This window comes from Venturia canescens, chromosome 11 (genome assembly GCF_019457755.1).
Source record: "Venturia canescens isolate UGA chromosome 11, ASM1945775v1, whole genome shotgun sequence".
In the NCBI taxonomy this organism is placed as follows: Eukaryota; Metazoa; Arthropoda; class Insecta; order Hymenoptera; family Ichneumonidae; genus Venturia; species Venturia canescens.
Window position 1 is genome coordinate 764,152 of NC_057431.1, and position 72,089 is coordinate 836,240.

Here is a 72,089-nt window from a genome sequence, read left to right on the forward strand (position 1 = left end):
AATTTCTCATTGCCGCCGAGAGACGCCAAGGCCACTTGTTTTCACTTTCAATTTCGTGAAATAACGAGTTTTTATTATGATATTGAATGCTATAAGCAGAAATTCATATCTCCGCTAAAACTCGGGATTCTCGAAAGATTTTCAATTTCATATAGGAAAAAGGAACTCAAGAAACGGGATAAAAATCTTCACGACCCTGGAGAGAAACCAAGGCAACGTTTTTTCACTTCCAACTTCGTGAAAAAACGAGTTTTTATCATGAAATTGTATGTTATAAGGCGAAATTCATGTCTCCGCTGAAAACCGACCTTCCACCATGATCCTCAGTTCCAAATAGGCAAAAGAAACTGACAAAACAGGGAGAAATTTCTCACTGCCCTCGAGAGACGCCAAGGCAACGTGTTTTCACTTCCAATTTCGTGAAAAAACGAGTTTTTATCATGATATTGAATGTTATAAGCCGAAACTCATATTTCCGCTGAAAATCGAGATTCTCCCATGATTTTCAATTTCAAATAGGCAAAGGAACTCAAGAAACGGGGAAAAAATCCTCATGGCCCTGGAGAGAAGCCAAGACAACGTTTTTTCACTTCCAATTTAGTGAAAAAACCAGTATTTATCATGATATCGCATGTTATAAGCAGATATTCATAAAGTTGGAATTCTCCCATGATTTTCAATTTCAAATAGACAAAAGGAACTCAAGAAACGGGAAAAACTTTCTCATTGCCCTCGAGAGACGCGAAGGCAACGGGTTTTTACTTCCAACTTCGTGAAAAAACGAGTTTTTATCATGAAATTGTATGTTATAAGGCGAAATTCATGTCTTTGCTTAAAATCGACCTTCCACCATGGACTTCAGTTCCAAATAGGCAAAAGAAACTGAAGAAACAGGGAGAAATTTCTCACTGCCCTCGAGAGACGCCAAGGCAAAGAGTTTTCACTTCCAATTTCGTGAAATAACGAGTTTTCATCATGATATTGAATGTTATAAACGGAAACTCATATTTCCGCTGAAAAACGAGATTTTCCCATGATTTTCAATTTCAACTAGGCAAAAGGAACTCAAGAAACGGGAAAAAAATCCTCAGGACTCTGGAGAGAAGCCAAGACAAGGTTTTTTCACTTCCAATTTCGTGAAAAACGAGTATTTATCATGAAATTGTATGTTATAAGGCGCAATTCATGTCTCCGCTGAAAATCGACCTTCCACCATGATCTTCAGTTCCAAATAGGCAAAAGAAAGTGAAGAAACAGGATAAAATATCTCACTACCCCCGAGAGACGCCAAGGCAACGTGTTTTCTCTTCCAATTTCGTGAAAAAACGAGTTTTTATCAAAATATTGAATGTTATAAGCCGAAACTCATATTTCCGCTGAAAATCGAGATTCTCCCATGATTTTCAATTTCAAATAGGCAACCGGAACTCAAGAAACGGGTAAAAAATCCTCACGGCCCTGGAGAGAAGCCGAGGCGATTTTTTTTTACTTCCAATTTCGTAAAAAAACGAGTTTATATCATGATATTGAATGTTATAAGCGGAAACTGATATTTCCGCTGAAAAACGAGATTTTCCCATTATTTTAAATTTCATCTAGGCAAAAGGAACTGAAGAAACGGGAAAAAAATCCTCACGACTCTGGAGAGAAGCCAAGACGACGTTTTTTCACTTCCAATTTAGTGAAAAAACCAGTATTTATCATGATATCGCATGTTATAAGCAGAAATTCATAAAGTTGGGATTCTCCCATGATTTTCAATTTCAAATAGGCAAAAGGAACTCAAAAAACGGGGAAAAAATCCTCATGGCCCTGGAGAGAAGCCAAGTCAATTTTTTTTCACTTCCAATTTCGTGAAAAAACGAGTATTTATCATGAAATTGTATGTTATAAGGCGCAATTCATGTCTCCGCAGAAAATCGACCTTCCACCATGATCTACAGTTCCAAATAGGCGAAAGAAACTGAAGAAACAGGGAGAAATTTCTCACTGCCCTCGAGAGATGCCAAGGCAACGAGTTTTCACTTCCAATTTCTCGAAAAAACGAGTTTTTATCATGATATTGAATGTTATGAGCGGAAACTAATATTTCCGCTGAAAAACGAGATTTTCCCATGATTTTCAATTTCAACTAGGCAAAAGGAACTCAAGAAACGGGGAAAAAATCCTCAGGACTCTGGAGAGAAGCCAAGACAACGTTTTTTCACTTCCAATTTCGTGAAAAACGAGTATTTATCATGAAATAGTATGTTATAAGGCGCAATTCATGTCTCCGCTGAAAATCGACCTTCCACCATGGACTTCAGTTCCAAATAGGCAAAAGAAACTGAAGAAACAGGGAGAAATTTCTCACTGCCCTCGAGAGACGCCAAGGCAACGAGTTTTCACTTCCAATTTCGTGAAATAACGAGTTTTTATCATGATATTGAATGTTATAAGCAAAAACTCATATTTCCGGTGAAAATCCAGATTCTCCCATGATTTTCAATTTCAAATAGGCAAAAGGAACTCAAGAAACGGGGAAAAAATCCTCACGGCCCTGGAGAGAAGCCAAGGCAATGTTTTTTCACTTCCTATTTCGTGAAAAAACGAGTTTTTATCATGAAATTGTATGTTATAAGGCGAAATTCATGTCTCCGCTGAAAATCGACCTTCCACCATGATCCTCAGTTCCAAATAGGCAAAAGAAACTGACAAAACAGGGAGAAATTTCTCACTGCCCTCGAGAGACGCCAAGGCAACGGGTTTTTGCTTCCAACTTCGTGAAAAAACGAGTTTTTATCATGAAATTGTATGTTATAAGGCGAAATTCATGTCGTCGCTGAAAATCGACCTTCCACCATGGACTTCAGTTCCAAAAAGGCAAAAGAAACTGAAGAAACAGGATAAAATTTCTCACTGCCCTCGAGAGACGCCAAGGCAACGAGTTTTCACTTCCAATTTCGTGAAATAACGAGTTTTTATCATGATATTGAATGTTATAAGCAAAAACTCATATTTCCGGTGAAAATCCAGATTCTCCCATGATTTTCAATTTCAAATAGGCAAAAGGAACTCAAGAAACGGGGAAAAAATCCTCACGGACCTGGAGAGAAGCCAAGGCAATGTTTTTTCACTTCCTATTTCGTGAAAAAACGAGTTTTTATCATGAAATTGTATGTTATAAGGCGCAATTCATGTCTCCGCTGACAATCGACCTTCCACCATGATCTTCAGATCCAAATACGCGAAATAAACTGAAGAAACAGGGAGAAATTTCTCACTGCCCTCGAGAGACGCCAAGGCAACGAGTTTTCACTTCCAATTTCGTGAAATAACGAGTTTTTATCATGATATTGAATGTTATAAGCAAAAACTCATATTTCCGGTGAAAATCCAGATTCTCCCATGATTTTCAATTTCAAATAGGGAAAAGGAACTCAAGAAACGGGATAAAAATCTTCACGACCCTGGAGAGAAACCAAGGCAACGTTTTTTCACATCCAACTTCGTGAAAAAACGAGTTTTTATCATGAAATTGTATGTTATAAGGCGAAATTCATGTCTCTGCTGAAAATCGACCTTCCACCATGATCCTCAGTTCCAAATAGGCAAAAGAAAGTGAAGAAACAGGATAAAATATCTCACTACCCCCGAGAGACGCCAAGGCAACGTGTTTTCACTTCCAACTTCGTGAAAAAACGAGTTTTTATCATAATATTGAATGTTATAACCCGAAACTCATATTTCCGCTGAAAATCGAGATTCTCCCATGATTTTCAGTTTCAAATAGGCAACCGGAACTCAAGAAACGGGTAAAAAATCCTCACGGCCCTGGAGAGAAGCCGAGGCGATTTTTTTTCACTTCCAATTTCGTGAAAAAACGAGTTTTTGTCATGATATTGAATGTTATAAGCGGAAACTGATATTTCCGCTGAAAAACGAGATTTTCCCATGATTTTCAATTTTAACTAGGCAAAAGGAACTCAAGAAACGGGAAAAAAATCCTGACCACTCTGGAGAGAAGCCAAGACAACGTTTTTTCACTTCCAATTTAGTGAAAAAACGAGTTTTTATCATGATATTGAATGTTATAAGCGGAAACTGATATTTCCGCTGAAAAACGAGATTTTCCCATGATTTTCAATTTTAACTAGGCAAAAGGAACTCAAGAAACGGGAAAAAAATCCTGACGACTCTGGAGAGAAGCCAAGACAACGTTTTTTCACTTCCAATTTAGTGAAAAACGAGTATTTATCATGAAATTGTATGTTATAAGGCGAAATTCATGTCTCCGCTGAAAATCGACCTTCCACCATGATCTTCAGTTCCAAATAGGCAAGAGAAACTGAAGAAACAGGGAGAAATATCTCACTGCCCCCGAGAGACGCCAAGGCAACGTGTTTTCACTTCCAATTTCGCGAAAAAACGAGTTTTTATCATGAGATTGAATGTTATATACGGAAACTCATATTTCCGCAGAAAATCAAGATTCTCCCATGATTTTCAATTTCAAATAGGCAAAAGGAACTCAAGAAACGGGGAAAAAATCCTCTCGGCCCTGGAGAGAATCCAAGGCAATTTTTTTTCACTTCCAATTTCGTGAAAAAACGAGTTTTTATCGTGAAATTGTATGTTATAAGGCGCAATTCATGTCTCCGCTGACAATCGACCTTCCACCATGATCTTCAGATCCAAATTGGCAAAAGAAAGTGAAGAAACAGGATAAAATATCTCACTGCCCCCGAGAGACGCCAAGGCAACGTGTTTTCACTTCAAATTTGGTGAAAAAACAAGTTTTCATCATGATATTGAATGTTATAAGCGGAAACTGATATTTCCGCTGAAAAACGAGATTTTCCCATGATTTTCAATTTCAACTAGGCAAAAGGAACTCAAGAACCGGGAAAAAAATCATGACGACTCTGGAGAGAAGCCAAGACAACGTTTTTTCACTTCCAATTTAGTGAAAAATCCAGTATTTATCATGATATCGCATGTTATAAGCAGAAATTCATAAAGTTGGGATTCTCCCATGATTTTCAATTTCAAATAGGCAAAAGGAAATCAAGAAACGGGAAAAACTTTCTCATTGCCCTCGAGAGACGCGAAGGCAACGGGTTTTAACTTCCAATTCCGTGAAAAACGAGTTTTTATAATAAAATTGTATGTTATAAGGCGAAATTCATGTCTCCGCTGAAAATCGACCTTCCACCATGATCTTCAGTTCCAAATAGGCAAAAGAAACTGAAGAAACAGGGAGAAATATCTCACTGCCCCCGAGAGACGCCAAAGCAACGTGTTTTCACTTCCAATTTCGTGAAAAAACGAGTTTTTATCATGAGATTGAATGTTATATGCGGAAACTCATATTTCCGCTGAAAATCGAGATTCTCCCATGATTTTCAATTTCAAATAGGCAAAAGGAACTCAAGAAACGGGGAAAAAATCCTCATGGCTCTGGAGAGAAGCCAAGGCAATTTTTTTTCACTTCCAATTTCGTGAAAAAACGAGTTTTTATTATGAAATTGTATGTTATAAGGCGTAATTTATGTCTCCCCTGAAAATCGACCTTCCACCATGATCTACAGTTCCAAATAGGCGAAAGAAACTGAAGAAACAGGGAGAAATTTCTCACTGCCCTCGAGAGACGCCAAGGCAACGAGTTTTCACTACCAATTTCGTGAAATAACGAGTTTTTATCATGATATTGAATGTTATGAGCGGAAACTAATATTTCCGCTGAAAAACGAGATTTTCCCATGATTTTCAATTTTAACTAGGCAAAAGGAACTCAAGAAACGGGATAAAAATCCTCACGACTCTGGAGAGAAGCCAAGACAACGTTTTTTCACTTCCAATTTAGTGAAAAAACCAGCATTTATCATGATATCGCATGTTATAAGCAGAAATTCATAAAGTTTGGATTCTCCCATGATTTTCAATTTCAAATAGGCAAAAGGAACTCAAGAAACGGGAAAAACTTTCTAATTGCCCTCGAGAGACACAAAGGCAACGGGTTTTTACTTCCAACTTCGTGAAAAAACGAGTTTTTATCATGAAATTGTATGTTATAAGGCGAAATTCATGTCTTCGCTGAAAATCGACCTTCCACCATGGACTTCAGTTCCAAATAGGCAAAAGAAACTGAAGAAACAGGGAGAAATTTCTCACTGCCCTCGAGAGACGCCAAGGCAACGGGTTTTTACTTCCAACTTCGTGAAAAAACGAGTTTTTATCATGAAATTGTATGTTATAAGGCGAAATTCATGTCTCCGCTGAAAATCGACCTTCCACCATGATCCTCAGTTCCAAATAGGCAAAAGAAACTGACGAAACAGGGAGAAATTTCTCACTGCCCTCGAGAGACGCCAAGGCAACGAGTTTTCACTTCCAATTTCGTGAAAAAACGAGTTTTTGTCATGATATTGGATGCTATAAGCAGAAATTCATATCTCCGCTAAAACTCGGGATTCTCGAAAGATTTTCAATTTCATATAGGGAAAAGGAACTCAAGAAACGGGATAAAAATCTTCACGACCCTGGAGAGAAACCAAGGCAACGTTTTTTCACTTCCAACTTCGTGAAAAAACGAGTTTTTGTCATGAAATTGTATGTTATAAGGCGAAATTCATGTCTCCGCTGAAAATCGACCTTCCACCATGATCCTCAGTTCCAAATAGGCAAAAGAAACTGACGAAACAGGGAGAAATATCTCACTGCCCCCGAGAGACGCCAAGGCAACGTGTTTTCACTTCCAATTTCGTGAAAAAACGAGTTTTTATCATGAGATTGAATGTTATATGCGGAAACTCATATTTCCGCTGAAAATCGAGATTCTCCCATGATTTTCAATTTCAAATAGGCAAAGGAACTCAAGAAACGGGGAAAAAATTCTCATGGCCCTGGAGAGAAGCCAAGGCAATTTTTTTTCACTTCCAATTTCGTGAAAAAACGAGTTTTTATCATGAAATTGTATGTTATAAGTCGTAATTCATGTCTCCGCTGAAAATCGACCTTCCACCATGATCTTCAGTTCCAAATAGGCAAAAGAAACTGAAGAAACAGGGAGAAATTTCTCACTGCCCTCGAGAGACGCCAAGGCAACGAGTTTTCACTTCCAATTTCGTGAAAAAACGAGTTTTTGTCATGATATTGGATGCTATAAGCAGAAATTCATATCTCCGCTAAAACTCGGGATTCTCGAAAGATTTTCAATTTCATATAGGGAAAAGGAACTCAAGAAACGGGATAAAAATCTTCACGACCCTGGAGAGAAACCAAGGCAACGTTTTTTCTCTTCCAACTTCGTGAAAAAACGAGTTTTTGTCATGAAATTGTATGTTATAAGGCGAAATTCATGTCTCCGCTGAAAATCGACCTTCCACCATGATCCTCAGTTCCAAATAGGCAAAAGAAACTGACGAAACAGGGAGAAATATCTCACTGCCCCCGAGAGACGCCAAGGCAACGTGTTTTCACTTCCAATTTCGTGAAAAAACGAGTTTTTATCATGAGATTGAATGTTATATGCGGAAACTCATATTTCCGCTGAAAATCGAGATTCTCCCATGATTTTCAATTTCAAATAGGCAAAGGAACTCAAGAAACGGGGAAAAAATTCTCATGGCCCTGGAGAGAAGCCAAGGCAATTTTTTTTCACTTCCAATTTCGTGTAAAAACGAGTTTTTATCATGAAATTGTATGTTATAAGTCGTAATTCATGTCTCCGCTGAAAATCGACCTTCCACCATGATCTTCAGTTCCAAATAGGCAAAAGAAACTGAAGAAACAGGGAGAAATTTCTCACTGCCCTCGAGAGACGCCAAGGCAACGAGTTTTCACTTCCAATTTCGTGAAAAAACGAGTTTTTATCATGATATTGAATGTTATAAGCGGAAACTAATATTTCCGCTGAAAAACTAGATTTTCCCATGATTTTCAATTTTAACTAGGCAAAAGGAACTCAAGAAACGGGATAAAAATCCTCACGACTCTGGAGAGAAGCCAAGACAACGTTTTTTCACTTCCAATTTAGTGAAAAAACCAGTATTTATCATGATATCGCATGTTATAAGCAGAAATTCATAAAGTTGGGATTCTCCCATGATTTTCAATTTCAAATAGGCAAAAGGTACTCAAGAAACGGGAAAAACTTTCTCATTGCCCTCGAGAGACGCGAAGGCACCGGGTTTTTACTTCCAACTTCGTGAAAAAACGAGTTTTTATCATGAAATTGTATGTTATAAGGCGAAATTCATGTCTTCGCTGAAAATCGACCTTCCACCATGGACTTCAGTTCCAAATAGGCAAAAGAAACTGAAGAAACAGGGAGAAATTTCTCACTGCCCTCGAGAGACGCCAAGGCAACGAGTTTTCACTTCCAATTTCGTGAAAAAACGAGTTTTTATCATGAAATTGTATGTTACCCATAAAAAAATTCATCCCGTGAAAAAACTATTAAAAAAATTATAAAAATAATTATAACAAAAATTATTCCGCAAAAAACATTACACCCATAAAAAATTCATCCCGTGAAAAAACTATTAAAAAAATTATACAAAAAATTATTCCGCAAAAAACATTATCCCATAAAAAACTACCGTGAAAACAATATTAAAAAAATTATAAAAAAAATTATCCGCAAAAAACATTATCCCATAAAAAACTATAATAATAATAAAAATTATTCCACAAAAAAAATTATATTATAAACCTTTCGGAAAAATATTTCAACACAACAACTGAAATATAGAAAAATTGAAATGAAACGTGAGAAAAACTGAAATACGCCACTTAAAAACATGGTAAATGTAACGTAAAAAATTCTCACTTGAAACCATTTCAAACACTCATCCCACAGTCTTCTTATCTTATTCTAATGAAGGAACAACTAAATGTATTGAAAAAGTTCGTATCTAAATTACGTACAGCACTAAAATTTACGATATCTATTCGAGGACAAGTATTTCATAATGTTGAATACTAACTTCTATAGGACACATCAGGAACTTGAGAAAAATTTCCTGAATCAAAAAATTTACCATCTAAATTATGTGCAGTTGTAAAATTTATGATATCAAATAGTGGACAAGTATTTTATTAGTAATTCGTAATTTTAACATTATGAAATTGTTCTAATGTGCGTTAAGAATACTCGTCCAGCTCAGATTGTTTTATGGAAATTAGTAGAAAATCAGCTACTATAAAAAAATCTCCAAATCTTGCTTTCTAACAATTAGAACGATGCCAACCCAATTTTTTTAATAATCAGAAGATAAAAAATTGTGTTTGAATGAGAGTTGAGAATACTCTTCCGGCCTGAGCAACGGTGAAGTCAGGAGTAACTTTCCGACAGCAGAAACTTATAAGAAAACCGAACCCTTCCTGTCCCTGACTTTTTGGTAAATGGCTAATCCAAAAAAATCTCATCAAAGGTACAGTCATTTGTTACTCTTCGGCGGTAAAGACTTCTAAGAAGATTGATTCTTCTCTGACTTTCAGGACCCCCTGGTATTATTCACAATATTCGACGTCGATTGAATCGGTACAAATTATGTTTAAATACGTGTTAAAAGTACTTGTCCGGCCCATCACTTTTCATTCAAATTGCTCATTCAAATAAAAATCCACGAAGAACAAAAACGCTGGCGCTCGCTTTCGTTCAGATATCTAACGCTGCTCGGTGATAACTATCTCTTGGCAACGATTCACGACAACGGATATAAGCTGCACATTTCGATATATCGGAATATCTTTTTCAAGAAAGAATAGTATTCATTAGAAATTCACTTCTCTCCGAGTTCTAGTGAATTCTTGTGACGTACCTATCATTTGACATCGATTTTAACGAGTTACAATTGTGTTCATGATCATATGAAAATGAAATTGTACGACCGAATCTGCTCGAAAATTTATTGAAATGGGATTTATTATCGGCGCTATGTTCTCAACAATAGTAGAGGTTGGTTCTTATATCGATTAGAATTCGTTCGCTAATAGAAGTTAGAAGTAAAAATTGTTTTCATTACAATATAAACTTAGGGATTATCTTAAATGCTCGAAAACTTCTACTGTACAGAGTCTATTTTTTTTTACTGATGAACAATAAATAAATTCCCTTGTGTATTACAGGAAATGCGTTGGCATTCCTCCTTAAATTAATGCAATCAAATTAACATTACCTGGAAATAATTTTATTTCTCTCTGTATGCATACTTTGATCTAACATTTCTAGAAGAGCCCTGATTTTTATTTGAATGAGCAATTTGAATGAAAAGTGATGGGCCGGACAAGTACTTTTAACACGTATTTAAACATAATTTGTACCGATTCAATCGACGTCGAATATTGTGAATAATACCAGGGGGTCCTGAAAGTCAGAGAAGAATCAATCTTCTTAGAAGTCTTTACCGCCGAAGAGTAACAAATGACTGTACCTTTGATGAGATTTTTTTGGATTAGCCATTTACCAAAAAGTCAGGGACAGGAAGGGTTCGGTTTTCTTATAAGTTTCTGCTGTCGGAAAGTTACTCCTGACTTCACCGTTGCTCAGGCCGGAAGAGTATTCTCAACTCTCATTCAAACACAATTTTTTATCTTCTGATTATTAAAAAAATTGGGTTGGCATCGTTCTAATTGTTAGAAAGCAAGATTTGGAGATTTTTTTATAGTAGCTGATTTTCTACTAATTTCCATAAAACAATCTGAGCTGGACGAGTATTCTTAACGCACATTAGAACAATTTCATAATGTTAAAATTACGAATTACTAATAAAATACTTGTCCACTATTTGATATCATAAATTTTACAACTGCACATAATTTAGATGGTAAATTTTTTGATTCAGGAAATTTTTCTCAAGTTCCTGATGTGTCCTATAGAAGTTAGTATTCAACATTATGAAATACTTGTCCTCGAATAGATATCGTAAATTTTAGTGCTGTACGTAATTTAGATACGAACTTTTTCAATTCATTTAGTTGTTCCTTCATTAGAATAAGATAAGAAGACTGTGGGATGAGTGTTTGAAATGGTTTCAAGTGAGAATTTTTTACGTTACATTTACCATGTTTTTAAGTGGCGTATTTCAGTTTTTCTCACGTTTCATTTCAATTTTTCTATATTTCAGTTGTTGTGTTGAAATATTTTTCCGAAAGGTTTATAATATAATTTTTTTTGTGGAATAATTTTTATTATTATTATAGTTTTTTATGGGATAATGTTTTTTGCGGATAATTTTTTTTATAATTTTTTTAATATTGTTTTCACGGTAGTTTTTTATGGGATAATGTTTTTTGCGGAATAATTTTTTGTATAATTTTTTTAATAGTTTTTTCACGGGATGAATTTTTTTATGGGTGGAATTATCAGCAAACAAGGAACCATTAATGTACTTGTCCCAACCTTTTTTTCCCTAGGGGAAGTTTATGGTTTGATATCACGTCTTTTTTCTCATAAGTTCCTCATTTATGTTCTGATAGCTGTAGGATTTTGATTTCAATTTCTATGAATTATTTTGATAGTAAATTTTTATAGATCTCATGCTCATACAAATATAAGCAACGTAAAAATTTTATTCTGCGAACTTTTTTCCGCACCACCACAGGGGTAAAGTTCCAGGCGCGTTTTTTTTAACGTGGTTTCCCCGAGAGGCCTAATCCACATCTCGTCACTTGTAAACTCGTTGCTTATTCTACCGTAGTTGGACCATCTCTGCATACGAGTAACGACTAGTGTCACCAATAAGATTTGAGTTGACTTGCTACAAAAAACAATGAAAACTAAAGATGAATCTTGATGCTGGCTAGAGTATCAGCGGTTTTTAAAAATCGTATTTACCTAGCTACTACAGCTGGAGTTGTATTTCATCAAATGAGTGAGTTGGTGAACTTTAAGCACAATTTATCGTCCAATGAGAAACGTGGCTCTGCAATTCAAGGCTAAATTGGTCAGTGTCTTTCTTCCTTATCCCTGTACCAAACACGTCAACTGATAAGTGTTCTAGTGAACTGAAAATGTAAAAAGGAGAACCTGCGCAGTTGAATGTGGTTATGCGTTGTACAATGAAAGTATAGACCTTATATTTGTACATTAGTAAAAAGAAAATATATAAAACGTACTAGCAATTATTTTCCGAACGATATGTTTAATTTACTCTCTCATAAAAAAAAATATATAAGAATCTTTGGCATTAACAGGCCATGTTCTCTTTTTAATTGTTGCATCATCAACGTTTATCCAAGATGAACGGCCATGTCTGATCATGCAGGTATAGTGGCCTGTGGTGACATGTTCACCATGATGAAGTATCGCGCTCATAACTTTAAATGTATGTCCGCATAGTTTTAAACCAGGAAAAAAATTCTATAAAAATAATAAACGAAAAATTGAAAAGTTCAAAAAAATTCAACAAAAATAAAAAACAATCGAAAAAATTCTGTAAAGAAAAATAAAAAATTTTCAAAAAAAAATCATAAATATTGAACAAATTGAAAAATGTACTATCCAAGTTACATGCAGTATAAAAATGTATGATATCAATTGGAGGCCAAGTTTTTATTGATAATTTGGAATATTTATCGAAAAAATTGGAAACTGTAATGAAATTCATGATAATTATTTTCACGAAAAAACTTAATGAAAAAAAAGACATAACGGAAGTTACGTGCAGTACTAGAATGTATTATATCAATTCGAGGTCAAGTATTTATCAGTTATTCGAAATATAATCTCCGGCGACAAATGAGCGTTGAGAATCCTTGTCGGGCTCACAACGTTTTATCAAAATTACTAAAAAATTAATGGAAATAAAATCATTAAAAATTCACATGAAAGTCATTCGTTACTTCATCAAGGTATACACTTTAAAGAATCGATTCCCCTCCGACTTTCAGGATCCCCTGGTATTATTCACAACATTCAACTTCGATTGGATCGGTACAAATTATGTTCAAATACGTCTTAAACGTACTTGTCCGGCCCATCACTTTTTATTCAAATTGCTCATTCGAAAACAAATCAAAAACGAAGTTAATGCATGTGTTAATATTAAGGAACAGTAATTCCCGAGAAAATAATTTTCCTTCGAATCGCTCTTGTCAAAATGAAACGAAAATGAAAGATGAAGTTGATTAATCTATTTATATTATATGGAGTCATAATTCACAACAAAATCATTTTTCTACAAATTCCAGGAATCCACGTGTCGTACTCGACTAGTGATATTTATCAAAATGTGTACGTGACTATAGAAAAAAAAACATTGCATGGCTGAGTAGGTTCGAAAATTTCTAGTAATGCGCCTGATTATTTCTCATTTTCATTGGTTCTTACCGAATGGTATGTGTTCACTGAAGAAATTGAGAAGTGGATATTGCTATACGAACTTGCGAACAATCAAGTTCAAATTACTTGGAGATATTATTTTTATTTTTATCCATTTTATTATATTTGTCATTATAGAAGAGCCCTGATTTGTTGTCGAATGAGCAATTTGAATAAAAAGTGATGGGCCGGACAAGTACGTTTAAGACGTATTTGAACATAATTTGTACCGATCCAATCGAAGTTGAATGTTGTGAATAATACCAGGGGATCCTGAAAGTCGGAGGGGAATCGATTCTTTAAAGTGTATACCTTGATGAAGTAACGAATGACTTTCATGTGAATTTTTAATGATTTTATTTCCATTAATTTTTTAGTAATTTTGATAAAACGTTGTGAGCCCGACAAGGATTCTCAACGCTCATTTGTCGCCGGAGATTATATTTCGAATAACTGATAAATACTTGACCTCGAATTGATATAATACATTCTAGTACTGCACGTAACTTCCGTTATGTCTTTTTTTTCATTAAGTTTTTTCGTGAAAATAATTATCATGAATTTCATTACAGTTTCCAATTTTTTCGATAAATATTCCAAATTATCAATAAAAACTTGGCCTCCAATTGATATCATACATTTTTATACTGCATGTAACTTGGATAGTACATTTTTCAATTTGTTCAATATTTATGATTTTTTTTTGAAAATTTTTTATTTTTCTTTACAGAATTTTTTCGATTGTTTTTTATTTTTGTTGAATTTTTTTGAACTTTTCAATTTTTCGTTTATTATTTTTATAGAATTTTTTTCCTGGTTCTAAATCTTTTTTCTGTCATCCAGAAACAAGAGACCATCAATGTACTTGTCCCAACCTTTTTTTCCCTAGGGGAAGTTTATGGTTTGATATCACGCCTTTTTTCTCAAATGTTCCTCATTTATGTTATGACGGTTATAGGATTTTAGTATAAATTTCTACGAATTATTTGCTTAGTACATTTTTATAGATTCCATTCTCATACGAACATTTTTTATGGGATAATCTTTTGCATGAAATTATCAGCAAATAAGGGACCATCAATGTACTTTTCCCCATCTTATTTTCCCTAGGTATGATGTTCGGCTTATAAAGTTGGTTTCCACCATAAAAGACCAATTTTTCGTAAAAATTGTAGTGAAAATATTTGGTCACAAGTCTGCTCTTGAACTTTGGCGATTTTTTTCCTTATACTCTAATATGTTATGCCTATTAGGAACTAAACAGCATGGAGGAATCCGGGATGAGGCCCGCAAAATGAATTTCGGTTTATAATGTTTGTTTCCACGTAAAAGACCAATTTTTCTTCAAAATTGTACTGAAAATATTTCGGCACTGGTTTGGTCTTGGACTTTGGTGATTTTTCTCCTTGTCTTCTAATATGTTTTGTCTATTGGGAATCCAAGAGCATGGAGAAATGCGTGTTGTGGGCCATAATATGATTTTCGGCTTATAACGTTGGTTTCCACGAAATAAGATCTATTTTTCGTTAAAATTGTACTGGAAATATTTCGTCACAGGTCTGTCTTTGGACTTTGGCGATTTTTTTCCTTGTACTCTAATATGTTTCGTCTATTTGGAACCCAAGAGCATGGGGAAAAGTGTGTTGCGGGCCGAGATATGATTTTCGGCCTATAACGTTGGTTTCCACGAAAAACAACAAATTTCTCGTCAACATTGTACAGAAAACATTCCGTCACAGGTCTGTCCATGGAGTTGGGCTATTTTTTTTCTTCTACTCTAATTTGTTATGCTTATTGGGAACCCAAGAGAATGGTAGAAAGCGGGTTGGGGGCCGAGATATGATTTTCGGCTTATAACGTTGGTTTCCACGAAAAAGGACCTATTTTTCGTCAAAATTGTACTGGAAATATTTCGGCACTGGTTTCTTCTTCCACGTTGGTGATTTTCCCCCTTATCTTCTAATATGTTTTGTGTAATAGGAACCCAAGAGAGTGAAGAAATGCGTCTCGTGGGCTGTAATATGATTTTCGGCTTATAACGTTGGTTTCCGCGACAAAAGATCTATTTTTCGTCAAAATTGTACTGAAAATATTTCGTCACCTGTCTGTCCTTGGCCTTTGGCGATTTTTTCCAAGTCTTCATACCAAGAAAGAACTGATGTAAAGATTTCCTTAATAGAACAGATTTTATTTATCCCTTTTCTTCAAACTTCAAATGAAAGATAGATCAAATTCAAGACACGAAAAATCCAACAGATTTGCCCACTTTAAATGTCGCTTTTGCATTCTGAATCTAGAGATTTTATTTCATCCAAAACGTGCCCTCAATCAAATATATTTCCAAAGTTTGCAAGCGGCCGCTGAGGTTCAATTATCCACAGTTTGATAGTTGCTGAAAAAAAGTACCCGTAAACTTCTACCATTTATTATGCCAGAACTCAAAACAGCAAAAAAAACTAAGCGAACTTAATTCAACAAAGCAACAGAATTCAAAGACGTTTAAGGTGCCTGCATTGGTTTTGGAGAAAAACCATTTCAGGACAATTCAGAAATTAATTTAAAAATTCGAAAACTCACAATGGAGTAGAAAAAGGAAAATTGAAGTATCTAGAAATGCGGAAGACTTTTGTGATGAATTTTCTAGATTACATGATACGGTTGGAGGAAATGATTTGAATGATTGGCACACATGCTGCAACACAGAAATATCAAAGTTTGGAAGTATTTGCTGTATATCAGTCATACAAACTTCAATACTATTTGAAAAGGAACACTTAAAAACTTGCCGAACCAAGTTCCATTACATATTACCATAATCAAAGATAAGGGGTGATCCGTCGCATATATATTTATCCACAGAAATTTCAGAGTTCGCCGGTATCTGCTGCGGTTCAATGTATCTGCGCAATGAGCTTCGAAGACAGCAATTTCAAATCTATCCATAAATGAGCAACTGAAGACTTTTATAATCAATTTTTTTCTTCATATAGATGTTACAGTTAGAGTCAAAATGTAAAATGAATGGCACAGTATTTAAATTGTATAGTTTACAGATTTTTGCAGTATTTTAATGATCCGAATCTACAGCATTATAATGAAAAGTTGTCAAAAGTCATGATGTTACATTAAAATGACATAGCGCACATTGCATTCAGCAATTCTGTAAGTTTCTGGGGATGTTGGTAGGCATCATATTTGATCGCATCCAAAACTGAGCAACAGTAGACTTATCGGAATGAATTTTTTTTATAATAATCCCATATTTGTAGTTTGCAAAGTGGAAATACTCAACATACATGTCATTCTATAAGTTTTGTTATCAAAATTTGTGTTTGCATACCGCATTCCTAAGATACAACTTTTCATATCATTAGCAAAAAAAGCATCCAAAGGCTTTCTCGAAAAGTTTCCAAATTTATCACTCGACAGACCTAATAGGAAAAGAATAACTACACACTATACCAAGACCAGATTTTTTTTTGAAAATCTGATTTACAAAATGTGCAATTCAAGATCATGGTTAGAAACCTCTCGAATCATGTTACCACAATCATCATGAAGGAGTAGAAAATCATAGAACACATATTAGGGAACGAATTAATAATATGAATCGATCCGCTGCAAACTGAGCGGGTGAAAACAAGGATCGGAGAGGGCAGAGCCAATAAACTGAATATCAAGCAAAATATGGGGATGTTTAAAAATAATGACGACACAAGAAATAAATTAGAAAATATTTATTCAATTAAAGTTTCTAATATCATTCTAACAGTTGCGTGTATTTTTGTTCTATTTATTCGTATATATAACCTATGTACACATGATATATAACCACGCCACTGACAATTTATTCGCACTGGACAATATTTCTCGTACTCTGGTTTAATTGAAGCATTATTTCAGTTAACACTTATTTCCAATCGAACGAAATAATGAAATCTTGAAAAGTTTCGTTGACATACATGCATCGCGCATTTTTTATATTCTTTTTCACACACACATCACCGACTACATTTACGCGGCCGCTTTGATACCGGTTTAATATATCACAAATAACAAAATAAATAGTAATATGCACTTCTTTAGATGACGAAAATTATTTTTTTATTGATCCCGCACGCACTTCGCAATGTCGAAACTCTGTTCAAACGATCAAAAACTGACACATGGTTTGTACATATATATATGTATATCGGTCGAATTTATGACTGCTGTTACCAGCTGTGCTGCGCCGTGTGCTACGTTCTGAAGTTGACGTCAGATTTCCAATCATCAACAACTAATTTCAACAACCAATCACAACGTCTAAAAATGGATGTCGTCAGATCCAACGAATCAGAAACTCGAGAGCATCAAAGTGCCTTTGATGGTGTTTATAAATACAGACGCATAAATTCTTGAATGTGTTGGTAACTTTTGCATAATCTTGAGCCCGTGCAAAGTTTTTTCTCAGCAATTACAACACCGATCATGCTGATTTAGGGCGGAATCGAAAGAGAATTACTCAATTGCCTTAAACTTCAATTTTCAAGTTGCTAAATGGCTCCTGAGCTTCGTAATTCAATAAAATCACATGCCAATTTTACCCCCACCACGGCGAATCGTTTTATTCAGAGAAAGTATAGTCTCGGCGAGTCTCGGGCCAGCAGACGACAGGGCTGTCAATGTACTTGTCCCGAGACTCTACCGAGTCTCTTGATTAGAGCTAGGGACAGCCTTGATTCTGCACTGTTTTTTTGTTATTTTACCCGTGTTGCGTGAAGGATCTGGTGTTGGTGGGAAGAAAATAAATGACACAATGCGTAACGGGATAGAAAATGTAAAGAGGTTTTATTGCTCGCAGAGTAACGTGGACAGTATGCCCACGATTGAAAGTACACCCGAACCGATGCAGATTATCCGAGTGAGAAGAGCCGGTCAACGTCGAACGAGGCTCGTTCGACGAAGCTACGAGGAGCGCTCGAAGCGTGCTTTCGCGTGCCCGATAGTTATCGTGAGAAATACCCGCAATCGGTGAGAGAAAAGTCCGAATGAGTAGCCCAATTTTTTCCCGTGAATGTCCTGAAGATATTAAGCGAGGTATTTTTGGTGAAACACCGTAATTACCGGAGAGATTTAGCCGAAAGTGAAACTTGTACCGAGAAGCACGTCAGCACGCTGAACGACCGGATCTAGACTAGTCAATCAATATGGAGATCGATGAAGACGCGCCGTGGGCATGCGCCACACGTCGCGTCGACCACACCCGAATTGTTTGTCCAGTACGTGCTGACCCCCCGCGAGAGCGTGAGAACTAGAGCACGAAAAGCCCATTGTCTCACGTTTCCCGAATTCCCGAGCCCGCGAGCTAGCGACGCCCGCGGTGGGGCGAGCACTCGAGCCCGAGAGCGCTCGCCGGCACCGAAAACTCGTTAATTCCCGAACATTCCGCCCGCCATCGGCAGCAGTGCTGTCGATTAATCTCCCGGATGAATTGGCAGGACCGCTAGTTTGGCGATCGGCCTCTTGAGTGTCGTGGTCGCCGTCTTAATGGTGACGACCCGAATGAGCCCGTCCGGTCCCGGATGAACCTCGACCACCCGTGCCAGTGGCCATTTGAGCGGAGGTAGACTCTCGTCAGTCAGCAGCACCATTGTACCAACCCGGATTTGGTGAGAGGGGTGAGCCACTTGGAGATGGATTGCTGCTGCTGGAGATAACCCGATGACCAATGCTCCCAACAGTATTGGACCCGTTCCTGGATGAGTTGCCACCGTGCCAGCCGAGTGAGGTTCACATCCCGAAGTGATGGCTCAGGTATAGCCGTGAGTGCGTCCCCGATGAGGAAGTGCCCGGGGGTGAGCACGGAGAGATCGTCCGGGTCTTCCGAGAGTGGTTGCAGCGGTCGTGAGTTGAGCGCAGCCTCGATTTGCGTAAGAAGAGTTGTAAGTTCTTCGAACGTGAGGCTGGTCTCCCGAAGCGTCCGCCGAAGGTGAAACTTGACCGATTTCACCGCTGCTTCCCATTTCCCGCCCATATGAGGTGCGCCCGGGGGGTTGAAAACCCACTTTGTCCCGTCGTTGGTCAGTAACTGCGCCAGCTGTTGCGATTCCCGAGTCCCGCCGTTGAAAAGTCTCCGTAGCTCTGCATCCGCGCCTTGAAAATTCTTTCCGCAGTCACTGTACAGTGTATGCACGTGACCCCGTCTCCCGGTGAAACGGCGGAATGCAGCGATGAATGTGTCAGTGGTGGCGTCAGTTACGACCTCGAGATGCATCGCCGAAGTGGTGAAGCAGACGAAAATGCACAGCCAGCCTTTGTAAGTCTTGTGCCCGCGTCCCCGCCAGCTCCTGAGAGAGACTGGCCCGGCGTAATCAACGCCGGTGAATAAGAAAGCCCGTGCTGGAGTGACCCGTGTTGAAGGCAGCTGGCCCATGAGCTGCTGTGCCCGATGCGCCCGAAAGCGCGCGCAATGCACGCATCGCAGTATGAAGGAACGAACCGGGGCCCGACCTCCGATTATCCAGTACCGCTGGCGCAGAAACGCCAGAGTTGCCTGCGTCCCCCCGTGTAGCGTGCGCGTGTGAGCGTCCAAGATGAGTAGACGCGTGAGTGGTGAGTCCCGCGGGAGGATGGCTGAATGTTTGCTCTCAGGTTGTAAGGCTGAGAGCTTCAACCGTCCCCCCACCCGGATGGTCCCGTGAAAATCAATAAACGCCGTAAGTCGTGTGAATGGATGCGACTTCGGAAGCGTTTGACCCGCCGAGAGAATCTTGAGCTCCGTCGCGAAGTAGGCCCCTTGAATTGCCTTGACCCAGTATTGTTGTGAGTGTTCCAGGTCTCCCGGTGTGAGGAGTGAGCCCGATGAATCCTGACCCGCACCTTTCAGGTTTGTAAGCGCCTTGAAAAGTAATGAAGTAATTCTCAACAGCCTGGTGAGGGAGGAATACCGATGAATGAGGTCGAAGACCGGTGAGGGTTGCGTTGAGACAGTGAGCGTAAGACCTGGCCGCTCTTCGAGCGCCGCTGAATCTGCCGTCCCGGTGAAATGAGTTGGCCAATGTGAGGATGATTTGACTAACCAGTGTGGCCCGTTCCACCATAATTGAAATTGCTCGAGCTGAGAGACGGTTAGTCCCCGTGAAGCACAATCCGCCGGATTGTCCCGCCCGGGAATGAATCTCCATTGACCCTGAGGAATGAGCTCTTGAATTGAGGATACCCGATTCCGAACGAAATCCTTCCATCGTGAAGGATGAGAGGTGACCCATGTAAGCGTGACTGTGGAGTCCGTCCACAGATATACCCGCGAATCCCGGAGTTGCAACGTATCCCGAACGTATTTCGCGAGTTTGGCGACCAATAACGCGGCGGCGAGCTCTAACCGCGGAATGGTGAGCCGTTTGATCGGCGCGACTTTCGTTTTTGAGCAGACCAGCGCGGTTCTGGTGCTCTTTCCCGGACCCGTAACCCGAACGTACACGACCGCACCCATTGCCAACTGTGAGGCGTCAGAGAACCCGTGAATCTCGACGGTGGAATCCGAGGTCATGTTGAGCCACCGCGGAACCGCGATGTTCCCGAGGTGAGCCAGATCGTGACGAAATGTGACCCATGATTTTTCGACCTCCGTGGATACGGGGTCGTCCCAAGCGAGTTTTTCCAGCCACAACCGTTGTAGAAGGATTTTTGCCCGAATGACCACCGGTGAGAGGAACCCGAGAGGATCGTAGATCTGAGCAATTTCCGAGAGTATGACCCGTTTGGTAATGCTTTGCCCGCCCGTGTACGGAAGTGAGGTGAATTTGAAGACGTCCGGCCCCGGAAACCATGCGAGCCCGAGAACTTTTGTTTCGCACTCGTCGAATGAGCGTGAATCCTCCGGACTCGACCCGAACCCCAGATTTGTGAGTAAGGCCGGACTGTTGCTCTGCCATTTTGCCAGCGGGAAGCCGCCCGCCGTGCAAATCCCGATGAGATGTCGCGCCTGGGTGAGAAGTTCCGAAATTTGGTCAGCCCCCCCGTAAATATCGTCCACATATCGCCCCATTGTAAGAGGAGCGACTGCGGCCGGATATTTCTCCCCTTCATCTGCTACCAGTTGGAGTAGCACCCGTACCGCGAGAAACGGAGCTGACCGTGTCCCGTAGGTGACTGTAGTCAGGTGATAATGAGCCGTGTTCCCGTTTTCATCCACCCAAAGAATTCGTTGTAAATCCCAATCGTCCCGGTGAACCCGAATTTGCCGAAACATTTTGACTATGTCAGTCGCGAAAATGAATCGGTGGCGCCGTGCCCAGAGGAGAACATCCGAAATGTCCCGTTGTAATTTGGCGCCCGTGTGCATGAGATCGTTTAATGAGGTCCCGGAATCCGTGATACACGACCCGTTGAACACTACCCGAAGTTTTGTCGTCAAGACTCCGTGATGAGGGAGATAATAGACCCGATCCCGACCGACTTCGTCGTCCCGCACCCGCGACATGTGCCCGAGGGACTCATACTCCCCGAGAAATGTGTCGTAAAGTCCCTTGTAGTGAGAGTCCCGGTCGAGCTTTCGTACGAGCCGATTGAGGCAAGCGTGCGCCGTATGAAACGACTGGCCGAGCTGGATTGTGGACGACCGAAGAGGCAACCGAACGATATATCGACCCGAATTGTCCCGAGAATGTGTAGCGACGAAGTGAGCCTCACATTCTTGCTCTTCCGGTGTGAGATCCGATCCGAACTGCACTGGCACCTCCTCTTGCACCCAGAATTGCGCGAGGAGGTCCTGGAGAGCCTGAAACCCGTGATCGACAGCGGCATGCTGCACCCAACCCGACGAATTGTGAGCTTCGTTGCAGGGCCCGAATATTGCCCACCCGAATATCGTATTTTGTGCGATGGGTTCCTCAGGAGACCCGCGTCGAATTTGAGACCGTACCAATTTCCCGTATGCATCTGCGCCCAGTATGAGATCCACCGCATCCGGAACCGAGAAATCTGGATCCGCTAGAGGAATACCCTGTAAATGAGGCCAGTGGGGGTGCGAAATAGAGAATGAAGGCAGAGTTGGCATTAACTTGGGGATAATGAATGCTTTTATTAAGAGAGAATCTGTGGTGTGAATTGAGCGAAGTGTGCATGAGACCATCCCGCGAGTGTGACCCGATGAAATCCCGCCGATCCCGATGATTGAAATAGAGGAAGATTCCCGACGAAGTTTGAGCCGCTGAACGAGTTTGTCAGAGATGAGGGACAACTCGGACCCCGAGTCCAGCAGCATTCGTACCCGATGAGCAGCTCCGAAGTTGGTGATGAGAAGCGCCTGGCTCGTCGCCAAGAGCACCGCTGGTCGTGCACTTCCCGTAATCGCGCAAGTTAATGCCGCCGTATCTCATTGAGAAGTACCCGATGTTGACGCGCCTGCGTCCGCAGAGTTGGCCTGCTGGCCGCCCGATGTTGAGGGGACTCCCGTACCCTTGGCTGCATCCCCGTATTTGGACCACCCGGTATGAATCATCGTGTGGTGTTTGCGCCCACACTCCTTGCATCGCGTAGTGATGTTGCACGCGTTGACGTTGTGCCGGCCCAAGCAGTTGAAGCACAGTTTGAGTCTCTGTACTTCGCCCCGACGCGCCTCTGGAGACAACTGCCTGAACTTGGAGTACACGGCGACGTAGTGCTTCTCCTGGCAGAAGGCACAAGCTTGCGAGGTTGTCCCGCTACCCGACGTGGCTGCATGCACGCGAGAGGAAGTATTCCTCTGTGTGCTCTCCTTGCCCGGGCCCGATTTTGGGGTGGAGATGGTCCCGACGCCCGCTCCCTCCAATGCACGAGCTCGATTACCCAGGAATTCCCGTAGTGACGTGAATGACGGGGGAACTTTAGATTGCCCGGTCCTGAGCTCCCACGTCTCCCGAGTCCCAGGGTCGAGACGTCTGGCAATGAGATAAACCAGCACCCAGTCCCAGTGCTCTATAGGAGCGCCCAATACCCGAAGTGAGTTGTATGACTCGGTGACGCTGTGTACGAGCGCGTGGAGATCCCGTGCAGAGCGAGGAGCGATCACCGCCGTTTTGAAGAGCGTGTCGAGATGAGAAGTGACCAAAACCCGATCGTTCTGGTAGCGCTCTGTAAGAGTCTCCCAGGCCGTTGAGAAGGAGTCCGCTTCGATCGCCATGCTCGCGATCAGCTTCGCGGCTTCCCCCGTGGTCGACGCCCGTAAATAGTGCATCCGCTCGACATCTGAGAGCGCCCGATTATTGATGACGAGCGAAGTGAAGAGATCCCGAAACGGTATCCACTGAGTATACTCCCCGGAAAATGATGGTAGCTCGATTTTTGGCAGGTATGACCTGTCTCCCGTTGCCACGCTCGTATCGAGTGAGGGTGATCCCGCCCGTTCCCGATCGCGATGCTGAATCCCGTCCTTCAGCACTGCCACCTGCCCGGTGATGTCGCCAAAGAGCGTGAAGGCCCGAGAGTACGCGTCCTCCGTAAAGTATTCATCCTGGAGGAAGTCGTCCGTGCTGTTCTCCAGTATGGAGTCGTGCATGAGGCTGAATTTACCCCAAAGGTCCTTGGCGTTTGAGAGGAACCCGTCGAGCTGGGCCACGGAAGTATTCTCGACGTCCACGGCGCAAACCCGTTCGAATATGGCTCCCAACAGCCGTATCCGCGCCGCTTGAGTCGCTGCCCGAAGAGCGGCCGAGCCCGACGGCCGTTTGTCCGAATTTCCCGGTGAAGTGTCGCGTGACGAGCCCCGTTTGCCCTGCGACTCCGCGCCCGGAGACCGTTCCCGCCGAGTGGTGCCCGCTGGAGGGGGGGGAGCTAGCGATACCGTCGATGGTACACCGGGTGACGCTCCCGAATCGTCTCCCTCCTCCACCTTCCCGATGTGAATTTCACTGTCGGACATCCCGAGTCACTCCCTTTGAACCCGGCTGAAATACGGAGAAACCCGAACACACGTATGAATAACCCGCACAATGCCCGCGAAAATGTCCCGAAAAAATGCACCGTGCAGGCCGAGGAAACCGAGAAAAGTCACTACGAGCACCGTAAACTCGCGCCACGGAGCGCCGCGCCCGAAAACTCAAGTCCCGGTGATGTGACGCTCTCCGTTGAGCCCGAACACCCGACACTGTTCGGTTGGACTGAGCTCGAAAACCCGAATTATCGTGCACCGAACAATGTTCCCCGCAATTCAACGGAAGCGCACTTGAATTTTCCGCGTGACCCAAAAAATCGTACGAGACTCACCAGTATGGTTTACGAAGCGGTTGAGAGTCCGAGTCGAACGCCGGTACCCGTGAGCGAGAGCGTCTCAAGATGGCCGCCGTGTGAGCGACGCACGTGGAGTCCACTGCGACGCGCCGAGACCCGATGAAAAATCTCCAACTCCCGATGAAAAGTTCCCAAAATCCCGAACGAGTCCACTCAAAAAAAACCACTTCACACACTCTGTATCACTTTTTGCACTGTGCCACCCACCAGATCCGGCTCGAAGGACCAAAATGTTGCGTGAAGGATCTGGTGTTGGTGGGAAGAAAATAAATGACACAATGCGTAACGGGATAGAAAATGTAAAGAGGTTTTATTGCTCGCAGAGTAACGTGGACAGTATGCCCACGATTGAAAGTACACCCGAACCGATGCAGATTACCCGAGTGAGAAGAGCCGGTCAACGTCGAACGAGGCTCGTTCGACGAAGCTACGAGGAGCGCTCGAAGCGTGCTTTCGCGTGCCCGATAGTTATCGTGAGAAATACCCGCAATCGGTGAGAGAAAAGTCCGAATGAGTAGCCCAATTTTTTCCCGTGAATGTCCTGAAGATATTAAGCGAGGTATTTTTGGTGAAACACCGTAATTACCGGAGAGATTTAGCCGAAAGTGAAACTTGTACCGAGAAGCACGTCAGCACGCTGAACGACCGGATCTAGACTAGTCAATCAATATGGAGATCGATGAAGACGCGCCGTGGGCATGCGCCACACGTCGCGTCGACCACACCCGAATTGTTTGTCCAGTACGTGCTGACCCCCCGCGAGAGCGTGAGAACTAGAGCACGAAAAGCCCATTGTCTCACGTTTCCCGAATTCCCGAGCCCGCGAGCTAGCGACGCCCGCGGTGGGGCGAGCACTCGAGCCCGAGAGCGCTCGCCGGCACCGAAAACTCGTTAATTCCCGAACAACCCGTTTTTTCATTAACTACCGGTAATGCTAATACAATTACCAATATCTTTGACACTGAGCTCAAAGAGTATCGTACATTCCTTGTCATTGCAGCACAATTGTCGCAAGGAATATCAGCTGATTTCCATTCTGCTAAATTTCGATCAATTACTTCCTGGAGCGTTAATGTTGTTTTCGTGTTAATAAACACATCTATGGTTAAAAAATTTCTAAATTCCTCCGTTAAAGTTTTCGTATACCCGCAGGATTTGCAAACAACTTTTTTCAAAAGTTTACATTGAACAAGGTTTTTGATCGATGGCACGACTTGACGTAGAGCATCAAAGAAATCTGATGCATCATGTTGAATGGGTTGAACGAATTTGTCACCAATAAACTTTCGCACTTCATTTAAAGCGAATGGGGGGTTATTCTTTGTTTTATTAATCTCCAATGCAATCGACAGAGGTCGACAATCGTTCGCTTTCTGAACCGATTTCACAATGGGGTCACAGCTGAAAATACATTGAATGACAGTATTAGCATAACAAGATATGCCATCAGAGTTCAAAAATCCGGTAATGGAAGAATTTTCCTGCCGATGACATGTTTCGCTGTCTTGTATTTGCACATCGGTCATTCCTTTAGGCACGGCCCAAATGACATCGCGTGTTTTAGGTCCCCGAGTTTCTGGAACCTTTAGGTCGCCAAGATCGGGTCGATACAAATTCCTCAACCTATTGTACTCATCAATACATAAACGATTAGCATGAACCGAATATGGGTCGAAGTTTATTAAATGTAAGCCATTAAGAGACGTAACTCGCGACAAACCTACATAAATTTGGCCACAGCTGAATATCGTGTTCCCACAATCCATGACAACACATTTTAAACTCAATCCTTGACTTTTGTGGAATGAAATGGCATAACTAACACACAAAGGAAATTGTTTCCTAATTACGTATACACCGTCAATCACTTCGAATTTAACGCTCACACGCTCTATATCGTATTGCGCACCATTTGCGAGTTTAATTGTGACTCTCTCAATTGAATTCTTATTCAATGACTCGGAAACTGAAAGTATCTCGCCGATTGTTCCATTTACGAGACCTACCGTTACATCGATATTCCGCCGAAGCATAACTTTGGCACCGATTTTTATGGGGATCACCCTAGCGAGCCCTGCAGTTTGACTTATGTCATCTTCCCACCGTTGTAAAATCTTTGTAACCCTAGTCTTGACTGATGGTTTATCGATTAAATCTTCAGCTATTAAGTTAATTTCTATTGACGGAATCCGATCTAACATTGCCTCATTTAACACATCACATATTCGATTTGTGGGCATCAAGCAAACTACATCGGTTGCTAATGTACTTATATAATCGCACAATTCCCTAATTCTATCAGGAATATTTGAAGATAGCAATTCAATTTTTCTAGACTCCAACATTTGTATACTTTCGGTATCTATATAACCCAAGCGTATTTTTGAGAGCATTTCTCGTTAAGATGAATCATTTTTTTGACGCATGTTGATTGATAGTTCGTCATATTTGAATAAATTACCCCACAAATTTGTGCTGCACAATGAACCAATCAATTTTTCAACCTTCTCTTTCGAAAGTTTGATGAACGCTGGTTCTTCTCGAACAGGTGGTAATTGTAAAAGATCGCCAAAAACTATGATATGTTTTTTACCAAACCAACCATCTTCAACATCAGTGGTGTTAAAAATTTCTGTTAGTCTCAGATGAATGTACATTAAAGTGATATTTGAGACCATGGATATTTCGTCAATAATTATAAGATCAACGTTCTTCAAATTAACTCTAATGACCTCTAAAGCTGCATCGGACAGCTCCTTATATTTTGGCGTTTTATTATGTTCAACGGGCAATTGGAACAACCTATGTAAAGTTAATCCATCTATGTTAAAAGCAGCAATCCCAGTGGGAGCGGTAACAGCCGAATCCTTACCTTTTATTTGCTTGAGCCAACAGGTTATGGTTTTTATTAAGAAACTTTTGCCCGTTCCGCCCTCTCCGCTCACGTACAAGCGTAATATTTCATCAGAATTCATCGTGCTGGTAACCAAATCAAACACACGTTTCTGGTCTTCGTTCAATTCTGCAATCATTTCTGTAATATTGAGTTCTTTATGAGCTTCATTCGCACCTAAATTCACGAAATCTTTCATCGCTTCATCTGCTTCGATAGGATCACATCCTCGTGGAATATTATCAGAAACGGGATGATTTTCTTGGTCTTTTTCCATTTCATCAATTTTTTGCTGTATCAATTCTTTCATTTCCTTCGTGTTTTTGGCAATTTCCGCTAAACGCTCGTGATATTCTGCGGCCATTGGCAATTTAGCATGTACTGAAAAATACGACGCAGTATATGTCTCTTCACCGTTTTTAAGCTCGGCCACACATCGCCATGGCTGGAATAATAACAATAACGAGTGAAAGTAATTTTCAGAGTTCGTCATGGGATCATAATGATAATGATTAATCAAATATCCGCGTTCGCGTTTCCGTAGATACGAGCCTGGTTTAAGTTTATAAAATACAACGTCTTTCCGTTGAGGCATGGCTTTTACAATGTCATACCACTTTGCGTAATCGTAAAGACATACATCGTTCAATTCAGTTGGTCTATTTGGATAATTTTCAATCAAACCTTCGTAGAAAATATCCGTAGATTCTGCGTTCATGGTCTCTATTACTTTGCGGGGTTTCACCCGCCTACTTCTGACAATGTTAATATCAACCCACCTTATTACAGTTTCTGGATCCGTCATGAACAACGGATACCCTAATAATCTATCGGCTGCTTCGAGTGCACCACATTCTCGATGATTCAGTGCACGTAATCCAATATTCCATAGCCTACTGGCTACAGATTTCGTATTGTTAATTTGTTCAAAACTTTCCCCGACATGCGTTTGTTCTGATTTCGACATATACTTGGTAAGATACCAAGCCAGTGCCGACGATTTTTCTCCTACAAATGAAATATCCATATTACCCTCCCAAGCTGTCAAAACAGCAGGGTTGTAGTTGTTTATATTAACTTCGTCGAGACTACGAGGATTATCATACAATTGGCATTTAGACTTTAACTTTCGCCGTCCAGCAATGGATGTTTGGACATCTCTGATAATCCAATCGTTAGTGACCGGTTTCGGAAATGCAAATCGACAAACTTTACGACTACCACCCTTACCTTTTACTCCTACTGATTTGCTACGCATACAGTAGGAATTGTGATGATGATATTGATGAGTAGTAACTCTACGATATAACATGGGTGAAACATTCGGATTCGGTATTTTGCAAGTTATATACGTTTTGATGAAGTCAGCGACTTCTTCTTTCGAGTTTTTTCCGAGAATAGGGGCACCCTCTATCCAAATAAGAAAATGAAAATGTATCATGCCTCTTCCCTGATATTCTCTCCTTATAACGTAATGTATAATTTTCCCGATGGGATGGTCATCTGATTGAAGAAATTTTAACATTGCTTTGAATTCATTTTCAATGAATATTGCAGCTGATATTGGATCGGCACTAATGAGTTCGCTCACTGATTTTCCGCTTCCAACTGAGGGGTTCCTCTCTCTTAAAAATTCGGTAAGTCTATCCCATTGCCATTCACTTGGACTCAATGTGAAAAACCATGTTGGAGGTCCATAATAAAATAGCATGCAATTCAAATCATTACGCGGTTTTTTCCAATACTGTTCGGTATTCGGAAGTTTAGAAAATATTGTTGACAAATTTCCTTCCAGCTCCCCTTTTCCCAACTGATCCAAATAAGAAGCAGAAGTATATCGCACGCGTCCATCAGTAACGTTAAGTTTATGATATATACCACTCGACAATTGTCGAATAGTTTGAGCATTTAAAAGGAAAAACAAGTATTGTTGATTTAACCGAAATTGATTGTTTCGTGACAAAATTCGGACTTTAGCATATTCAAATGAGGAAAGATGGACAGGCCTTTCTTCATATTCTCCATTAACACCATCAGGATATTCACACGGAAAACATAAAAAATCCAACAACTTATATCGGTTATCTAATGGTTCAGCGTGAACCTTTAACATCTGATAAAGTTCTGTGGCAGTTTTATTCTCCTTCGGAGCGTGCATTCTCTGAATAGTATACTGTTCATAATAACAATCAGATGGTGTCATTTGCGTCAACAAAGCCGCTGCGCGGCCATCGATTTGCTTGTTTACACTTATTTTTTGAACACCGTCCCCTTGTTCTTTTTGTTTTTCTCTTCCAGCAAGCTGAGTATCTGGGTTATCAACATCTTCATCACTGTCACATTCTTGGGATATTTGGAATTCAGTTTCACGTAAATCCGTGTCCAACAAATCCGAATATCGCTCTGGTAAATTTATTTCACCGTATAGGATATTGCGTTCTTTCAGAGTTAAAAGGGCGCGAAATACTTTTTCTTTGTTCACAATCGATTCCCAAACTTTTTTACTCTTAGTTGGAACGCCACGTACTAATATGTATAGTTCATGATCTGAATTAATTGCTTTGGTCGGAGGACAAATTTTTTCCAATGTTTTTTCTAACGGTAAAGGCAAGTGGAAAGCTCGCCCTTGAGCTTTAACTAACATTTTTCGGTGTGGTATATTTTTTTTATGCACAGTACCCATCTTCACTACTGTTTGAAATACTTTTGCCCTCTGTATCAAAATTTTTTCAAATTCATTCAAATCTTTAAGTGGAGTAGGCGTAGGTCGAACGTATAAATTATTAAGAACGCATGTGGGAGGTATAACACCAGCGCGAAGCTTGGTTAAACAATACTGACAGATATATTCTGAATCACAGTCTTTATGACTAGCAATGAACAGCTTCAAATCTTCCCAAATTTTTCCAACTGGAACGACGCGTAAGTTATCAAGTTTCCTGACATCGGTCAAGCAACAAAGCTTTTGACACGAAAGGCAAGGAAAATGTGGAAGATTAAAAGCTTTTTTCTGAAAAGATTGGAATGCGTCTGCATACTTGTGAAGTATGGTATCTTCGTCTAAAAGTATTTCGTCGGTATGTTGGAAATGTGTTGCATTTTCTTTTGCTTCTTCCGCAAATTTTTGCAAGCTTGCAACATCCGTCGTATTCAATACAATATCAATGTGCATCACTTTTTGGAGCAATGCTGATACGGTATAAAATAATCGCTTCACCATCCTCACTAGTGGAAAATGTGGTGATAAGAATTCTAAAGATAACAACAACGATTCGCATAGGGAAGGCTGCATATAACATGCTTGGCTATGTCCCAATATGTTATCAGTGTGTTTCACTGTACATTTGCGGATTTTAGGTAAGACTTTATTCAATCTACGCACGGATATATCACGCATGGTAGTCAGAAACTTCTCAAACTTGTTCAAAACAATCTCGTCTGGAACTCTGCAATGCTCAGAACAATTCCACGCTCGAAAACCACGGCGAGTTTTTTTTGTAACAATTAACGGAAAAACATTCGTTGCTTTAGATTTGATATCCAAAACAATAGGTTCGGTGATTTTTCTGGGATGAACATAAGCAGTTTCTTCATAGTAAGGTTCAGACCGTGCTGTATGCTTCCTATTCGAGCCACATAGAGCAGCTATTCTACTATTAATATCACAGTTCGATACGGCTGATTGGAGCGTTAAACAAATTTCAGCTCTACGTTTTAGCTTGTGCAGCGCTTGCTTGAGGGCGAAAATCTTTTTACCTCTAAGTCTTAAATTCCATTTAATAATACGCTCAGCTTCGAAGAAACATTGATCCAACGAATGCGAACGTAATTTTTTCATTAATAGATTAACGTACTCTCTCCTAGTATTCGACAATTTTATAGTATCATTGGTTTCACGAATTCGGTAATACTTCCGGGATAATTGTTTTGCCTTCTGTAACTTAATTTTAATGTCGATGCACTGTTGAATTTCGCGGTGATTTTTCTTAGCTGCACAAGATGTAATGCAATTTTGACCTATAAGCTTTCGGCGTTTTGGGGAATGCGGAAGTGCTGGACCATTCAACATTGGAAACTTTCGCTTTTTACATCGTTCTGTTGATATATTTTTTTTTATAATCAGTTTTTTATCGATAGAAGTTAAATTCCTAAATTTTTCGTTACGATCACTCAAATTATTGTCGTTCATTTTGACCAAAGGGCTATTGGGTATAGAATAAAGTATTAAAAGGTCGTGACCGTCGTTTTAAATGATTTTCTATATTCGCATTGTCAATAAATAAATTTAAAAAAATGTTCAACTGTGAAAAAATATGAGATCTATTGTAACATATACAGTGAATGAATTACGTTTCCTGTAGGAATTCTGAATTTTGAAAATAAAAAAAAAATGAGATCATTTTCTAACGTAGCCAAGTACAGTGAATGAATTAAGGTTATTGTGGAATTCATTCGTGTACACTTTTAGCCCTAATCACTCACTTATTCAGAAAAATTTTCCAGCAATCGTCACAGAGCAACAAAAGTTTCTCGAATGATTCTGCAATTATTAAGAGATTATCATCTGTTTTTATGCTAGCTCGGATTATAAACTTAAAACAGTTTACGCGTACAAGTGCATGCATTGTATCTATACGATGAACTGCACAAATTCATTTTCAACATTACACACAAGCTTGGCGTGCATGGTTTTCAATCGGAAGCTCGGGAAGATACAATTGTTCAAATTTACTATGAAAACAAAAATTAATTAGAATTGTATGAACGAGTGTGAAAAAAACCGATCCCCCAATAAAATAAGAGGGGCCCTGTTGTATAATGATTTGGTAAACAATACAGATGGGTGAAATTTGTGGATAAAATTGAACAATTAAACGAACGGATAAAGAAATGAAATCAATCAATCCCTTTATATGCCTTTATCTTGTACGGATAGATACGGCCATTCTTTCATGCCAATACGCATTTTAATTTATCCACGCGTCACTTTCACTCGTTTGTCCGTACACTCTTTTTTTACCAAATGGGCAGATGATTGGATGAATTACACAAGTATTGAAATGGATGAACAAAGAAGTAAGCTGTGTAAACATTGATTTGAGAAAAGAAAACGCGTTGAATACGAAACATTTGGAGTAATGAATTTATCAGTCAAACTAGTCAAGAATAGATATTTTTCTTTGTGTACACAGCGCAGGATTTCACGTCGAACTACTCAATAAAATAGTTGGATGGAAAAGGGATGGCAAATTAAAAAACAATTACATGAGAGGATCATGAAGTTTTCTTCAAATATATGGACGGATGAGGCATTCCTTCGCCGAGCTTCCGATTGAAAACCATGCACGCCAAGCTTGTGTGTAATGTTGAAAATGAATTTGTGCAGTTCATCGTATAGATACAATGCATGCACTTGTACGCGTAAACTGTTTTAAGTTTATAATCCGAGCTAGCATAAAAACAGATGATAATCTCTTAATAATTGCAGAATCATTCGAGAAACTTTTGTTGCTCTGTGACGATTGCTGGAAAATTTTTCTGAATAAGTGAGTGATTAGGGCTAAAAGTGTACACGAATGAATTCCACAATAACCTTAATTCATTCACTGTACTTGGCTACGTTAGAAAATGATCTCATTTTTTTTTTATTTTCAAAATTCAGAATTCCTACAGGAAACGTAATTCATTCACTGTATATGTTACAATAGATCTCATATTTTTTCACAGTTGAACATTTTTTTAAATTTATTTATTGACAATGCGAATATAGAAAATCATTTAAAACGACGGTCACGACCTTTTAATACTTGGCGTGCCTTTTTTACTTTTTGAAGTTTTAATACTTACTGATTTCACTTCTTTTTGCGAGACGTGACAACTATATAGGAATCGTATTTCATTCACTATATTTGTCAACTTCACAAAACGATCTCATTTTTTTTTTTATATTTTGAAGTTTTTTATTGATAATGCAAATATAGAAAATTATTGGAAACTACGGTCGCGAACTTTTAATAATTGGCGTTCTTTTTTTACTTTGTCAATTATTTTTTTTCTAACTTAGCTGATTTTTTAGAGGCGTGACAATATTTACTTAAGAGAAAAAATACATTCCTCGTCTTCGACGAAAATTTTTAAAACGATTTGTTTCAAGTTGAGTGCTTTTCTCTATGTGCCAAAAGCAATCGACACAGCCAATTTTTCTATGTAGACGGACGAAAACTGTGCGGTTATGTTCATGTGAGTTGAAACCTTTTACAAGCAATAATGGTGACGATTTTGATTATCCATTCAGCAAATCGAATTTTCCAATGAAAGATTGGGAAATTCCTATGCAATGGGATGATATTTTCATTTTCTATTCCTTTTTTTGAAAAGCTCCACTTGTTTACTTGGAAAAATGATTTTTGAATCTATCTTCATCTCATTCATGGATTCCATGTTGACATGGATACTGTCAATGGTTTGCAATGTCCAAGGAGATGTTTCCATAGTATTCAATGTCTAAGACCACAGCTTTATGGTTATTGGTGTCCAGTGATATTTTTTCATGGTCTTCTGTAACGTCTGAACCTGCCTCGTCAATGTAAACTATTAAATCGCAGATCTAGATATCGATAACTATGAGGAAATATATCGTAAACCATTGCACCGTTTACCTAAATATCGGGAAATATAAAATTGTCGAATATATATTGAAAAATACGAAGGCATCCACCTAGACATCGAAAACTCTATAGTCGCCAAACTAGACTTCGAAAACTATAGAGCCGACGACCTAGATATCGAAAACCTTAGAAAAACTCACCACACTATCGGAAACTATGGAGCCATTGACTTTCATATCGGGAACCATGGACAAATTCACCTTAACATCGGAAACTATGGAGCTATGGAACGGAATAGTGAAAACTATGAAGTCGTCAACCTAGTCCACGAAAACAATGGGAAAACATACCTGGACATTGAAAACTACGGAGCCGTTGATCTAGACCTCGAAAAGCATGAAAAAACATACCAGCACGACGAAAGCCATGGAGAAACATACCTAGCCATCGAAAACCATGATGAAACATGCCTAGACATTGAAAACCATGGAGGAATATACCTGGACCACGAAAACCATGAAGGAACATGGTTTTCGTGGTCCTTCATACTTGGTCATTGAAAACTGTAGAGCCGTCGACCTCGACTGCGAAAACCATGAAGAAACATATCTAGACCACGAAAACCATGGAAGAATCTACGTAGACCACGAAAACCATAGAAAAACATATCCAGACATCGAAAACCCTGGAGGAATATACCTGAACCACGAAAACCATGGAGGAATCTACCTAGACCACGAAAACTATGGAGGAATCTACCTAGACCACGAAAACCATGGAGCAATGTACCTAGACCACGAAAACCATGGACAAACATATCCATACATCGAAAACCATGGAGGAATATACCTGGACCACGAAAACCATGAAGGAACATGTCCAGACATTCAAAACCATGAAAGAATATATCTAGACATCAAAACCCATGGAGGAATTATCCTAGACCACGAAAACCATGGAGAAGCATACTTGGACATCGAAAACTGAGGAGCCGTCGACCTCGACCGCGAAAACCATGACTAAACATGCCTAGACATTGAAAATCATGGAGGAATATACCTAGACATCGAAACCCATGGAGGAATTATCCTCGACCACGAAAACCCGAGAGAAACATACCTGGACATCGAAAACTGTGGAGCCGTCGACCTCGACTACGAACACCATGAAGAAACATACCTAGACCACGAAAACCATGGAGGAATCTACCTATACCGAGATAACCATGGAGGAATATACCTGGATGACGAAAACCATGAAGGAACATGCCTAGACATTGAAACCATGAACAAACGTACCTAGACCACGAAAACCATGGAGGATTGTACCTAGACCACGAAAACCATGGAGGAATATACCTGGACCACGAAAACCATGAAGGAAAACGTCTAGACATTGAAAACCATGAAGGAAAATACCTAGACATCAAAACCCATGGAGAAATTATCCTAGACCACGAAAATCATGGAGAAACATACCTAGACATCGAAAACTGTGGAACCGTCGACCTCGACCGCGAAAACCATCAAGAGACATACTTAGACCACGAAAACCATGGAGGAATATACCTTAGACATCAAGAACTATGGAGAAATACACCTGCACATCAGAAATCATAGAGGAATATACCTAGACATCGAAACCCATAGAGGAATTATCCGAGACCACGAAAACCATGGAGAAACATACCTGGACATCGAAACCTGTGGAGCCGTCAACCTCGATCGCGAAAACCATGGAGGAATATACCTAGACATCAAGAACTATAGAGAAATACACGTGGACATGAAAAACTATGGAGAAATACACTCGCACATCAGAAACCATGGAGGAATATACCTAGACATCGAAATCCATGGAGGAATTATCCGAAACCATGAAAACCATGAAGAAACATACCTGGACATCGAAAACTAAGGAGCCGTCGACCCAGACCTCGGTAACCATGAAAAAACATACCTAGACGACGAAAGCCATGGAGGAATATATCTGGACATAAAAAACTATGGAGTCGTCCACCTAGAAATCGAAAATCGCGATAGAATGTACCTAAACCTAGTCCTCCAAAACCCATGAGCTATCGCCCTAGACATCCTCGAAAAATCCAGCGGCGTCGACCAGAATTTTATATTTTTTTATTTTTATTATTTATTATTTAATGTTATTCGTATTATTCAATTTTTTTATTTTATTATAATATTATCATTTTATATTATATATTGTATAATATAATATATATATTATATTATATATTAATTATAATAAAATATTTATTATAATAATATTTTATTATTAATTAATATTAATAAATAAAATATATATTATATAATTATATACATATTTTATGCGCAAACCAGGAGCTGGTATTGCCCCCGCTGTGCGCCCATTCTCTGTCTCTCTCGCTCGGCGACGCAGAAGGAGAGGGGGTAGCCGCGTTCAGCGTAGTGCGTGACGTAGAGTGTGACAAAAGTAAGAAATCGTGCAAAGGACGTAAGTCCAAATGTAAACACGTGTAACTTACGCCTCTCTGTCTCTAAGAAAATGAAAATCCCGAAATGATGGATTTTAAATCCCTAACGTTACATATCTCAGGATTTACTGGACGGATTTACTTGCAACAAAGACCAATGGAAAGAGAAAAATCGAAAAAAAATCGTCACAAATTTTCAAGTTCTTTTATGAAATGGTTTATTTGTGAGAGCCATTTGAAAATTCTGTGACGTCATAAAACCGGCATATTCGCGTATATAAGAGTAGCGGCAGGGCTCGCGCTGGCTTTTCTTTTGCGCTGCAGTTTTTCCTTTTAATACTTGGCGTCGAGCCGCTACCGCGTCTCTTGATTTTTGAAGTGCTTCATGATTCTGAAATACAGAATCTATTAATATCGAGTCCTTACGCTCATTCCCGTGATGATCAGAATTATTGATAACCAGTGGAACGGTGGCGATTTTCATTGCAGTGATTACTGAACTTTTTTTCTCAGTTTTCATATTATCGAATGTTTCATCATTTTCAACAATTTCCGGATCGATTATGATCTTCTTATTTGACTTATAAGATATCATATCATTAGTCTCAGGACAAATCACGGGTTGCAAACTGGATACTTCGAAATTTTTCACTACTTGCGCAGGATTTAGTTCGCGAGTAACGTGGTTTATCCGGTCTATAATAATTGGTTCTTGTTTCATTGCATTCCCGTTGATACAATCATAAACTTCGGTTATGTTGAGTTTTTGAGAATTCTTACACATTTGTAGCCGATTTCGCTTTCCCAATGATTTTTGCCTTTGTTTTTTCAACTGCTCCAATGTGCATATTTTGATAGGATCACCTTTCCTAACTATACGCGGGAAATGAGTAATCAAGCCTGTGTCAAATATGTTTAACAAATGTTGACGCATATTTCCCACATCGTACTCAATTTTTTCCGGTCTCACACCAAAAAAAAGCGATATTGCGAAGGCAATAGCAAATACTCCACAGTCAACCGAATTGGGTTGATTTGTCACAACTGGAAATTTAACAGGACGTTTATCAAACGGATAGTGCGGAAACAGACGCTCAAGATACAACTTATGATGTGCATGTAACTTTTTTTGGTTCATAGAATCAAATATGAAAATGTTGTGGGTATCATAATAAGAGCACACCCAATGACCCCCTTTATTGTTAATTCCTTCTGAACTATGCAAAATTTGAATGAATTTACGATCGGCTCTCTCTTCAGTAATATTATGGGGCAATTGTACCTTCCATGTTTCTTGCATCACAAATTCTGATGCAGAATGTTCCGCTAAAAGCCGGCCAAAGGTGTCAATATGATCCCCAGTGAGCCACTCGCCTCTGGATATGATCATTCGATCTTCGATTTTTAATTTTTTCATATCCATAATTGGAATAAATAATCTCTATTAACAGCCAATAGCAAATGTCAATACAACGTCAGTATAAACTTTTGTTATAGCGCGCGTAGCAGCTGTTGATATAGCGCACGTAGCAGCTGTTAATATAGCGCTTACAGCAGCTTTCAATATAGCGCTTGAAGCAGCTTTTGGTATAGCGCTCGTAGCAGCTATCAAAGAACGGTAAAGGAAATAGGAAGGAGGAAAGAGAGAAAAGGAAGAAAGGAGAATAAATATCTCCAAGGAATATGTCTAGACGTGGGAAAAACCTGCAAAGAAAAAAATCAAAGCTGTCAGAAGTAAGTACAACAAAACCTAGAATATAATACAGTGTTTTTGTATTCTTTCTTTTGTTAAACCGAAATCATGACGTATACGCAATCAATACTTGCGATAAATGGCCGGGGGAATCGGCCAACTTATCTCAGAGCAATTTTCTTAGTGTTATATACGAGGCGATGTATGTCACTTCAGCCAGTGAAATTTCGAAAACTATCGATCGTAGACAATAAAGTTATGAATCAAAATTGTAGAAATATGAACTCCCTTCAAGTTGGTTGTCATTGATTTATGGGCTATAAATAAAATTGGAAAAGATGTTGCCATTTTTCCATTTTGAGGATTTTTTATTCATAAAAACCATAAACGATAAAATGTACGAATTTCCAAAAAAGTTATTTCCATCCATTTATGCGCTAACAATGATAATTATGCGATTTGTCAATTCAGGTCATTTTCTGTTCAGATACATCTCGATAAATATTCAGCCCTGACGGTCCAGCATGAAATGCGGAATTGTGAGAAATTAAACACCAAAGACGTTTGATCTCATCAGCTTGTACGCTGAAAGTGGAAAATCTACATAACAGATCATGTAGTTTTTCAATTCGACTATCTTTTTCGGATGATTCCGTTTTTGATTTCGATTTCGTGAAGATTCATTTTATTAAAAAAATTGTGGATGTTTGAATTTAATACGAATTTTTTTAGATATTGGAATTGAAATCCGTATTCCATGGATTTAATCCATGAATTTCGCAATGTATATCTTAGTTTATTTATCAATACGTTTTGTTACCTGCCATATTACTTTTATTAATAAGTTTTGTCACCCAACATTAACAAAAAAGGAATAAGCACTTAGTGTATGAAACTGTAGTTATGAAGCATTCCGCTGAAAACTTTTTGATCATTGATCTATCGGTGATGGAGTGGGCTTCCAAACCAGAAAAGAAGCACTTCAATGTAAATCACATAACTGTTAACCCATTGAAGATAACCAGAAATATCATGAAATACTATAAATCAATCGTCTTTGGTCAAATGTTTCATTTTTAGAAAGATTCAGAAGAAAACGTATATGAAAAATGTTCAGTTCATTTATAAATGAGTTTCATCATCGGTCTCAAAAAAGAAGTGAATGAACACTTAATGTATGGGACAACAGCTATGAAACATTTCGCTGTAATTTTTTGATTATGGACTCATCGGTGATGGAGCAGGTTTTATACTTTTTATACTTTTAGTATGAAAATTTTAATCGATATCAACAAAGAAAATATTTAAGAAAGTTCATCTGGTACCGAGTTAGTCAAAAGAAAAATGATTGCGACTAGCGTAGTCGGTTCAGTAAGTTTGCCAATACCGCAACCTCGGAACCTGTACTGTCTATATAGCTGTTATTGACAAAATTTTTCACGCACGTTCATGTAATAATCAGCTCAAACGTTTGACATAATTAAAACATGGCAGAAACGTCTAAAAAAAAAAGTTTTTCTGGAAAGGCAAACGTATCACCGAAAAAGTATACAATTCAAGAATCCGACAAGTGGAAGTGCGGAAAAATTTGAGGTGTGCTTACGGATGCAAAAACGAAAAAGCTAACCCCAAAGAGAGCGCATGTGGAATAGCAAAACTCGAAGGCCGACGTATTATGCATTTACAAACTATATCGAATGATTTATTCTGTAAGTGTCAAAAATGTGATACGATGGTCTCTTTGAGCAACATTGTTGATGAAACACGAATTGGATTAGCTTTCATATTCATAGTCCAATGTCACGTTTGTCAAGGAAAAATCAGATTTACTACTGACAAACAACACCAAGTGGAAAAGAAAAACGTGCAAGGAAAATCCAGAAACCATTATGATGTCGATACCAGAGCAGCAATGGGTAAGTTAATATTTTTAACTAAAAAATTATTAATTTTATGATATTAATTTTTGACGATTACGATATTATAATTGTGTTTTTTTTTCTAGGAGCTTTGAATGGCGGCATGGGCAGCACGCATATAAATAAGATATTGGCTTCGTTAAATACTCCTCCCTTTCATTTAAATAGCTATAAAACGCATGAAATAGAGGTAGGCACTGCGGTAGAAGAAATTGCTCGAGACAGCTGCATCGCAGCGACTTTCATGGAGCGAGAACTGTCCATTCAAAACATCGACAAGCTAAAAAATTTGTTGTAAGTTTTTCATTCAACCGTGCTTGAAATATTTCAAAGAGCCTAGAAAACATATCTCTCAAAAGCAATTAAAAAGTTTCAATTAGCAGCTTAATATGATAGCATGTACATGTGCATTAAAATTCTATTCATGCATTGCCCCCAAATGAAAGAATAGACAGTTTGAATTTTTAAATCAATCTTTTGATGATAAAAACAAAAATGTAATGAAAATTTGAATCTTGATTACATCAATTGTCATAAATATTCATAAAGCATGTTCAACAAATTGTTTAATTATACATAAGCATTTTTTAATCAATTTTATAATTGTTTTGATTGTTCAATGAATTCTCGTATAGAATTTATTAATTATAGATGACAGTGAAATTTTTTCTATATTTATATCTTCTCATTTCCACACGATAATTGCGAGTGAGGAATTAGGTTATTCAATCAAAGTAAATAAATTATATATTGGTATTAATAAAAATGAAGAAAATTCTAATTGGTAAGGATTTCCTTGCAGGCCTGTCCACCTCAACATCCATTTCCTGTTTCCGACTTTACCAGAAATAAACCCGATTATTGTCAATAACATCCGAGACGAAGATATAGTGCGTATTGCAGCTTCGTTCGACATGGGATGGACAACAAGGGGCACTGGACGTAATTACGATAGTCTCACAGGATCCGCTGCTTTCATTGGATTATTTACTAAGAAAGTACTATCGTAAACTTCTGAAAATAGAAAATGCCGAAAGTGCGATCGAGGACACGACTCTTCCGATCATGATTGTAGATTAAATTTTGAGGGCTCTGCAAAGGCAATGGAATCTAAGGCTGCAGTACATTTATCAACGGAAAATTCAATTTTTAAAGCATGTCGTGTTGAATTAGGCATCATGATTGGTGACAATGATAGTAGCGCTATTGCATCAGTACGTGCGGCTAGTCAGCATGAAGTTATAAAACACTCCGATAAAAATCATACCAGTAAAGGCGTCGTCAATGAACTCTAAAATTTAAAAAAATCACAAAGAGCTCACATCAGTCGCGATCAAATATCCTCAACGTTGCTTCAATTATTGTGTAGCTCAGAACATAGATGATGCTGTGAGAATGGCTATAGCAATAAAAAATATTCCATACCATTGTTTTAACGATCATCAAAATTGTGGGACATGGTGTCGCTATAGTGACAACCCGGAATCGTATGAACATTCCGCAATAGGACATGGTTTTCAGAGCGAACAATTATTCGATGCATTACGATGTATATTTGATGTACTAGCTTCAAAAACGGACAGATTTGCAGCAGGAGTGTCGAGTAATGTTAACGAAAGCCTGAACTCAACAATTGCTAGTAAAGCACCAAAATCTCGCCTTTATGGTACAACATCTTCGGGTGATGCTCGACTAGCATGCGCTATTAGTAAAAAAAATATGGAAGAAAAATACTTGACACAATTATCAAAAAAATTATCTTTTTCGCCTGCAAAATATACGGAGAAGTATAGTGAAGCGGTTGATTCGAACGCAAATGAGAGATATTTAAGGGCAAATACTCAAGAGTTTAAAAAAAGACGTTTATATCTGAAACCAAAAAAAACAGAGTTGCCACACAAAAAGGAACGTTCGGAAGGTTCTCAAATGTACCAATCCGACATGGGATTATTAAATGCTGATATGCCTCCTATATTTGACATTCCAAACAACTCTCTATCACGAGCATTGGTATTTTTCGATTTAGAAACTGGAGGTTTTTCTAAAACAGCAGATATTTTGCAAATAGCTGCTAAACACGAGAGCTCACATTTTTCTATTTACATAAATCCAACCCAAAAAATTGATGAAAAAGCAAGCAGTGTATCTGGTTTACGGGTAGTCGCAGGGCAACTAGAATGTCATAGGAAAGTAGTCACATCGGTAACTCTTCTCGATGCATTATTACAATTTTATAATTTCCTGGGAGCATTGCAAAGAAAATGCATTTTATTGCACATAACTGCACCTTCGATCGCCCAAGACTTTTAGCGGCAATTCAAAAAACTTTTCTCACTCAGCAGTTCGAAGCAGTCATTTTTGGGTTTTCAGACTCATTGCCAATTATTGAAAAAATCACAAAGTTGACCGGAAAAGGAGAAAACAAATTGGAAAAATTAGCAGATACACTACAAATATGTACTTCCAATGCTCATAATGCTGCTGATGACGTTTTGATTCTTGAGCAAGTTGTTATCAAACTTGGCATTCCCAAGGAAACATTTTTCGAAAATACGTTGACATGGGACGAAGCAATCATGAAACAAAAATTCGACGAGGCGTTACCAAAAGCTTTAAAAAAGTTGGATCAATTAAAAATTTGTACTTCACTTGCTGTCCCAAAAAAAATTGTTGCTGCCGGTATAAGTTACGATCTTATAATAGATACTTACAAAGAAAATAAATTAATGGGCTTGATGAATCTTTTTGGAAAAGATGAAAATGGAAATGTTAAAGTTACTAAATCCCGATGTGTGTCAAAAAAGATCTGCGATTATTTGCAAAAAATAACCAAGTCGTTGAAACCGGAATTTCATTACCGATCATTCGATTGAATCTTAACATATAATGTTTCTAGATTAAAGATTGTAGTCGCTATTTTCTGTAATTTGAATAATATGTTACAGTTGAATGTAATTTCAAAAATAAATGAGTTATTATTCACTTTTAAATATATATGTGTTATTATTTCATATCACTCATTTACATATATATATGTAAGACAAATGAGCACTTTGATGACACTCAAATTTTATTCTGGAAACTGACCTATTTGTACGTTTCCGGATATTCTTTAAAATGTTGTTGATATAAGTAGCAAATTTCAGTGGTAATTTACAAAAATGTATGAATCGATCACTTCGGTGACTTTACAATTTTTCGGGAATCGGATACTTTAATGACCTATATATATGAAACTTCGAATCTGTAAATATAATATAGCTGTCACCAAAATCATCAATTCTTCAAATGTACAATTTGAAATCATCTGATTTTATAGGAAACAAACATATTTTTGGAAAATAATCGATCTCATGTACGCCTGGAATGTTTAGACGGAGTAATAAAACATTGTAGTTAAAACTCCCACCGCAATTCTAAAATAATCATCAACCGATCATTATGACGACCTTTGGTAATATGGATACTTTGGTGACAATTATACATCCGTTATAAATAGGATTTTGTATAAATGTCACCAAAATGACCTGTTCCCAGTTCTCATTATAGTTATGGAATTGTCCGATTCGCAATATATATATACTTATATATATTGGAATAAAAATCGGTAGTTCTAGCGTAGTGCGATTTGTCTACTAATTGAATCAGTATTTTTTCCGATACTCAGCGTCTCGTTTTTTCATTAGTATATACTGAAAATACGTTGTCATTTACAGCTAATTAGAGTGACAACAATTTTACTAAGCATAGGACACATTGGTTACATTATATATAAGACTTGTCCTCTGAAATACTTTTTAAGGTGTCATCAAAATGACCACTTCTTTTAAAATCATTTTCGGGATTATCGAATTTTGATAACGTTTGATCTGCCGGATTTTGAGGTATCGAAACATTTATTAAACGTGTAAATCTGTTTGATGTCTAATGATTAGTTTTGTATGCTATCTTGGAACAGCATAGTGATTCAAATAAAAAATATTTTTTAAATTTCCATACCACAATTATTATTATGGAGTGAAGGGGACAGAGAAACAAAATGCTGGGTTTGCAAGTTTTTGAACCATTTTTATTCACACAGTTTTATCCACAAATAACACAGGTTTATTGAATATCATGAAAATTTTCAAAAATATTAGTGAGGAGGACTGTACGACTCTTAATCACATCTTTGGTACTTTCGTACGTAGAAACAATTTTTCCATGTAAAACTGGATCTTTGATACTAAAGTGAGTATAAAAGCAATATAAAGTAGTAAAAAAGCTCGAGTACAAAGCGCTAATATAATTAGCAAAATGAGTTGATATAAATTAAAGTTAAGAATAATAACTTTGATATAATCGAAAGAGTATTGCTATTTTATAAGGATTCAACAATCCTTTTTCTTATTTCTTATTTGATTACTTATCCAAGTTCGAATTTGGTCGATTGACCGTTGAACGCATGGATATTTGCGTTTATGCTCCCTCAACTCTGCAGAAGATGGCAATTTCCAATGATCAATGGAGTCTTTGAATGCCGTTAAAGTTACGCGTTTTTCTTCTTCTGTCCAACGAACTTTTCGCATTACTATCCGGGTTTTTCCTAAAACAGAATTTAATTGAATACTTATTGCTTTTAAATGACAATCAGCTCCTTTCGAAATCGACTATTCTTACCTTTGGATTTTTTTTCCGGCGGATCATCGATTTCGCTCTCACTGGAAATGTCTGACGGTACTACACGCCTACGCTTTGAATCCTTGTGAGGAGAGTACATTGAAGTTTCACTATCTCCATCAGAATCCGATGGAATTTCATAACGGCCTTGTCGTCTTTTTCCCGTTGAAGCTTCTGTAGTACCCGCATGTATTTTAGAAGTTTTCTGAGCGAACTGTGTTGAAGTGCCTTCGTCTGCCTCGTTATCTGGCAAATTTCCATGGCTTTCCTGCTGCTTTTTGTTCTTAGGAGCTTTTCTTTTTTTTTTCTTCCCCGTCTCTTCAGCTATATCTGTTGAATCATCTGCCGGATTCAATCCAACAGCGTTTTCCAATACTCTTGAAATAGTGCACACATCATGGTAGGCTGTTGGTTGACGATATGTTTGACGATGTATTTCTTCGCTATGTCCCAAAAATTTTGCAACATTGTGAATTTTTGTTTCGTCGACATCCCTAGATGCACATTGAGTGGCCATGTGTTTCCTCAAATTTGTTCCTGTGAGTCTTCCAGGGAATTCAGCACCACATTCCTCTGCAAAACGGCGCATGAGGTTCGTTGCTCTCAAGTGTTTGAATCGGCCATTATCGTATCCAGGAATTCCGAAAACGAAAGGATTGTCGGCGTGCACTTTTACTTTTGAATTCATAGCCAATTCGTCTCTTTGATCGGGAAGATTTAGAGGCTCATCTCCTTGTTTTGCTGAGCGAGGCAATGGTCTGAACTTGAGGAGGAGCATCACGGTCTCTAGCATCTCCATCGATATTAAGAACGGCACATTACGCCCGAGTTTGCCACGAATAACGACACGCACATATATTGCTGTTAATTTTTTCTCCTCTTCGTCGAGCGTGTTGTACCAATTCGGGTTTGATTCTGCGTCTAGCTTTTCATAACGATTCAGATCCTCAATTAATAGCCGCTCGATTTCTCCTGCCCGCTTACGATTGAACAATTGCACTGAAATAAGCACTACTTGCAGCAATTTCAGCCATGCCTCGTAAGAGAACTTTTTCAGAAGAGAAGCGCGATTTATTTTTTGTTCATCTTCAAGGAAAGTATACAGTTTGACGATGTCAGTGTTCAAAGGAAGTGGTTTTTTGTTCTTTCGATTTCTTTCCAGCTGAATTTCCACTGCAAGTTTACTAATTTGTGCGCAGAATTCTTCCTCGTGGATTTTCAGAAAGTTTTCTGCTAGTTCTTTCGAGATATTATCTTCTCGTTTTATGCACTGAGTGATAAAACATTTTCCAACTTTGGTAATGTAGGTTCCAAGAGAAGTAGCGTTCGACGGTGTACCGAAAGTTTGTTTTTTTTCGTCAAATTTGGCAACTTTTTTTATTGCAACCACAACGCTATCGTAATACTTGGGACGGTATATATCGCTGAAGCTTTTAATTTCAGGGCAAAGAGCTTGTACATTTTCGAGTAATCGGCCAAGAAGGCGTAATCTTGCACGAATCATGTCATGTTGTTGTTGATGTTTATATAAATCCGCTAATTTGTTACCGAAGATGATAAGCAGTTCGTCATATCGTATGAGTCTGACAATCGGATCTTCTCGCATGACTGGAAAAACGACATCTCGTAGTTGCGCATTTGCTGCAGAGTGTAGTCGTCCAGCTATTTTTCGTGAAAATACCACGAATTCCCGACTATGCGTGCTGTCGATTCCGATACAACGTTGTCTATGTCGTCGAATACTTGTCTTCGAAAAACAGCCCCGACAGTTATGGCACATAATGTAATCTCTTGCAAGGCGATTCATCCGTTGATTTGGGCGACGTGCAACCAGAAGTTCCCCGGTGTTATGAGAAGTGTTCGTATTGTGAGTGTAGTTGCCGAGATATCTGAGGGTTTCTATTATTTTTTTACGTTCGGGATTCCCTATTATAGACAAAGTAAAAAGAAAAATATTTTCTTGCATGCAATTACGGTTATTCATTTTAATGTACTTATATATAACGATATTTTATTTATAATAAATATTTTCTAGCATTTTGAACCGTATATAAAATCCTTTACCTTTAGGCAGAACTGCAAATTTTTTCACCGCAGCCTCATTACGATGAACCTTCTCCAAGTGCCGACTTATAACCGTCTGTAACGTTTTGCAATAACAACAAAAATTTCGCTTTATCTTCGAGTCGGAGGTTTTTACAATCATATCGACATCATCTTTCGCTCCACTCGTGATGACCAGATCCAAAGTATCAAGAGAATTTTTTGGTGAAGCCGTTTCATTGCAATCCTGCTCATTAGAATGTTCCAGCGTAGAATTATTGTCGTCAGTCGGGCAAAAACCTAGATAATTTCAAAATAATGTGATATCAGCGATAGGGATGGCTAACTATATGGTAGAGAAAGGTTCAATATGCCGAATAATTTTTATCCGAATCTGGTAAACGAATATGCTCGCATTAAATTATTCTAGAATTACTCGATTCCAACACTCCACTGCTGTCAATCTGTGGTAACGATACATGCGAGATTTCATTCTCAGTACTTTGATTTCCCATCGATTTTATGCTATTCTCTTAACTTCTTTCAAGAGAATCGCATTCAGGGTATTCCACTGATGTATCTAAGGGTGCTCGGATCTTTTCTGGAGAAGGTAATGGAAAAGTTTTGTCGTCATCAACAAAACTGTTGTCGCAGTCAGAAATGGTGCCATTATCCAACTCATCCAACTCTGTTATGGTCGAAATGCCATCGTTGTCCGAGATTTCTATAATGATTGAAATGTTTTTACTTTGGATGAGATATTACGGCTTTCAATCGAAAAAATTGATTACCCGAACTCAATAACTATAGGATTCTTTCTTACTATAGGATTTCATCTTTTTAATTCTGATAATATCCAAATTTTGTCACATTTTTTAAAGATTTTTTTAAACCTTTTTGCTGAAAACTCTGAGTTATTCGATGTTATATCTTGAATATTATCGTTTTTAATGGAATGTCAACATGGAAAAAAGTTCTATTCTCCATCTAAAGTTTTAAGCTAAGAAACTTGAGAAAAGTAATTTGGAAAAATTTTATAAAAAATTGTAATGCGTGTAGAGTTTAAAATTTGCGAACAAAGGCAACATTACGTATTCTGAGTGAGACATAATCAATTATTAAATATAAACGACAATGAACTCATCACTTCATGGAAATTAGAGATTTTTTTCTTCTTCAACACCTGTAATATATAGTCGTTTAGTTAATAAATTGAAATAACCATTTTCCAAATTAGGAACAGAAATTTCGTACGAATCAGAAACTTATATTCAATGTGAAAATTGTTACCAAAATGATTTTTGATCAAATTCGATATAAATAATAATGCCATTTTGTACCTTGAAAAAAATAATAATCAAATCGTACCTGACACATTATCGTTCAGTTCTTGGAATTTCAATGATGTTATTGAGAGATCTACGTCACTTTGTACATTATTTGCTAGATCTTCCTCGATGTTGTCATTGACGCTTCTTTTCAATTCTTGACTACTATCATCAGCTTTTGCTTTTATCGATTTTGATTGTTCGTAAGTTGCTCCAAGAAGGGGAAGTGAAATACGATCGGTCAAAATCTGGATGCTTGTCACAATGGGTCCGTTAGTTGGTAACATTTCTAAAACATATATGTCTTAGAAGCTCCTGTTTATTTAGCTCCTGTCATTATTTCCATATCAGATCTTAATAATGTGAATGATCTTTTCTCAATCCATTGTAGTATACCATTTTCAGGTCAATAAAAATCAATTATCAACGATTGTTTCGGATAATACTAGTCATTCCACAACGTTACACTATATTTTCAAGTGTTATATTTCAAATTTTTAAATCGATAAAGTCAGCGCAATATTTAATAAGAGCTTCCAGTAAATGCACTTGGATAAGTATTTAGAAATCAAACGTTTGTGCAGTCATAGCTTTTTCTATACGTATTTGATTGGAGTGTTTTCATTCACAATAAATTTGTATAAACTAACACGAGTTTCACATAATTCCATAAAACGCTCGTCGAGTTATGCAAGAACACTGGTTGGTAAGATATTTTCATGAGTTTCTACCTATTATTATTTCCGCCTTTACTTTTGCCGTCTCATTCTATTGGTGTCCAACCGATTTATATTTTTAGGCACATAAAGAATATTTTTTATATAGTTTCCGTTTTATAAATTTTTAATGTTTATAAGTCGTCCTGGTTTCATTATCAATAATTATATATTATCAATCATAATTCATATATATGAATTGTATAATATATTAACATATTCAAACATTTTCCCATTGATTACGGCATATGAATAATAAAATTCATTTTGGTTTGTGAAAACCAATAGTTAAAATATTTTAATTACCAATATAATCGGCAAACCATTAACATTGAATTCAATGAAGTCAATACTACATGATATTGACAGTGGATCAAACAGAATTAAATTTCAAAATGACGATTCATACCAAAGAGAATAACTTTTCACCACACTTTCGCCAAAAGTTCAACTTTCCGAAATCGGAAGGTTGAATTTTCGGTGCATGTGTGGTGAAAAATAGTATACACTCGACGGGAGTGAAATTAGACCACCTCAAACCGCGTGCTTATCACCCTCGCCTTCGGCTCGGATGACAATTCTGCTCGCGGTTTGAAGTAGTCTACTTTCCCTCCCTAGGTGTGTAATATACTATTATTCCACTCATGAAAATTGTGATTTTATACACGTTGTATTTCAAAATAGAAACATAAAGTTTTTTGATCGTTTTTAGAAACAAATTTTGTTCAGTTTGATATAGTTGGATTCGAATATTAATAAAATGAATCTTACTTGACGAATTGTTGTTCAGTTTATCAGAATCCATATTTTTTGAGTCTAGTACGCATCGATCAGGAGACATTTCGTTATACGAAATGGAGATAGGATCATTTGCTGTTTCGATTTCATTGTGATCGATTTCATCAATTTTACACATTTCTGAAACAATATGATCATTCTACTATTTTCATATCAGACCATTATGCAAGAGACCATTTGTACGTTAGGTGTGACTGTTGTAAATTGAAGATTTCAAATCAACAATTTTGGAAGATTGGATACTCTAACGAATTCCAAAAAATATATCAGTACTATTCTAGTAAAGCTCTACGATCTGTGCGTGGAAGCATAAACCATTTAATCCTTGTGTAGTTAATGACAATATTTTACGGAAAGTTAATGTTTTCATCGCGAACTTCCACAAACTTAATTCATTTGATCGCAAATGTCAATAAAATTAATCTTACCTGTCACAATGGTGCTCAATTTTTTAAAGTTGGTAACGTTTGAAGAGTTGGTATTGCTGCATTCGATATTTCCATTGATATCAGAATTTGAATTCAATTGATCGGTTGACATTGATGATATTTCTATAACGAGAAGCTCACATTATCAAGAGACTCGGTAGAGTCTCGGGACAAGTACATTGACAGCCCTGTCGTCCGCTGGCCCGAGGCTCTCGCCGAGACTATACTTTCTTTGAATAAAACGATTCGCGGTGGTGGGGGTAAAATTGGCATGTGATTTTCTTTAATTGCGAAGCCTATGAGTTATGTACGACTTTGAAAATTGAACTTTCAGCTAATTAAGAAATTCTCTTTCGATTGCGCCCAAAATCAATACGATCGGTGGCGTAATTGCTGAGAAAAAACTTTGCACGGGCTCAAGATTATGCAAAAGTTACTAACACATCTATGGATTTACTGTGTCTGTACAGAACACCATCAAAGGCCTCTTGATGCCAGCTATAACCCATTTCTATGGAAGCTCGGGTCCCGGGATCCCGGCTACAGAAATAATGAGTTGTGATTGGTCAGGACACTTGCTGTACCGTTCCAGCGGAATACAGTTTATGAATATATATACACAAGACCATCAGTCAGCCATCAGTTATTGATGTTATAACAGACGGATTTTCGACATTACGAAGTGCGGGGTGACAAAAAAATATTTTTCATCTAATAAAGTGTTAAATATGTATTTATTTTATTAAAAATAGTGGTATGTGGTGTCATACAGTATTACGAAAACCAGACATATAGTGACTTTGACGTGATATATAATACATCCATCTGTCAGTTTTTGATGGCATGAGCAAATTAATAGCAACAGCGATCTGAATGATAAAATTTCGGAGAAATAGTGCGAGCTGTATGAATTCGATTCAAAATTCTTATATGACTATAAAAAAAAAATGTTATGTAAGTTTTGTGAAAACCATGTGGGTTAGTTTACGCTCATCGCAATCGGTTCGCGAGTGTTTGTTATATAGAACATATATTAGTATTGGGAAATTTCTCCTTGTACAAATTCTTTGATATTTTACGTTTATTTATGACATAATTTTGTTGCAATCCTGGTTCTGGTTCTTCAAAAATTTTCAACGGGAGTTATGTGAGAAAAATAAATTTTCGCTCATTATATAACCTCTCAAACGTTCTTTCCAAACAGAAATTTTATGTTGTGTAATTACATTATAGAAAAAATATGCGTGATTGTATGTAAATGAAAGCAAATAAATGTTGAAAAACTTCGGTCAAGTAAAAGTGTCTAATTCAATGTATTATTGTCATATTTTCTTTCATTTCGTTTGGCCGTGTTTACCGGGCCCTTTTTCCCACCTCCTTAGCTTACAGTGTATCCATACTAATTTCTATTCATTCTCTAGACAATTCGAGTGACATTCGTATTTCTATTTCCTCATATTGATGTCAATAAATTGGAAAATTCATAACAAAAAGTTTTCATGATTGCTTGTTTACAAACACGAGTTTTAAAATATCTTTGGGCCATGTAAATACATAGATATTCACTTGAATTGTTGCATGATGAATTTGGAAATTCATTTCAATAAGTCATTGGTTGCTTATTTTTCGTGATATCAAAATTTGTATCTTCCAAATGCAATGAACACATCTTAAGTTTGACAACATGATGAAGCGACACGTATATTGAGTATTTCCAGACCATGTTTACGATTGACATTATGGATTAAAAAATTCATGTGTGTGAGTCTACGCCTGATCTATTCTGGATGTGATCAAATATTTTGTCTGTGTATAACCATGGAGACATACTAAATTACACTATTTGATTTACTTCAACATGCAGCGTATCTGTCTGTCACTTTTTACACTATTTGATTTACTTCAACATGCAGCGTATCTGTCACTTTATTTATTGAATATGCCATAATAAGTTTCAAAAATGTGGTTCGGGTAATTTTAAAGTTTTTTGCCCCATAGCACCAAAGTTTGTATTACTGGTACGCAGCGAATACCTATGAACTTTGATATTCCTGCGAAGCGGTAGGTGTGCCAATCTTTTCACTTTTTGGTTCCAACTGTAATATATGAATGAGATACATGAAACAATTATGCGTTCTGTTCACTTTCAAGTGCGCTGTCTTTTTTCCTTTTAGTTTTGGCATAATAAATTTTATGAATCGGTGGTAATTTTTTCTGTCTGTACCAAAATTTAGATGAATAAATCGCAGCGAATACTTGCATATTTGGAAAATTCTGTGTATTGACATGCATGCCAGGTATTAGTACTTCCTTTTTTTGATTATGGAATATGGATATCTACAAATAATGAAAATTATACATGAATTATAGGATTTGGAAATGGATTATAAATAATAATCAATAATAAAAAATAATGATGAATGATACAAAAAGTCAGCGATGGCCTGTTTATGAATGGCATAAGAAGTTATGTTTTCAAAATGCAATGCTCATATTAAAAAGTAAGCAATTCTGTTGGTCTTGACGCACTTCATACTTTTTCTTTTGTCCGGTTGAACCTTGGTGGCTACATGCAGAGTTTGAAAATTTTGTGCATCGACGTGGGTGCGTCAACTTTCTATCTCTGGGAATGATAATACGAATGGAAAAGATTGCTTCAAAAAGTCCTTGGAAGCACGTTTTTTAATGAAATAAAAATAACTAGCATTAGAATTCATTAAACATATGTGAAAATTGCGAATTCTGGTGGACTTGGTGAACATTATATATATTTTTTTCTTTCTCCTTCTGTCAAATTTTAAGGAAAATCAATCGAAAAATTCGTTTCATTGAAAAATCTTCATGTTTTCTTTATTCACAATGATTTCATCAAAACAGATGAAAACAAAATTTATAAATGAAGGGGGAAAATTCCACAATGATACAAAATATTGAAAAACCTTACCGAATATGATTTTAATCCCAAAAAATTATAGACACGTTTGAAATGGTTGAAAAATTGAGGATATCACTTCAAACATTCGAAGAATATCAAACTGTTATAAATTGTACAAAACTTAAAGAAAATCATTGGAGAAAGGAGAATTATTTTTAAATATCACAATAGAAACATTGGAGAACTTGAGAAAATCTTATTTAAGAATATTTTTTGTGGTTTAGAACTACCACAGAAAAAAGATTTGATATCAAGCCGTAAAAATCCTTTCTCGGAGAAAAAAAATTTGGACAATTACATTGATGATCGCTCGTTTTTGCATTATACCACAAAAAATGTAAACAAAACTTCTTAAATCACACAACAAAAATGATTTCGAACCGTAAGAAAATATCAAATATATTACAATCCTACAGCATTAGTGTATAATGTTCTTCACTAGTATACTGATTGTGCGGTATCAGTCTTTTTTCAACGAATCAGATGTTACAAGCCAAAATCATATCTCGGCCTCCAACCCGCTTTCCACCGTGCTTTTGGGTTTCTAATTGACAAAACATATTAGAGTACAAGGAAAAAAATCGCTGAAGTCCAACAACAGACCTGTGACGAAATATTTCCAGTACAATTTTGACGAAAAATAGGTCTTTTTTCGTGAAAACCAACGTTATAAGCCGAAAATTATATCTCGGCCTCTAACCCGCTTTCCACCATGCTCTTTGCTTCTTAATTGACAAAACATATTAGAATACAAGGAAAACAATCGCCAAAGTCCAAGGACAGACTTGTGACGAAATATTTCTAGCACAATTTTGACGAAAAATAGGTCGTTTTTCGTGGAAACCAACGTTATAAGCAGTAAATCGTAAATAATTCATAGCAATTTAAATTAAAATTATATATTCATCAAAACATAAATAAGGAACTTTCGCGAAAAAAGACGTGATATCAAACCATAAACTTCCCCTAGGGAAAAAAAGGTTGGGACAAGTACATTGATGGTATCGTGTTTGCTGATAATTCCATCCATAAAAAAAAAACTTGGAAATCGATGCCTCATTCTTCTTATTTGATTCGAACAGCTAAATGAATTGAAAAAAATTCCATCTAATTTACGTGCAGCATTAAAATTTATTATATCAATTCGAGGCCAAGTATTTTCTAATGAATTGAAAAAAGTTACCACTTGAGTTACGTGCAGCACTAAAATTTATGATATCAATCAGTGGACAAGTATTTTATTAGTAACTACAAATTTTGACATTATTAAATTGTTCTAAGAAGCTTTTATATCCAAAAAAATCACATGAAAGCTAGTCATTCGTTACTCTATGGTGGCAAAGACTTATAAGAAAATCGATTTTTCTCAGACTTTCAGGATCCTTGGTATTATTCACAAAATTCAACGTCGATTGGATCGATACAAATTATGTTTAAATAAGTGTTAAAAGTACTTGTCCGGCCCATCACTATTCATTCAATAAAAAATCAATTATAAAAAAACGAAATTGTACGGCAGAATCTGGTTAAAAATTTGTTGAAATGCGATTCATTATTAGTTTAATGCTTTTAATAATAGTATAGGTTAGTTCTTATTCCGTATGGAATTCGTTCGCTGGAAGAATAAGTAGGAAGTAAAAATTGACATCATTGAATATAAACTGGAGAGTTATTTTGGAAGCTTGAACATATATATTATGTACAATTTGTTTCATTTATCGATGCAGAATAAAATCCCTTGTATATTGCGGAATAATTTGTTTCCGTTTTTTATTGAATTAGTGCAACTAAGTAAAAATTACTTGAAGATAATTCTCTCAATTCCCTCTGCATGAATACTTGTGACTTGTGAACCATCAGTTCTAGACAAGCCCTGATTTTTATTTGAATAAACAATTTAAACGGAAAGTGATGGGCCGGACAAGTACTTTTAACACTTATTTAAACATAATTTGTATCGATCCAATCGACGTTGAATTTTGTGAATAATACCAAGGATCCTGAAAGTCTGAGAAAAATCGATTTTCTTATAAGTCTTTGCCACCATAGAGTAACGAATGACTAGCTTTCATGTGATTTTTTTTGGATATAAAAGCTTCTTAGAACAATTTAATAATGTCAAAATTTGTAGTTACTAATAAAATACTTGTCCACTGATTGATATCATAAATTTTAGTGCTGCACGTAACTCAAGTGGTAACTTTTTTCAATTCATTAGAAAATACTTGGCCTCGAATTGATATAATAAATTTTAATGCTGCACGTAAATTAGATGGAATTTTTTTCAATTCATTTAGCTGTTCGAATCAAATAAGAAGAATGAGGCATCGATTTCCAAGTTTTTTTTTTATGGATGGAATTATCAGCAAACACGATACCATCAATGTACTTGTCCCAACCTTTTTTTCCCTAGGGGAAGTTTATGGTTTTCATTCTTATATAAGGCTATATTATACGGGCTGCTTTTTTTTCAGACGCAGAGTACAATTTATACAACTTGAACATTCAAGGCTCCTATTATAAATGTCGAGTTTGATTTAAATACTGACAACATATTACACGTTCCAGATGTACATTACACCAATCTTCATGAGAAATTATTCCGTATAATTTTGAATTTATCGGCTTGGAAAATTTTCCTTTTATTTGTTGCAGTAAGTCATTTCATTATTAAAAAATTAAGGAACAGGTTTTTTTATCGTTATTTCATATATATTTTATAAATTGAGGGACAATAACTGTAAAGAAAATAAATCATACTCGTTTCGTGTTTGTCGAATTGCTCAAAATTAGTTGCTTCCGACTTTTTTGCATAGTCGTAGAAGATTTCTGTTGAGGATTCATTCACAATTTCCGTGATATGCACTTTGGATGCGTGAAAAATGTCTCTAGCTTTAACCTCTGTTGATTTTAATTGCACAGGAGACATATCAAGATTGCAAATTTGTATCTGATTTTCCAGTGTCGTGATATCAACATTACCGGTTTCATCGTTGTCTAATAATTCTAAAATGTAAAACTTGTATTATTACTCTTATATCAAACTACTGAATTATTCAATGTCTATACAGAAATTTTTGATCATTTTCAGAATAATAGTGGTGTGTAATTTTCCACCGTGTTATTTTTTATATTGACTACTTCTACAATAACTGCTTGTTTCACAAACTAATCTGTGAATTGAATTTCATATATACGTATACGTAATTGAATTCCGTATAGTGATAACTATACGGAATGAATCTTTAACTGAAAGTTCGAAGAAACGTTATTAGAATGTTTCTACGAATAAAAGTGGAAGAATTACTTAGTTAGTCACCAGATTTGAGTTTACGCGTAACAATACATTCAACTTCACAAAGGAATTATACAAGTAGAATAAGATTGTAATTAGAGTACATCTTACCTGACAAACCACTAAAGTCATTTTTCAAAAGGATGATGTGCTCATTTGATATATTAGACGATTCCACGGTCTCATAACAACTAATGTCATTGTTCGACAAATATATTATGTTATGTGTTGGTTGACTCACGGTCAGTTTTCTAGTCTCATCGTCTTGATGACATAAATTAGCAGGTATACCGAACACGGAAATTATTAGATTTTGACTATTGATTTACTATTAACTGTACTATTGATTTTCATTATGAATAATAAATACTTCAAAAGATTTTATATTTTGAATGAAAAGATTATGTATAACTTTTAAAGGTGTCAACATGCAAGACAAATTGTAATTCGCGTATTTATTACTTATAAAATCTTACCTCGTAATTGCTGGTTATCCAGTAATTCACACAGAATGTAAGGAACCTTGTCATTTAGATTTCGCGCGATGAGACGGAGGACATTTCTATTTGCTGAAAATATTTAAAATAATTATTTTAACATTAATCACGTGCGTAAAAAAAATAAGGTGAAGCAACATTTCGTTCGAACCATTTTCACGGGCGATATCATTTTTGAAGAAAATTATAAATGGGACGATCTTCCAATCGATAATTGAACTCCTTATATGTGTGTACAACCGATATATACATGCTCTTTTAAATCACGATGAAAAATGGTGAATATAATATCGTTATCCCGACAATAGTACGACTAGGTTATATATATATATCAAAAAGGTAAACTGCTCGTAATTAGTGTATCATTCGATCGCGAATTTTGGCAAACTAGCTGATTGCATTACGAGTAGAAGGAAACTCACCATTTTTCGCTACGATTTCTCCGACCGGTCCTTTTTTCTTTCCATTCGTTACAAAATAACGATTATTCAGTGGATTTATTCTCAAGAACACCATTTTATTGAAGCTTCAATAATGCTGAAGAAACTCGGTGGACACTAAATGCGAACCAAAGACTGGCCGACGAGGAAAAGGCGGTCGTTTCAACAGAACACACAAGTAGACCGTTGGGCAAAGGTGCCAACCGAGTGAAAATTTAAGTCTCCGAACCACTTGCCTGAAGGTGGTCAATTATTTTGTAAAGACGAACATGATTTTGGAAAATTAAATAGCTCATGCAATAAAACATGAATCGGTGAATTTAAGAATAACATTATACTTACTTATTATCAATCAGGATCGTTATGAGCACTGAACTTCTTCATACTGTTGTTCGTTATGGCTATCGTCCCGAAGCGCGGGTCACTTCTATTAACACTTATCACACAACTAGAAACATATCGTAACTAATTTATCGCATAAAGCGAGTAACTCAACGCAGCAGTATTCCATATGGTTTGATGTATCTCTGTGAAGAGAGCCTCAACAAAATGACACTGCATGAAATGATACTGAAGGACCGGTTCACTATTGAGTGGTTATTACGGTAACTTTTATATTAATTGCTAGAGTTGCAGAAGTGTACAGTTAACGATTTACGACAGGTATTGACACTGTGTGAGATGATTCATTTTTCGCAAGGATGATTGCCAGTGTAGAAATAATTGGAATAACGATGAAGATGTTCATAAAATTGACTATAAATATATTTCCAGTTATTTTCCGCTAAAACGATATCGCTATTATAATAGAAGTGGATTTTTGCTCTGTAGAAAAAATTCAAAAGATTGATGCTGTGATGAATCTTAAATGTTCAATATACTTTTAACTTACACATAGCTCAAAGACAAATGCATAAATGACAGGTGATACATGAGCTCATTAGATTATTTAGATGACTGATGGTTATGCTGTCACCAAAGTGTTCCACAGGTTATTTGAAGCTAGTTATCATAGTTCTCGAAGTATGAGAGAATGAGTATTTCCATGACACTATATAAAAATGTGCTACATAATTTCTATCAGTGCTACTTTAAAAGTTCATTTTCGCTGCTGCGGATTTGTCAGCTGATGGAGTTCGTTAATAATTAATGGAAAAATAAACTGGAAGTATCCGATAAAAGGACATCTTTTTCAATCGTTCCTGGATAATATGGTATTGAAATCATGATAGCTGATCACTTCTAAGCTAGAGATAATTGCTTGTAATAACATGTATGTGTAACCTGCAAATGTTTTTATTCTGTCCTGGAAAGTAAATTTCAAAGGGATAAGTCGATACATTAAAAGAGTCCATAACTTCTACTCCAACATCACTATATTGATCCAATAAATTTGTATTTCCCAAATGTTTCCTTCGCTGAGTCCTCATACAACAGATATTTGGTTCGCCCTGTTTTAACATACCGGTGTCAACATAGAAGTTTGTTTATTCTGCTTTGAGAGTTTTATTATTCAGGAATATTATTGAGGGCATGAAGTTGTTTACGCTGAGCTCAAAGATGCTGTATAATTGAATGCGTCCTCAGGGATCTATCGGTGTCACAATGAGAGTGAGTTTAGCCTTGGCAACAAATTGGCTTATTCAGTGTACTCTAAAATTATAAAGTTGATTACACTGAGTACTGAAACAATGGGTAATTGATCTGATGCTAGCGGATATACCAGTGTCATAATCAAAGTTGATTTTTGGTTCCGCAAGAGATTTTGTCTATACAATGTACTCCGTAACCATGAAGATGTTTATGCTGTGTCCTAAAACGGTGAATAATTGGATTCACACTCGTGGATATACCGCTGTCAGCATGGAAGTGGGTTTGTTCTACAGGGTGAATCTTAGTTGTACATTATTCGTTCAACTTCCAAATAGCTTAAAGGTAAATTCATGACTGACAGGTGATTTGAGGTCATTGGGTTATTTCCATTACCGATGGTTATCCTGTCACCAAAGTGATCGACTCGTTATTTGAAGCTAGTCATCATAGTTCTCGACGTATGGGGGAACGAGTATTTCCATGACACTATATAATCATGTGCTACATAATTTCTATCAGTGCTACTTTAAAAGTTCATTTTCGCTGCCGCGGACTTGTCAGCTGATGGAGTTCGATAATAATTAATGGAAAAGTAAACTGGAAGTATCCGATAAAAGGACATCTTTTTCAATCGTTCCTGGATAATATGGTATTGAAATCATGATAGCTGATCAGTTCTAAGCTACAGATAATTGCTTGTAACAACATGTATGTGTAACCTGCAAATGTTTTTATTCTGTCCTGGAAAGTAAATTTCAAAGGGATAAGTCGATACATTAAAAGAGTCTATAGCTTCTACTCCAACATCACTATATTGATCCAATAAATTTGTATTTCCCAAATGTTTCCTTCGCTGAGTCCTCATACAACAGATATTTGGTTCGCCCTGTTTTAACATACCGGTGTCAACATAGAAGTTTGTTTATTCTGCTTTGAGAGTTTTATTATTCAGGAATATTATTGAGGGCATTAAGTTGTTTACGCTGAGCTCAAAGATGCTGTATAATTGAATGCGTCCTCAGGGATCTATCGGTGTCACAATGAGAGTGAGTTTAGCCTTGGCAAAAAATTGGCTTATTCAGTGAACTCTAAAATTATAAAGTTGATTACGCTGAGTACTGAAACAATGGGTAATTGATCTGATGCTAGCGGATATACCAGTGTCATAATCAAAGTGGATTTTTGGTCCGGAAGAGATTTTGGCTATACAATGTACTCCGTAACCATGAAGATGTTTACGCTGTGTCCTAAAACAGTGGATAATTGGATTCACAATCGTGGATATACCGCTGTCAGCATGGAAGTGGATTTGTTCTACAGGGTGAATCTTGGTTGTTCATTATATTTATAACTTCCAAATAGCTTAAAGGTGAATTCATGACTGACACGTGATTTGAGCTTATTGGGTTATTTCCACTGCTGATGGTTATCCTGTCACCAAAGTGATCGACTCGTTATTTGAAGCTAGTCATCATAGTTCGCGACGTATGGGGGAATGAGTATTTCCATGACACTATATAATCATGTGCTACATAATTTCTATCAGTGTCTCTTTAAAAGTTTATTTTCGCTGCCGCGGACTTGTCAGCTGATGGAGTTCGCGAATAATTTATGGAAACGTAAACTGGAAGTTTCCGATAAAAGGACATCTTTTTCAATCGTTCCTGGATAATATGGTATCAAAATGATAGCTGATCACTTCTAAGCTAGAGATAATTGCTTGTAATAACATGTATGTGTAACCTGCAAATGTTTTTATTCTGTCCTGGAAAGTAAGTTTTAAAGAGATAAGTCTATACATTAAAAGAGTCTATAGCTTCTACTCCAACATCACTATATTAATCCAATAAATTTGTATTTCCCAAATATTTCCTTCGCTGAGTCCTCATACAACAGATATTTGGTTCGCCCTGTTTTAACATACCGGTGTCAACATTGAAGTTTGTTTCCTCTGCTTTGAGAGTTTTATTATTCAGGAATATTATTAAGGGTGTTACGTCCCAGGGGGGAGGATTAGTTGGGGGCGCACAGTCGCCGATTTAGAGCAGCAGAGTGTACGTTTAGTACCTCTGCCAGTGAGTCTTCTTTGGGACTTGTGCGAGGCCCGAGAACATATACTATATTTTCAGGTATACGTGACCTTTTATTGTGGTTGTGCCCGCGAATTGGAAGGATTTTCCAATTGTTGAGCGGTGTCGAAGGCTTGATGAAATAAGTACACTCGATGATATTTTGTTTATTACAAAATACTCTGATGTGTTTATTGAGACACTTATGCACTTATTTACCTTACAAAATTATTAAGAAACTAAACTGTTGAATAAAGAGTTAGCTATTATTCGGAGCTCTCTAAGATGAATTAGGATTTAGAGAGAGGAGAGTTCTCCGATGTTAATGTCTTTAATGTTCGATGCTAACTGACTAACAACTAAGATTCTTAGCCTAGTTAGAGTTCGAGAGGAGGATGTGTTTTTTGGGGGTAGGATGCTGTAGAGGGGGTTGTTCTCTGTGGTTTTTTAGTTTGGATTGGGTAAAAAGTATCGTCTGATTTGATGATTGGATTTGAATATGGGGGAGACTTTTCCGGAGATATGATTGGAGGAAAAGTCGCTCGAGTTTTCTTAGAATTAGGGAAAGTGTGCTGAGCGGAGTTCTGAGATGTGCACGTGTTGCACTTGAGATAAGAGCATCTGTTTTCGGGACTCGTGGGAAACGCGAGTTTCGGAACGCGTCTCTGGAATTTTGTGTGGATTTAGGAAATGCTGCATTGATAATAAATTCAAGGATAGGAAATCGGTCTTGGACTGTTTATTTCTGGTTTTCCGTGCTCGTCTTGTAGGATTATTTATGGCGCCGGAACGTCGGGGAGAGTCTAGGGCACGCGTTGTGAGTGTTTAAAGAATGGACAGTTGAGGAAAAAAATATGTGCGAGCGCCGAGTGTCTCGCAGGATGTATTTGTTATGGATGGTCTGGATACGCTCTGTGTTTATATGTATTCTTAGATACGAACTATGTATCGACAAATGATGATAAAGGTTAGGAATATACTCGTGATAGCGTTTGAGTTGAAGAGAAAAAGTGAGGGGCGTTTAGCGTAATGCTAGGACGTAACAAGGGCATTAAGTTGTTTACGCTGAGCTGTGAGATGCTGTATAATTGAATGCATCCCCATGGATCTACCGGTGTCACAATGAGAGTGAGTTTACCCTTGGCAACAAATTGGCTTTTTCAGTGAACTCTAAAATTATAAAGTTGATTACGCTGAGTACTTAAACAATGGGTAATTGATCTGATGCTTGCGGATATAACAGTGTCATAATCAAAGTGGATTTTTGGTTCCGGAAGTGATTGTGGCTATACAATGTACTCCGTAACCATGAAGATGTTTACGCTGTGTCCTAACACAGCGGATAATTGGATTCGCACTCCTGGATATATCGCTGTCAGCATGAAAGTGGATTTGTGCTACAGGGTGAATCTTGGTAGTTCATTATACTTATAACTTCCAAATAGCTTAAAGGTGAATTCATGACTGACACGTAATTTGAGTTCATTGGGTTATTTCCACTACTGATGGTTATCCTGTCACCAAACTGCTCGACTCGTTATTTGAAGCTAGTCATCATAGTTCTCGACGTATGGGGGAATGAGTATTTCCATGACGCAATATAATCATGTACTACATAATTTCTATCAGTTCTACTTATAAGATCATTTTCGCTGCCGCGGACTTGTCAGCTGATGGAGTGCTTTATCAAACGTCAACTGGAAGTTTCCGATAAAAGGATTTCTTTATCAATTACCAAGAGGTGATCATTTCTTTGCTACAAATGTTTGTTGTTATGAAAGTCCGTTTTTTATTTACATAACTTTACATATACTTTTACCTAGTCTTGTAAGACAAATTTTACAAGCCTAAGTCGATACATCGAATAAGTTCATCGCTGCTACTGCGACATCACTTCTTTATCGAATGGATTCTTAATTCTCGAAAGTTTCCTCCACATATTTTTACGACAACAGATATTTGGTTCATTATCTTTTAACCCACTGGTATGAACACAAAAGTTTGTTTTCGCTGCCTTAAACGTTATTATGAATAAGTATCATCTGAAATCATAAAATTTTTGCCGAATTCTAAGATACTGACTGGTATATTCCGTTCGTATGCATATACCGGTGTCTCAATATCAGTTCATTTTTCCTACTGTAAATTTTTCTTATTCTGTGTATTGCGGTCTGAAAATTGAGTTCTGCAGTTGTGGGTAATTCATTTATGCTCGTGTATAACCAGAGCTATAAACCAAGTAGATCTTTGCTACAGCAAGAATGTTGAAGGTCCAACAAATTCCGATTCTTCAGATATGTGAAGGCGAAATTTATGTATGACGGATGGTTTCAGTTCATCTGGTTATTTTGATGACTGCAATATTGGATGTTTTTCGTGTTCTCAAAGTGCTCGACCTGTGATTTGGAGATAGTCATCATAGTACCGGATGAATCAAGAAATGAGTGTTTCCACGAAATTACATAACATGCTACAGAATTTCTGCCATTTACGAAATCGTTTACGCGAAGTTCCAGTTTATTTTTTTTCGTACTGGTATCATTATAGAAGCTCGGTTTCTCTGCCTCCAAAGTTATTATTAATATTCCGTTCTATGCTCGTGAATATACCGTCGTCAATATGGAGATAAGTATTGATTGCAGAAAGAATTTTTAGTTTCAATGTCACTTTCAATTCTCATTCGTTTTGAACTTAATTGGCCATTTTGATAACTGCATCACTCGCTGATTCGTATCACTGAAGTGCTCCATTAGTTATTTTTCGAATGGTCATAGAATGTCTCGTCTTATAGCGCATCGGTCATTTTCGTGACCTGCTGCCAAATCCCCAAAGTGTCCACATTAATGTCTAGTGATCACTTTGGCGACCATACTATTCGAAAGGTTAGTCACCAAATTGTACGTTTGGCCGTTCAGCGATCATTTCCATGACATGAAAACCGGACACCATAATTAAACATAATTTCAATGTCAAAGATTTTTTCACGGTCTGTTTGATTTAATAGTTCCTTATAAAGTTTCCACAATAAATCAAAGTAATATCAACTTCTTAATAGACAGAAAGAGAACAAAATAAAAAGTCCCCAATAGTTTGCCCCTAATATTGTTTAGTTTATCTAATATGTATTTGATCAAGTCTCTGTTAAGTGGAAATCATGCAGACAACCTTTCGTGATAGAAATAGATCCATAAAATTATTAAGTGCAGCAGAAATTGCAAGATTTTGGGAAAATTATCACATTCCTGTAAATCGCATTCTTCCATAACTGTCATCAATATGACCATAACATATGATAGTTTATTGGTAACAGTCATGGAAGTGCCCAATGGTCACCGAAAAACTCGATTGGTGCTCTAGAAAGTCATCGAACTCCTCGTTCGTCCTACATATAATGATATTATATGTGTTATAACTGGGCTACAACTTTTTTCAACCCGATTTATAAATTACACGAATATTTTATTGGAAGTCCCTAGTGTGAGTTGCGTGAATCGGAATACGTAGTCTCCGGTTTCAAAAAGCGCGCGGTTGCGACGTTGCCGTCATGAAAGTAACGTATAGGTTAACCTCCTAATAATCACAATTTTTCGAGAAAAAATCATTAATTGCGAACTTTATAAGTATTGAATAGATTTTATGAAGCTTTAAACATATTCTTCAGATATTTTTCTATCAATTATAGAAGTTTCTGCAAGAACTGTTTGTCAATGCCTGCAAATTTTATATATAAAGCCGGGAAAACCACTGAAACCCGTAAGAGACCGTGTTAATTTGGAGAATCTGTTTTAATTTTTTTCTCACGAACAAAGTATCCTCAGGCCTTAAAATTTTGACAGGACATTTTTTTAATATTTATTAATGTACTCGAATTTTTTTATCAAAATCTCTTTGTTAATTCGATTACCAGATGAACTTCCTTAATTTATCTTCTCCATATAAAAATCTGTTCAATTAATGTTAGGACCCTGTTCATTAGCAAAGACTGAATATAAACATTGTATTGAATGAGTGTGAAGGAGCATTTCAATATAAATTGTATGACTGTTAATTTATTGAAGACAGAAGTGTTTTAATATTTTTTCCATTGACCAAGTAAGAGTTTTGATTTTCTGTCCATTGAACTTATAAAAGTTTTAATATTTTCTCCATTAAACCAAGTTTATATCCTGAATACCAAATGTTTCATTTTTAGAATCAGATTCAGAACATATAGAGAATTTTTAGTTCACTAATAAGTGAGTCTTGTCAATAGTCTCTAAAAGTAAGTGAATGAGCACTCAACGTATGGGACAAAAACTATGAAGCATTTCGCTGCAATCTTTTTTTTTATTATGGACTCATCGGTGATGGAGCAGGTTTTATACTTTTCCATACTTTCGCTATAAAAGTTGTAATCGATCACATAAAAATGAGTTTGATTAATGTTTGACCCTGCGCATTAGTAAAAAACAAACATTGTATTGGATTAGTGTGTGACGGGGCATTCCAATAATGTAAGTTGCACGACTACTAATTCATTGAAGACAGGAGTGTTATATTCTGTCCATTGATTCTGATATTCTGTCTATGAAATGAAACCAGTAAAAACTTTATATCATATTATAAAAATTTGGTTGGATATTCCGATTTCAGGATCTGGTCTGAATAGAATGTATAAATAAGGAATCTTAACATTACCTTTGAGTGGTGAAGGAATAATTACAATGAAAGTTGACAGATATTTGAACACCGCTGATATTCCCTCTCCTTGATTTTTTACCGCTGGGATACAGATGAAGTCAGATTCCCTACACATTTGAGTAATGAGTTATTATTTTCCCACATATTCAGAGATAAACGAACAACCTCGAAAATAGAGAAACTCTACGTAAATTCGTTTGCACAAATCAATTTCCTTTGAACAATGCCAGCAAGATCCTTTTGTTCATTAATTTTCTATGTTTTCTTACATTATGAATAAACGAACCGTGTCCATAAATTTTTTTGGTATACTATATGTTCCATTTTTAGAATCAGATTCAGAAGAAAACGTATATAGAACTTTCAGTTCACCTATAAATAAGTTTTGTCATTGGTCTCTAAAAGAAAATGAATGAGCACTCAACGTATGGGACAAAATCTATGAAGCATTTCGCTGCAATCTTTTTTTTTTGATTATGGACGCATTGGTAATGGAACAGATACAACATAGAAAATATTTAATTTAACTTTTCTTCTTATAAAAATCTGTTCAATTAATGATAGAATCCTGTTCACTAGCAAAGACTGGATAAACAAACATTGTATTGAATGAGTGTTAAGGTATTTTAATATTTTTTCCATCGACCAAGTAAAAGTTTTGATTTTCTGTCCATTGAGCTTATAAAAGTTTTAATATTTTCTCCATTAAACCAAGTTTATATCCTGAATACCAAATGTTTCATTTTTAGAATCAGATTCAGAACATATAGAGAATTTTTAGTTCACTAATAAATGAGTCTAGTCAATAGTCTCTAAAAGTAAGTGAATGAGCACTCAACGTATGGGACAAAAACTATGAAGCATTTCGCTGCAATCTTTTTTTTTATTATGGACTCATCGGTGATGGAGCAGGTTTTATACTTTTCCATACTTTCGCTATAAAAGTTGTAATCGATCACATAAAAATGAGTTTGATTAATGTTTGACCCTGCGCATTAGTAAAAAACAAACATTGTATTGGATTAGTGTGTGACGGGGCATTCCAATAATGTAAGTTGCACGACTACTAATTCATTGAAGACAGGAGTGTTATATTCTGTCCATTGATTCTGATATTCTGTCTATGAAATGAAACCAGTAAAAACTTTATATCATATTATAAAAATTTGGTTGGATATTCCGATTTCAGGATCTGGTCTGAATAGAATGTATAAATAAGGAATCTTAACATTACCTTTGAGTGGTGAAGGAATAATTACAATGAAAGTTGACAGATATTTGAACACCGCTGATATTCCCTCTCCTTGATTTTTTACCGCTGGGATACAGATGAAGTCAGATTCCCTACACATTTGAGTAATGAGTTATTATTTTCCCACATATTCAGAGATAAACGAACAACCTCGAAAATAGAGAAACTCTACGTAAATTCGTTTGCACAAATCAATTTCCTTTGAACAATGCCAGCAAGATCCTTTTGTTCATTAATTTTCTATGTTTTCTTACATTATGAATAAACGAACCGTGTCCATAAATTTTTTTGGTATACTATATGTTCCATTTTTAGAATCAGATTCAGAAGAAAACGTATATAGAACTTTCAGTTCACCTATAAATAAGTTTTGTCATTGGTCTCTAAAAGAAAATGAATGAGCACTCAACGTATGGGACAAAATCTATGAAGCATTTCGCTGCAATCTTTTTTTTTTGATTATGGACGCATTGGTAATGGAACAGATACAACATAGAAAATATTTAATTTAACTTTTCTTCTTATAAAAATCTGTTCAATTAATGATAGAATCCTGTTCACTAGCAAAGACTGGATAAACAAACATTGTATTGAATGAGTGTTAAGGTATTTTAATATTTTTTCCATCGACCAAGTAAAAGTTTTGATTTTCTGTCCATTGAGCTTATAAAAGTTTTAATATTTTCTCCATTAAACCAAGTTTATATCCTGAATACCAAATGTTTCATTTTTAGAATCAGATTCAGAACATATAGAGAATTTTTAGTTCACTAATAAATGAGTCTAGTCAATAGTCTCTAAAAGTAAGTGAATGAGCACTCAACGTATGGGACAAAAACTATGAAGCATTTCGCTGCAATCTTTTTTTTTATTATGGACTCATCGGTGATGGAGCAGGTTTTATACTTTTCCATACTTTCGCTATAAAAGTTGTAATCGATCACATAAAAATGAGTTTGATTAATGTTTGACCCTGCGCATTAGTAAAAAACAAACATTGTATTGGATTAGTGTGTGACGGGGCATTCCAATAATGTAAGTTGCACGACTACTAATTCATTGAAGACAGGAGTGTTATATTCTGTCCATTGATTCTGATATTCTGTCTATGAAATGAAACCAGTAAAAACTTTATATCATATTATAAAAATTTGGTTGGATATTCCGATTTCAGGATCTGGTCTGAATAGAATGTATAAATAAGGAATCTTATCATTACCTTTGAGTGGTTTACAATGAAAGTTGACAAATATTTGAACACCACTTATATTCCCTCCTTGATTTTTTTACCGCTGGGATACAGATGAAGTCAGATTCCCTACACATTTGAGTAATATTATTTTCCCACATATTCAGAAATAAACGAACAACCTCGAAAATAGAGAAACTACGTAAATTCGTTTGCACAAATCAATTTCCTTTGAACAATGCCAGCAAGATCCTTTGTTTTTATTAACCTTTTTGCAAAATAATTCAACACTTTTCATATTTTTCTATGTTTTTGGTACACTATGAATAAATGAACCGTGTTCATGATGAATTTTTTTGATATTAAATCTCATGAAAATCAAAGAAAATGTTCAAATTCCCGGAATATTTTAAGCAACTAAAGGTAAATTCATAAAAAACACTTTCACTTGCATTTTTCCGTCCCAAATTATGAATTCAGGCACCGTTCGATTTAGAAAAAGAGAATAGAAAATAACAATCACATAAATACTCACGAATTATCCGTTCAAATCGTGCACATTTATGAAGTACTTAGACTCACGACACATTGAAGCTGATATAGGGACGAAAAACTATTTTTTACTTCTGACCGGCGTCTATGTATGAATTTTTTATAATAAGAAATTATTATCCACGAAAATGAGGAGAATGCTCACACGAGTTGTTATCACTGGTATCACTGGATGTTATAACAAACAAATTAACCAGGGCCAACGAAACTCCTGTTAAAGGACTCTTCATATTTTAGTTCAAACTTTTTCCGACAGGCCGCTACTATAAATAATATAAAACTAGCATCGGGTAGAAGATATTCAAACAAATTTCTAAATAATTGGGTGATAAATAAATTCCTTCACACTTTAACGTGTGTCAACGACTCAATTTTTTTATGGTGTTCGTATACAATCTGAAAGAAAATATGTTCCACCGTTTTTCGTGCTGTGGTCATGATAGAATTATACTTGAGTTGAAGCGCCCTCTGCGCTTAGACAGATAATTCAATTCGGGCGCCCTCATCCAACTTTTCATTTTTTTTTCAAAGCTAACCCTTTGATAGTGTTTTAATTGATTTATTTGAAAACTTTAATTGAAGTTTTCGTTTGAAATATTAACGTGATACAGAAAAACCTAAGCGAAAATCAAGAAAATCGTTGTGAACAGAAGGCCCCTTCGCGGCTCATTTCGGAATCATAGGCAAAATATGAATTTTCATAACTTGTATAAATAAAGTTAACGGCCGTTTTCTCCGACGCACTTTAAACTCAGTTCAAACTTAGATTAAGGTTGGAAAAACGGGCTCAAGGTTTTGTGATGTGTCGGGATGGAATATCGGTATTCAAATTTCAAGAGTAGGAATTGTTATAAATAAACTCATCCTGACAGTAGTTTTTTCTTATGGAAAAAGTAAAAAGGAACATTGATAATTAAATAAGAAATCAATAAACATAAATAATGAGAACATATGTGACCGAATGAAAACGGGGAATTCCCGCTGTGGACCAACTTTACTAACTACTTGTTACCGGTTGATGGTAACTATCTCTGAAATATTTCACGAAGTATATAGTTTGTATCTAACTTCGCTATAACTAGAAAGCACTCATAATGTTAATCTAGAAGAATCTATTAGTTTCCGTTTGCATACTTGTCTTGCTCAAGTTATTAATAAGTTAAAGCATCCTCTGTGGTTATAGTGTTATAGAATTGTGCTGAACCCGAAACGCCCCCAGGTGGCTGACATCCAACTCATGAGCGAAGCCGCCACCGCTTTGTTTAAATAAACACACGTCAAAGGGGCATGTAAGTGACCCTATAATTTGCAAAGTACTAATTGTTCCTGAACTATCGTCTTCGTTTCATTTGTCATGAAAAATGTGGATAATAAAACACCAATGGATATTTCGGCCTAATTTTTTACTGCTGCCATCTAGCGGCATCAGAGCGAATCGCCGAAGGCACTGCCATCTCATTGAAGAGTTTAAACAACGAGTCGCTACCGCGTCTCTTGATTAAACATTTAACCGTTGACGAGGGAGCTCATTCGACGAACACCTGTTGCTGTGAAAAGACGTAAGTATTTTTTCACTTTTGTAGTTTGCAAATGTCGTTTTTATTAACTAATGTTTAACGATAAATAAAGACGTTCAATATTATTGCCGTAATCATAAGAAAAATGACATTTTAAAATAATTTTTTTTTTCATTTCAGAAAATGGAAATTGATGAGCGCCAGCCAAATAATGTTGCTGACGGCGACGATGCCGAAGAGAGGCACGATATGCCACCACCACCACCACCACCAGCGGAACCTGCTGAACCGCAAGAGCCACTCGGGCCACCTCCTGGCCCACAGGTCAATGACAGACCTATGAATCGTAAGTAAAACGAGCTTGGGATTATTACTTCCTTTTCTTTTCGACTTAAATTTAAGAAAATTGTTTTCATTGTTCCAGGGCGAGGCACGCGAGCTGGGTGGCGAGTTCGGGAGGCGTTGCAGCTTGAATATCTGCAACGCCTACAACTCCTCACGGCGAGATCCTTGGCTAGCCAAGCTTTGCGGGCCAGGCGGGTCCGTAGGGCATGGGCTCGTGGCAACCGGGGTGGCCGTGGTGGCCGTGGTGGCCAATAATACTAAATAAATAGTTTTATAAAGATGTTTTTGTTTTGTTTTTTCATTTATTCCCACTGAAGTGCAGCTCCGCTAATGAACAGTTCAAGGCCGGTGCTATATATCTCTAATTATACAATTTACTTCATATACGCACTCTGTTTTTATAACTTTTGCTTTTTCTTACTGAAGTATAACTCCGCTAATGAACTGTTCAAGACCGGTGCTATCTCCGATGCTCCTCCTTTTTTGACTACAATTTGCTTCATAAGCACTATATTATAATTTCCTTTCATCATTCTAACGATGGCTCAATTCATCTGAGTGTCCAAAGTTGTAGAACTCAGAATCACCATAGAAGCCGGTGTAAAATCCGAACTGAATTTTCTTCAGCGTCAACTTAATCTCCTAAGTAGACTTCATTCATAGAAATGCCTTCGCCTGTTGGTTTGGATATCACACTCTGCGAAATAATGGAAATTAAATTCTGCGATGTGTTGATTAAGATATACCATCATGTAAATTTTCAAACTGCGAAACAATTAAAAACTTTTTCCTTTCATCATTCTAACGATGGCTCAATTCATCTGAGTGTCCAAAGTTGTAGCACTCAGAATCACCATAGAAGCCGGTGGTAGAATCCGAACTGAATTTTCTTCAGGGTCAACTTAATCTCCTAAGTAGGCTTCATCCGTAGAAATGCCTGCGCCTGTTGGTTTGGATATCACACTCTGCGAAATAATGAAAATAAAATTCTGTGATGTGTTGATTAAGATATACCATTCATGTAAACTTTCAAACTGCGAAAAATTAAAAACTTAGACATTGAATTTTATCATCTAAACTTTTTTGTGAAGAAAAAAAATGACCTGACTGCGAAAGCTAAATTTTTTAACGAATATTTATTGAGTAATCTACAAATTACCAAAAGTTTTAAATTATCAATTTTGAACCACCAAACAATTCTGCATCGATGAAGCTTTCCAGGTGAATTATTTTGAACGAAATTAATTTTGGCCGGCTAACTTTATGTCGAAATTAAAAATTGTTTATTCATCGAAAAATATTGAATACCAAGTGTTTTAATTACGCTATCCGGGACCACCACACAACCACCTAGAAATATTTATTATAAAAAGTGAAAAATTAATAAAAATACCGATACTCGAAATGTGCCGGGTGTGAGCGCAGCTGATGTGTGTTGGTGTGATACGCAGCTGATCCATCTTCCATATTGGATGTACGTGTAGCATACGTGCACTAGTATGCGTGTTTCCTTACCGCTCATACCAAGACGAATGGTTGTTTTATTTCGGAGCCCGTTTTTGTTAAAAATTTTCACTGCATGCATTACTAAAAAATCGAGCGGTCATCGGATAA

General features: G+C 37.1%; 4 protein-coding genes and 1 long non-coding RNA gene across 7 annotated transcripts; 2 read left to right on the forward strand and 3 right to left on the reverse strand.

Annotated features, from left to right (window-relative positions):
* Nucleotides 1–18,926: 18,926 nt before the first annotated feature.
* On the reverse strand, nucleotides 18,927–22,668 carry LOC122418310 (uncharacterized). The gene is made up of 2 exons (XM_043432449.1): nucleotides 22,537–22,668; nucleotides 18,927–22,292 (listed from the first exon to the last, which is right to left on the reverse strand). Exons 1-2 carry the CDS (start codon nucleotides 22,666–22,668, stop codon nucleotides 18,927–18,929), a joined length of 3,498 nt encoding a protein of 1,165 aa, XP_043288384.1.
* Nucleotides 22,669–26,955: 4,287 nt separating this feature from the next.
* Nucleotides 26,956–30,669, reverse strand: LOC122418311 (uncharacterized). The gene has a single exon (XM_043432450.1). The coding sequence runs from the start codon at nucleotides 30,667–30,669 to the stop codon at nucleotides 26,956–26,958; it is 3,714 nt and encodes a 1,237-aa protein (XP_043288385.1).
* A 9,283-nt stretch (nucleotides 30,670–39,952) lies between these two features.
* LOC122418312 (uncharacterized) lies at nucleotides 39,953–42,449 on the forward strand. The gene is made up of 4 exons (XM_043432451.1): nucleotides 39,953–40,136; nucleotides 40,226–40,433; nucleotides 41,612–41,847; nucleotides 42,028–42,449. Exons 1-4 carry the CDS (start codon nucleotides 39,953–39,955, stop codon nucleotides 42,447–42,449), a joined length of 1,050 nt encoding a protein of 349 aa, XP_043288386.1.
* A 1,737-nt stretch (nucleotides 42,450–44,186) lies between these two features.
* On the reverse strand, nucleotides 44,187–57,819 carry LOC122418251 (uncharacterized). Of its 3 annotated transcripts, XM_043432379.1 has the most exons (9): nucleotides 57,261–57,819; nucleotides 56,818–56,910; nucleotides 56,453–56,605; nucleotides 55,807–56,052; nucleotides 50,112–50,234; nucleotides 49,657–49,803; nucleotides 48,210–48,458; nucleotides 47,278–47,565; nucleotides 47,025–47,141 (listed from the first exon to the last, which is right to left on the reverse strand). In XM_043432379.1, the coding sequence occupies exons 1-8, from the start codon at nucleotides 57,352–57,354 to the stop codon at nucleotides 47,375–47,377; spliced, it is 1,296 nt and encodes a 431-aa protein (XP_043288314.1). In that variant the 5' UTR covers nucleotides 57,355–57,819; the 3' UTR covers nucleotides 47,025–47,141; nucleotides 47,278–47,374. The 3 variants fall into 3 exon arrangements, with proteins under 3 accessions (XP_043288312.1, XP_043288313.1, XP_043288314.1); XM_043432377.1 differs by lacking the exons at nucleotides 48,210–48,458; nucleotides 49,657–49,803; nucleotides 50,112–50,234; ... (2 more) ...; nucleotides 56,818–56,910; nucleotides 57,261–57,819 and adding exons at nucleotides 44,187–44,724; nucleotides 44,799–46,724 and having other exon boundaries at nucleotides 46,863–47,141; nucleotides 47,278–47,476; XM_043432378.1 differs by lacking the exons at nucleotides 47,025–47,141; nucleotides 47,278–47,565; nucleotides 48,210–48,458; ... (4 more) ...; nucleotides 56,818–56,910; nucleotides 57,261–57,819 and adding exons at nucleotides 44,187–44,724; nucleotides 44,799–46,687; nucleotides 46,863–46,928.
* A 12,004-nt stretch (nucleotides 57,820–69,823) lies between these two features.
* Nucleotides 69,824–70,385, forward strand: LOC122418445 (uncharacterized). The gene is made up of 3 exons (XR_006262505.1): nucleotides 69,824–69,902; nucleotides 70,034–70,172; nucleotides 70,311–70,385. It is a non-coding gene; the product is annotated as an uncharacterized lncRNA (long non-coding RNA).
* The last annotated feature ends 1,704 nt before the right edge of the window (nucleotides 70,386–72,089 follow it).

Coding starts and splice junctions, on each gene's coding strand:
- LOC122418310 (XM_043432449.1), bottom strand. CDS start 22,668: ATGAGATACGGCGGCATTAACTTGCGCGATTACGGGAAGTGCACGACC. Junction 22,293..22,536: donor CGAATGCTGCTGGACTCGGG/GTCCGAGTTGTC, acceptor CCTCATTTACAG/GGTATTCCTCTAGCGGATCC.
- LOC122418311 (XM_043432450.1), bottom strand. CDS start 30,669: ATGGTGAAGCGATTATTTTATACCGTATCAGCATTGCTCCAAAAAGTG.
- LOC122418312 (XM_043432451.1), top strand. CDS start 39,953: ATGGTCTCTTTGAGCAACATTGTTGATGAAACACGAATTGGATTAGCT. Junction 40,137..40,225: donor CGATACCAGAGCAGCAATGG/GTAAGTTAATAT, acceptor TTTTTTTTCTAG/GAGCTTTGAATGGCGGCATG. Junction 41,848..42,027: donor TCGACTAGCATGCGCTATTA/GTAAAAAAAATA, acceptor CAAAAAAAACAG/AGTTGCCACACAAAAAGGAA.
- LOC122418251 (XM_043432377.1), bottom strand. CDS start 47,356: ATGGGAAATCAAAGTACTGAGAATGAAATCTCGCATGTATCGTTACCA. Junction 46,725..46,862: donor ATTTGCAGTTCTGCCTAAAG/GTAAAGGATTTT, acceptor TGTCTATAATAG/GGAATCCCGAACGTAAAAAA. Junction 44,725..44,798: donor GCCGGAAAAAAAATCCAAAG/GTAAGAATAGTC, acceptor ATTCTGTTTTAG/GAAAAACCCGGATAGTAATG.